General features: G+C 42.0%; 3 protein-coding genes across 7 annotated transcripts in view; 2 read left to right on the top strand and 1 right to left on the bottom strand.

Annotated features, from left to right (window-relative positions):
• The window catches only part of ppfia4 (PTPRF interacting protein alpha 4), a gene marked incomplete at its 5' end in the record, with an annotated part of 57,727 nt that extends 41,413 nt beyond the window's left edge, over positions 1 to 16,314 (bottom strand). Inside the window, one exon of the mRNA XM_080462125.1 lies at positions 16,057 to 16,314. Coding sequence (XP_080318251.1) covers positions 16,057 to 16,314 — 258 coding nt within the window. The remainder of the gene's footprint in view (positions 1 to 16,056) is intronic.
• Positions 16,315 to 20,818: 4,504 nt separating this feature from the next.
• Positions 20,819 to 26,252, top strand: tmem183a (transmembrane protein 183A). 2 transcript variants are annotated; one of them, XM_080461006.1, is made up of 8 exons: positions 20,819 to 21,028; positions 21,306 to 21,395; positions 21,477 to 21,647; positions 21,748 to 21,907; positions 22,233 to 22,413; positions 23,757 to 23,837; positions 23,938 to 24,093; positions 25,105 to 26,252. In XM_080461006.1, exons 1-8 carry the CDS (start codon positions 20,965 to 20,967, stop codon positions 25,288 to 25,290), a joined length of 1,089 nt encoding a protein of 362 aa, XP_080317132.1. In that variant the 5' UTR covers positions 20,819 to 20,964; the 3' UTR covers positions 25,291 to 26,252. The 2 variants fall into 2 exon arrangements, with proteins under 2 accessions (XP_080317132.1, XP_080317133.1); XM_080461007.1 differs by having other exon boundaries at positions 23,757 to 23,850; positions 24,037 to 24,093; positions 25,105 to 26,251.
• Positions 26,253 to 27,269: 1,017 nt separating this feature from the next.
• tfeb (transcription factor EB) lies at positions 27,270 to 52,280 on the top strand. Of its 4 annotated transcripts, none has more exons than XM_080461190.1 (12): positions 27,270 to 27,482; positions 35,907 to 35,978; positions 40,026 to 40,130; positions 40,478 to 40,645; positions 42,217 to 42,315; positions 42,501 to 42,689; positions 43,401 to 43,490; positions 47,758 to 47,875; positions 48,070 to 48,120; positions 48,640 to 48,715; positions 48,828 to 48,975; positions 49,059 to 52,280. In XM_080461190.1, the coding sequence occupies exons 3-12, from the start codon at positions 40,101 to 40,103 to the stop codon at positions 49,626 to 49,628; spliced, it is 1,539 nt and encodes a 512-aa protein (XP_080317316.1). In that variant the 5' UTR covers positions 27,270 to 27,482; positions 35,907 to 35,978; positions 40,026 to 40,100; the 3' UTR covers positions 49,629 to 52,280. The 4 variants fall into 4 exon arrangements, with proteins under 4 accessions (XP_080317316.1, XP_080317317.1, XP_080317318.1 ...); XM_080461189.1 differs by lacking the exon at positions 27,270 to 27,482 and adding an exon at positions 34,061 to 34,183; XM_080461191.1 differs by lacking the exon at positions 35,907 to 35,978.
• Positions 52,281 to 67,500: the final 15,220 nt, after the last annotated feature.

The following is a 67,500-nucleotide window of genomic DNA, read 5'->3' as shown; positions in this document are numbered from 1 at the left end:
GTGAGTGAATAATTTTCTTTGAGGAACCTATTTATTCATTTCAGACGCCACAGTTATAGTGGAACATAGAGGGACCTATAATAAATCTTGTAACAAGGGAAGGAAAATCAAAGCCATGTTAAATAACCTCTTGTAAAACTTTTAAAGTGTATCAGATCATTTGCATGGAACCTGGAGTCATGTCTATATGATGGAACTGTAATATTTCTGACTTGAGTGATTATAAAACACCAGCAACATAAATGCCATCATATCAATAATCACAAAGGGAGTTATTGACAATGTTGTCAATGTACTATTTGATTGCTAAATGATTTTCATCCTGAGTCAATTTTGATTCCCTTTGAAATGATCACACACACTGGATGGAACCATTTGCAACATGATTCGTTGATTCACTTAGGAGCATATCACTTCCATGCTCTGCAAATTACAGCCAGTTAAAGACAATGACTTTATCTGCCACACAGACGTGACTCAAAAATAGGTCGGTGAGGGATTCACTACCTCAATGGAGGTATAAGTGGTGGTAGCCCAGACAGTAGAGAAAATATATGATATGACATGCGATGCACTAGCTACACCAGTGCCTCCAAATCTGAGGTCCCTTGGAGGGGGTATTGGATCAGAAGATTGTCAAAACCAGGACACTTTGGCTGCACAGTGGACGAGAGTCCTTTTCTGGCTATTCACTGCCTTTACTCTCACTTTCTAAAAAAAAAACCCAAAAAACCTGGGGATTCCCCCCGAACCACAATCACACTGAGCAGCTCCAGTTTGGCACTCAGTCATCAATCCCAGTCTAGATTTGTTCTTCACATATTGATTAATATACACTACCATGTATGCATCTATAAGAAAATATACACGATATAGAAGTTCATACATCATACAAGTCGTATGAATAACTATGGGTGCACGCACATGCACACAGATACTTGCGCATATGGAGTCACTGATAGTTGGTGCCCTATGGGACAGAAGGTGTCAGGAAGTGAACATCATCCTTTCCCAAACCCTCCCCCCACTGTTTCCATGGAGACAAATTTGCAGAGCTTGGAGAGGAGAAAATCCTGAGTCTGCATGTGAACACACACACACACACACACACACACACACACACACACACACACACACACACACACACACACACACACACACACAGTGCCAGTGACCTTAAGACCAACAGCCGTATGTGGTTAGTAGGTACAAGGACATAGAGCAGCACTGCAGGAGCTACATTAAGAGTGCCGTATTGTGTGTATAGAAGTACTATGTGTGTGACTGTGGGATTCATTGGCGCTGTGCCGTCAGGGTGAGGGAAACACTGGAGGGACGGACACATATTCCGTTGGGTCAGCATTAAACAAGTGCCAACTAGATCTGTGGTGTATTCCCACTGGGCGGTTGTGAGGGGTCAGTATATGTTTGTAAGTGTGTACATGTTCACATATGTGCAATAACAACAATGTGCCAAGGGGAGTAATTTATGATTAATGACAGGATTTTAAAAAGGAAAAACCTGATAAAGATGACAATGCTGAAATATATGCTGACCTGGCACACACACAGTGACACACAAGTCACATTTAGATGATCCTACAACAATAATAAACATTCATTTGCCACGAGGAACAATTAGATCTTAAAAGCTTTGCATTATTTCAAAATCTCTGGATAACATTCGCATGCTTTTTCTTTTGAGGAGTCTTGATGAATGAAAATATTGAATAAAGCCATGCTTACAGAGTTTCGAAGGAATTCCCCAGGGTGTGCCAGTTCATATGGTCTAAATCAGCCAGACTGGAAGGATTTAAGCAGCTGTTTTATGGAGGTTTGCCAATCAAAAGCAAGTGCATTTATGCTGCATTAACTGTTAATCTGTAACTGCAAAGACGAAGAGCTTGTTATAACAGCAGGAGTAATAAGCCTGAAAAGTACAATGCCTGCGTTAATTAATGTGCATAGTTAATCACATGTTCAGTTCTGAAGGTTTTTTTTAACCAATACTATCTTTAGCTCTATTTAATATTGCCTTTGTTTTCATTTGACAACCTTGTTTGTTTACAAGCAAGAAGGTTTATTAATTCAACAAAAAATTAAAGCGTATAGGTATACTGAACTATATAAGACTAGAGTCTACTTTTTATAAGACATAGAATAGGTTGGAAATACTGAAATCTGAATGTGCTGTCCATGTTATGATGCGCCCACTGCCCTGGCAGAAGGTCCTCAGTCAATCTGGGCCAATTAGAGCACCGATCGTTGGGTGCTAGAGAGCATGTAAATGTATGCACTCCCTCCAGGGTGTCCCCAAACGGAAGAGGAGAGGAGAGGAGAGGAGAGGAGAGGAGAGGAGAGGAGAGGAGAGGAGAGGAGAGGAGGTTTTGCCACTCGGATGCTGACACAAGACGCCGGTTGAGAGAACAGAGCGAGCGATACGTTGAGAGAGGAAACAGGGGATCAGATAGGGGAAGGCAAAAATGAACGGATCACAATGACAAAAGGATGTGCCTGAAACTGGAGAGGCAGAGGTTGGAGAGGAATATCGGAGGATAGCAGCAGAGGTGGGGGGTAACACTGTCTGTTGTAGGCTGCAGGTTTTTTTTTTTTTTTTTTCATGACCTTTATGTAACTCAACTAGAGGCACTTCCTCGCTGTCTCAGTTTCTTGCCCTCTCGTTCACATTTTCCATTGTCGCACTCCCCTTTTATGTGTGGTCTTACAGCATAATGAATGACATTAAAATTAAACTGTTGTTAAATATCATTAAATCTTTTTTTATTTTGCCCTGGTGAGTCATTGACTCACAGCTGTGACATATTTAAAGGGCAAGCTCAGACATTCTATATTTTTCCAAGGTTATGGATTCAGTGCTTCCTGGGATTGTGATACTTCCCCACATTTGTTCAAAAGTGATACATCATATCGGTGTTGGCATGGCAACAATCGGCAGGGCTGATCTACAAACTGAAGGAAATTCTGTGCAGAACGTCAAACCACCGATGGACACCTTAGCAAAGGTTTCTGTCACTAAACACAAGTGTTTTGTTCCACACATTGTACACAGCTCACTAGCACTGTGGTCTCATTGTAAAATGCTAAGTTTAGTCGCATCACTAAAAGCACAGATGTAACAAGATATGTGAAAAGCTTGTGGGAGCCACCTATAGATTTGTGACGTTCAAGGATTTGCTGGCTTTCCGTTGTTCTGAGAGCAAGTGCACTCAGGTTTGACTTTGCACAGATTTGTCAGGTATGGAGGAATTTTTACATTTAAAACTCCCTAAACTAAGGTTTTTGCTATTTGGTGAAGCTCAGACTGATTTCTTATTGTTGAAAAACACAAGCTCAAACTTGGCGATCTGATGCCATTTGAAGCCCTGCAACGAGCTGGCCATAACAACAATGGATAGTAACAAAGTTTAAATAAATGATCACTAATGACTAATTAAACATATAAACTAATAGCCCCTGTTAGAATTGTTGAATTATTCAGGGCCTCCTGTGTGTCTGTGCTGGGGAACATTGTGTAATAACAGTAATACAAGATGATCTTATCCTGTATCCCACATCTATTGGAAATCTACACAACAGGCCAGTGTACAGTTAATACAAACATGATGTTTTTTTACATTTCAACATCTCCTAAGCACCTGGAACCGATTCGGTTACAATACAGTACAGGTGTATGGAAAATATCAATTTCCGCCTCAATTTCTAAACTGATATTTATCTGTGATGAGGTGTTATATAACTAGGAATGCAGATTCTTACTGGGCAGTTACAGTTACTGAATAAAATCTGGTAAAATTACATTTATTCACATATATTGCATAAAATGAGTGTTTTCTTTATATACAAACATTATTTCCCGGAGAAATGCTTCAGTGAGCTGCTTAGCTTTACTTCTGTGAACTTTATCCATCCCCATACACAGTGTTTCTTCTTTGCTCCCATTCTAATAATCACAGCCACTAGAGGTCACGACTTCTAGGCCAGGGGGCGCCTCATGAGTGCTTCTGTGATGCCAGCAGCTTTCACAAAGCATCAGTAATTGACGCCTGGGGAATAGGACTGAGCTGACTGAGACATTTTATTGTTTGCGGACCTCACACCAGATTCATACTTTATGAGGCAACAACAAACATGGTATAATGGGAAACTGTGTGGTATCCAGTACTCATCAGGAAAGTTCACCACACAGAATTACATTCAATGAGTTGCTGCACAAATTTTGTCCATTTTCCCACTTTCCTTAGTGCATTTAGTTTCTTTGCACATTTCACATGTATTTTCAGAGAGAAATTTAAGTGGTGTAAAGACATATGAAAGGCCTATGATGATGCTGTCACTGTGAGTCTCAGTTTGATCAATTCTAAGTCTGATTTGTCTGTAGCGAGTGAGAGCGACAGTGAGTGAGAGTCAGCGTGAATAAATGAAAGGGCCACTGAAGTGTGGAATTGAGGACAAGAAGAGACGTTGCAGGGCATACGGCGGTGGAGAGAGAGGAAGGCAGCTAAGTGTGAATGATGTTCTTCTTGCGCTGGGGCAGACCACGTCACAACCCCCATTATTGTAATGGGGCACCACAATGCTTACTGACCTTCATTATCGACAGACTAAGCAGGCTATGGAGATGATAGCGTTTGTGTATCAGTTATCAGACAATTACAACACGGGAGTAGGGAGCTGCTCAGGTTATTTGCATCCTAACGAAATGTATTACACAGACTTTACCAAACAAATAGCACCATTCACTGCAAACTTGTTACATGTGGTTGTGCATGCGGACGCACACAGACATCTGTATATTCATACACTCTGAAATTCATTATGTTTTCGGGCTAAGATGCAGGGACTCTTTGTTCTTTCTGATCGAATGAGTTGATTTAGGTCAAAAGAAACGTGTACATGTGCAGACACTTACGTTTGATATGGTATAGACATCAACCCTCAATGAAAAAAACAAACGTACGTGAACATTCATCCATCTTTGAATTACCTATAGTAAAAATGAATCACACACTGTGTATGATGAACGTGGAAGTTTAGTGCTACGGCGTAACATGCAATGAGCAGTGTTCATATCTCATGCAGCCAAAGCCAAAGCTGTTTGTACAGTGGGCTCGCCGAAAGATATGAAGCCCCAGCTGACAGAACGGAAGCTAACTAATAGACCTATCAGCACACGTGTTTCAAGCCAACGCCAAGGATAAGACCGACAGTGAGGGAGCATGAGAGGCAGAGCGACAGGGCGGTTGAGAACAAGAAAAAAAAAAAGGGTGAGGGAAATCGTTTGAAGAAAAAAACAAAACAGATCAGCGGTTATATTGATAACATGGATATTGAATCCTCAGCCCAAGTGTGCTCATAGATAGCTGATTTTAGCTGCAAGTTATAGAAAGAATCTACAGAACAACTTCAGTACTAAGCTACAAGGATAGTGTGTGTGTGTGTGTGTGTGTGTGTGTGTGTGTGTGTGTGTGTGTGTGTGTGTGTGTGTGTGTGTGTGTGTGTGTGTGTGTGTGTGTGTGTGTGTGTGAGAGAGAGAGAAGCTGCTGCTGATAACTGAGGCATGTTGTAGGTGGTCCTGAATAAATGGGTTTTGATTTAATCCAGAGAGAAGACAATCTGAGAATTTTCCCTGGCAGTACATGCACCAAAAATATCTTATTAGTTCCTCCAGTACGTGCTGCTCTCTGAATAAGCCTCCAACTGTGTCTTTTCTAAAGTGTGTGTGTGTCGTCATCATGTGTACGATCTTCGGTGTCTGGCCCAAACGTGATTGTGTTCCGGTCTCATTCAAATCAGCACATAGCGTTGACCACACAATGTAACACATCTGTCTGAGTGTACTGTATGTGTTTATGCATTCATGTGTAGTTGTGCATGACTCTGAAGTATCAGCCCAACTGCACAGCTTACACTACAGGGAAGTGCTGACTCTGTGTGGGCAATTCATCACTGGAAACACTTTCTTATATAGATAATTCTGTACCTTTGCTGTATGTTTGCCAACGCTAACAAACTGAGAGTTATATGAAGGTGTGATCACATTCTGTGTTTTACAGTGTTTTTTAAATGAGTGGTCCAGGTTAGTCACCATTTACATAAACAGCTTCTGCAAAAAGACACTTTTTCTTAGGAAAATTAAAGCAAATAAGACATGAGACGATAACCAAATACAAAAAGTTAACAAGCAATCCCCCTACTCATCCAGCCAAATTGGTTTGAATGGGCATGTCCCGCTATTTATGATCGCAGTGCCCTCTTGTTCTGATGGCTACTTCCAGCCGGGTCACACACAATTTCACAAAGCCCTCATAGCCTATAACCCGATTCAACATTCTAGATTTTCAATGTAAATTTGTTCAATTGACTAACCTTGTCACAAAGAGCCTTTAATGCCTCCAGATTTTAATCTGATGAAGCGTTTGGGATGCGGTGAAACAGGATAATCACAGCATGGATGGGATGTTTGCCAACTCACAGCAAATGTATGAAGTTATTCTATCAATATGGATCAAACCCACTGAGGAATGTTACCACTCAACAAAGACAAAGACAGAAAGATGACTATTTTGAGAGCAGAAATCCAATTCACTAACAGCAAGGTATACTTAATGTTGTAGATGATGTGTGCATTTCATTTCTACACAGCAGTTTTAGAAATCTAGAGGGTTATTTTTGGCAGGTTGTTTTGGTATTGTGGTTTGCAACTTTGCTGCTTTAGATGTTAACATTTTCACTTCGGTGGATTATCTATTCAGCTTTGTTGTATTTGGCACGGATTCTGAAGAAAGATCTCAAGGCTTGTGTGTGGAAGCTTCTGTCATCTGAATCCAAACAAACTTTGTCTTTTGTTGCTCTCTATTGTGTCGGTCCCACAATGGTGCCGTAAATGTGGAGAAAACATTTTATTGATGTTTTGTATGCCGTTAGAAGCCTGTCTGCCCTACAGTGCTTTTTTTTAAAAAAAAATTTTGTCATAGACTGGTTTTTTGTCTTTTTACTCGATGTGAATTTTGTTGGAATGTCAAGCTGGATGCAGGAGTGTTGACAACTTCTGACACCAGAAACTGCTTCTGAGTCAGTTCAATTCCAACAAAATCAGAGCTTTAATGTGCAGGATTTCTAATTTTATACTTGAAAACCTGAAAGGCTTCAACCAGAGGTGAATGCATGAATGAATACAAGCATATGGCACGACAAATGTGACAAATCAACCTCCTTCATTAGGCTGACGTGTGCAATCATCACAAACGATGAGTTAGTGATGAGCTTGATAAGGAATGCAGGTGCTGAAATATTTGGCGTGAAAAGTGACTGTTGTGCTGTTAGTTTTCCTGTACTTTAAGAAAAAAATTACATCAAATTAAACTTAATGAAAACTATATTGCCTCAATGTAAATCTTAAATCTCAATAATTGAAATGATGTTTTGTAGTAAAAAAGTATTATTGGCAAAACAAAACCAACCCCACAGTCAATGCAATATTTTTCCTTCCAGCATGTCCCTCTGCAGAAAATCCCAGTGCATTGCTTTGCTATGTGTGTGAGTGTGTGAGTACGTGTGAATGTGTGTGAGTGTGAGAATTATTGACAGTGAGCAGCGGGGTGTGTGCGCTATGTTGTGAGACACTGACAAGCTCTATTTCATGGAGCAGAAGAAGCATTTTGAAGTTCTTTAAATCCCTTTAAGGGTCCAGTCGGGGGCTTAGCTTGTGACGCCGCTGCCTCTGCCGCTCTTTATAAGTCTCTTTCTGAGAAAAAAAAAGGGGGGGGGGGGATCTATAAGAGCCCCCACTGGCCTCACCCAGTGTGTATTTTTATGCATATTTCTGTGGATCTATGAATACGCGCGCGCGTGTGTGTGTGTGTGTGTGTGTGTGTGTGTGTGTGTGTGTGTGTGTGTGTGTGTGTGTGTGTGTGTGTGAGAGCAGAGTTTTAGTGTTTAACCTTGAAATGTATGACCTTGGACGTCTTTAAGACACAGTTACATTTTTAAAAAGGCGGACACGTTCTTCTCCTTCTTCACCCTGACCCCGGTCCAACATTCGCACCCGTCCTCGCCCTTGATTGTCTATTCTGGGAGAGATACAGGAGACAAACTGAACTGACAGAGTTCCAATAGTGTAGTTGTTAGACACGGCAGGGCTGCTGTGGGCTTAACTGCTGGCAGGAAAACTTCATCGCACATCCCCCTGCTCCTCCTCCTCCTCCTCCTCCACTTTCTCATTCTGTCCTTCCTTACCTCCCTCTTTCATTACTCTTGCCTTCCCCTCTGGTGGTCCTGCAACTCCAATCAGTCCACTCTTATTACGAGGAGGAAGGGGCTCACACAGACATACACAGTGACTTTGTATTCTTCTTATTACCAGAGCATGTCCCTCGCTGCTGGGGACCGTCAGGTACGCTCGATTCAGCTTTTTCCTCACTGACTCTCTTTCTGGCTCTCTTTGCAAAACCTTACTGTTGTTTTATCCGCGTCTCTTTTTCTCACCTTTCCTTTTTCTTTCACATTCTTTTCCTTCTCTCTCCCAGGCGGACGGGGTGGACAAATTGGCGCCCGGCTGAGCTAAATGTGCCTGGTGCTGAGAGCCAGATGGTACTGGCAAGAGGGATGGAGGGAGCGAAGGATGGATGCAACTGAGACAGAGAGCATCTACACCGTGGCGTGGCACAGCGGCATAGGGGAGCTAGCTTTGCACACTAATAAACTATTAGTGCTCAGGGGCCTGAAAGCTGTGCAGAGGCCCTTGCCAGGGGCCAGATTGACCTGCTCACAGCCATGATGAAAAGGGGTTCAAGTGAGAAAAAAAAACAGGACAACAGACAGGGAGACAGGATTAAGGAGCAAACTCCTGTGGCGAGGAGGAGAGGAGAGTGACAGGTGATGTCAATATGCAGCAGGAGAGGAAGAGAGGATAAGAAAAGAGGCAGACATAGGGAGGCGTGATGTCAGTCAGCTGCTGAGAGGTTGATATGTTGTTAGACTTACTTAGCACTTCTGATCTGTTCCTTCTCCTCTCCTAAAAGTATGGAGCTGACCACTCATTTCGGCTCTTCTCCGAAATCCACAGGCATTAAAAGCATTTCATTTTCACTTTACTCTCACAACTTGGAGCCCTTTTTTGTACCGCAGCCCATCTTTTGAATCAGTAATAAGATTTCAACCCAGGCCAAGTTAATTACTGAGATCTGGAAACTCCCCCCAAAAAAAGGTTAAAAAGACAAGACACACCAGCAGTCAGACCGCCGTAAAAGTTCTCCGTGCAAAATCCAAGAGTGAAGATATTCCCTAAACTACCTGTTGTAACGAAGCAAAGTCACAACATTATTCAATTCCAGCAATTAACCAAATGATTGAACTTCCAATGTTATGACACAAACATTTCTATTCTTTAAGGCTACACACATTGGTGTAGTGGTTAACACTCTCACTTCACAGTGAGAATATCTGGGATTTGTTTTTGACTCCGGAGCCTTTTAGTAAGGAGTTACATATTCTCCCATGTGATGGTTTTCTCTGGGTACTATGGTTTACGCCCACTGTTGTTTCGTTTGACCATTATCTAGTGTTAAGATTTTAAATATCCAAAAGAAGACTTTAAGAAGGGACTGAGGCTCTTTCTCTGATTCACAGCCTCATTTTTCTGTCTCACTCTCAGGGCTTCTTGGTGACATTCAGCAACAGACTTTGTGCTCCACTTTTCTCCGCATCAACCCAAATTCCAGTATTTGGAGATTACATAACACGAAGGATACGACTGGACTTCAATAGCAGACCAATAACGTTGTGTAATTTCTCATCTGACTTTGCCCAGACTCCTCAATACTCTGCTATTATGGCGAACTAAGCTGCCTTGGCCATCCATGCGTAAGCAAAACTAGCTGTAGGCATACTTGCTCATGCACATACTAACACACAGACCGAGGATGACATGAAGAAAGTGCATGTTGACATTTAAGAAAATACCAGCTGTGTGTGAGTTACTCGATGTTTGTGGGTTGGTGCAGATGTGCAGGGGTGCAAACAATGGGTATACCTATAACTACTAAAAATCAGTATAAAAGATTGGATGGATATATATACCAACCAATACTTTTCTTGAGAATCATGTAATTAATTACAGTATATTAGGAAACAATATTATATGATTGTTTGTTTTTTTGGTATTACAAAATATAAGTTGTCATTTCTCAAACATGACAACAACAAAGAAAAACGTTAAATCTTTTTCTTGAAATGGTACTTTTACTGCAAAGTTGGTGACAAGGTTTGAATCAAGCGTTGACTATCTTGACGAAATAAAGTTTGGGTGATGTTCAGCTGACGCCACCCCAAAAAGAAACAGAAGGACCTTGAGGCCTGATTCTTCCCGCTGCAGTCTATATTGGGTTTGACAGTCACTTTGCCTCACACTGTACCTGTAAGCAAAACACGCCTCAAGTACAGTAGCTCAGATGGCTCAGTACCAAGGCTCACCTCTGCTGGCTTCAGTTCAATTTACATTAAAAAGCTCTATTTTCATTTGTTGACTCAACTTTTGCTGCGGGAATGGCTGAATTAAGGTCGTAAAATTCTCTCTGTTACACAACTGGCAATGATTAATTGATCGAAGTCTACCATCTGATTCTCGCCCTTTTATTTAGTCCACAATGTTGCACTGAAACCTTGGCAACACGCCTGTTCCGACTGATTGAAGTCCTCACCAAGTCAGGAGCTCTAGGAGAACACAATCCTAACAACAGTGTAATGTGGACTGTATTAAAAAACAAAGCCTGGATATGTAATATTTTCACAAGTTTTAAAATGCTCTCACAATATTCTTACCTGTGGATACTAAGCTTGACATGGAGCGACAGTATTTCTGCTTAAACAATCAAACTTTAGATACATCCTTAATCGGATCTGAGACTTCACCAAGTTCACATTACCAGCCTGAGGAGATAAAATAGTATTTGAATAGAATACAGTGCCTGGCTAATTCAGTCATAACAGTGAAACATGATGGTGGCAGCATCATGATTTGAGTATGGTTCTCTACAGCAGAGATGTGAATATTTGTCAGAAGAGAGCGAGAGCTTGCTGTATGTAGTCAAGAGGCCAGAGAAGACCTTCGCTTTCTGAAGCAGAGGAAAATGATTCCACCTTTCAGCAGAACAATATCCAAGTTTACCTTCAGGAACCTGCTGGAGAGGCTTTCAAACAAGTCCTTATGGGGCAACAAAGCCCAGACTTTGCCATCGTATAACATCTTGAGATACGCATGAAGATGGCAGTTTGCAGTCGCTTCCCATCCAATCTGACAGAGCTTGATGATCTGCCCAGAAGATTGGGATAAACTGACCAAATTAAAGTGTGCAAAACAGATTCAAAGTTGTAGCGACTGCCAAACAGACTTCTAGGAAAAAATACTGGCTCTGAATATTTTTTTGTTTTTTTTTACAAATGACAGAGGTCCCTTTTCCAGAGTTGATCAACATTTTCAGACAAAACAATTCAAAAGTGTTTTTTTTGGGGGGGGGGGGGTAATTTGGTTTTCCTACAGCTTGGAAATTATTCTAAACATGGCTGATGTTTATGGCTCATTCACATGTTCTAGTAACCACACTGGTTCCTGAGTCCTGGCAAAAACTAGCTGACAACATAAGTCCAGAAAAGCTAAATGAGTCTTCAAAATTCTCTAAACTCACAAAAAGAAAAGCTAAAACGTGTATTCAGTTTGTAATTATAGTTAGTGGAGGTAGTGCTTGGGCAAGAATATTCTTTATTGAAAATATATCGAACCATCAGCTAAACAAGACCAGCGCCTGGGCAGAAGAGCCCACATTGGCACTTTAACACCCAAAAAGGCAATCAGTGTGTTTACATGCACAGACATTGGATTGGATTATTGTCTTTGTCCCAGTATACATGGACAGGAGTGAAATCAATTTGTTGATGATAGCGGATTGATAGCTGTTCTCGCTGATTTAATTTCTGGTTGACCTGCTACACCACAGACCAAAACCGTCAATAATGAGCCAGCATGAATTATCAATGCAGAGGTGTGACCAAATGGACAATGTTTGCAGTTAGCAGTCTCTGGCTTCTTCTATTTGAGCTCCTGTTTATCTTTTGTAGGTGTCAATGAGTGTCTGGTATGTCATGGGTCACACTAATCAGCACTGTCTCGCACAATGTCCAATCTTGTTCCTAAACACATCTTCATGTCTGCGTGAAACCCACAGCACGGGGCTCATGACGCCCCAGGTTTGAGAAGACCTAACCTCACACTAACCTCCACTGTATCCAACAATACAAGAGCAACACAAAGTGAAGAGGTCCTTGGAAAACTTCCCTCCTGTACTAGACTATGTTGTTCAAAGTTCAGCTACAGCAGTAGGAAAAAAATGGGAATTGTTGGAGGAACTGATAAATGGATCATTGGATTACAAATTAATTACATAAAAAGATGAGTGTGACAAAGAGGGAACACAATAGATGGAGACCATGGGTTTAGAGTTAAGAAATACACGATACAATTCAAAAGAACTTAAAAAGAAAATCCAAAATGGAGAACACAGATTGCAAAACACTTATACATGATGATACAAGCACAGATCCTAAAATATTAACATAGAGGCATGTGCTTTTTGTGTTTACATGCCTGCACAAGCGTAAACAGCAACCACTGCTATGAGAGGTCAAAGGACAGCCCTGTGTTATGTTTCAGGTCAAATGAACAGCACAACAAAGCTTGTGCCCAGTGCATGTGTGGAGGGCCTACGTCAGTGGGCACAGAGAGGAAGGTGGAGTTTTGAAACAGAGACAGTTGTTTTGGAAGGACTGTGTGTGTGTGTGTGTGTGTGTGTGTGTGTGTGTGTGTGTGTGTGTGTTATACGTCTTTGTCGCTGTGTATTTGTAAGCTGGCAAAAATAGCCAGTGTTGTGTCTGACTGGAACAGGTGTCCAAACATCACAACACACACACACACACACACACACACACACACACACACACACACACACACACACACACACACACACACACACACACACACACACACACACACACACACACACACACACACACACACACACACACACACACACACACACACACACATTGCCATATCCCACCAAAAAGACAAATATGTTTTTGTTTTTTTAAATCTAAAGTTCAGGGGTTAATGCAATTAATGTTTTTTTACTGTGTAAACAATTGTAATTATCAACTGTCAGAACCCTTTCCTTTGTACAAACAAAATTGTGCCGACCACACCTTAGTCAAGAAAGATGAAACTGATGAATATGTAATGTTTTTTCCAAAATTCCAAGCTTGTTAATCTTTATAACATTTTTTAAGATCCGCCTATTGTCAAAGGCAGTAACTGAATAAATTGACCTGCAGAACAGTGCACTTAAAGCAAATTATTGTAATAGCATACAATTGTAGACATAAATCAACACATTTTCTTTGGCCGTGAGAACGGTTTCCTTCATACAGAAAAGAAACCGTGTGTGTGTGTGCGTGCGTGTGTGTGTGTGTGTGTGCGTGCGTGCGTGCGTGCGTGCGTGCGTGTGTGTGTGTGTGTGGTCAAAACCTAATTTGTCTATGGGCAAACCCATCTCTGAGGGCTGTATTAGCAGCATTATGCACTGTAATGGGCTGACATATTAATCTACAACTCTATTCTCTGTAGCTAATGAACATATCCATCCCAGTCTGTGTGTGTGTGTGTGTGTGTGTGTGTGTGTGTGTGTGTGTGTGTGTGTGTGTGTGTGTGTGTGTGTTACTGTTTATGATGTGCGATAAAATGGCAAAGCTGTCCCATTTTTAAGAAACCTAAATTCTATAACTGGGCTGAGAGCGCTTAATTTTTTATCGCTCACATTTTGTTTGCACATGTGTGTACGTTAGAGTGTGTTTCTTTGGAGGAGAGACATGGATGTGACAGTTCTGGGTCAGATGAGACCTATGAAGTCAAGCAGCCTACAGAAGACAAAACCAAATATACACACACGTAGTCATGCACATACCTCGTGGGTAAAGACAACAAATGTTTGGGAAACAAAAGAAAAGACAGGATAAGGCTAGATAGGACAAAAAAGAGGCTGCACTGCCATGCCAGTCATCATACATCAGGCTGCAACTTTTAAGCAATGAGTGGTAAAAAGAGAAAAGAAAACCTCAGATGCAAAACACCAATGTAGACAGTCCTGGCTGGAGGGCTGCACAGCAGAGGTGACTAGAGCAAACATAAAACTGTGATATTGCATTGTAGTTGAGGGCATAAACACACCAGCGGTGGCCATGTTGAGCACAGCCACGGATCAGCCTAATTATAGCTGACAAATATAGGATACCGGGGTCAGGAGCTTTCCCAACTGCTACAATATTGCTCTAACATATTCATCACACCCAAACTTGAGACATCAAATACAGTAAGGGATTTTTTCCCCCCACACTTCTCCCTCATCATTACAAAACACTCTCTGCAATTTCCAATAATGCATCAGGGCCAGACAACCCTCATCCCTCAGCTGAGCAGAGCAAAACTGAGTAGAAATCAATCGCAAGTGAGATTTTCTCTCATTTCTCCGTATTGCTTCACCCACTGTCCATTGCATCATCTCTCCACTTTGTGGCTGGTGTGGAAATGACCACTGGTGTGTTTGCCCTGAGTGTGTACACGCTTATGTTTTTGTGGAATGGGAGGCAGCCCGTGCACATGCACGCAAATCATAATGTCTCCAAAATATCCCTGAGGTCTACGACTGTATAACTAATACTTGTATTATTGCTGGAATAAAACATTATGCTGAACCAAGAAGGATTAGAAAACAAGCATGACAGCCTCTACCCACTCCTCTCATCTCTTCTCCGCTCACACACAAACAATCATACACAAACACACACAGACGTGCATGCATGTGTGGAAGCAAGCAGCCCAGGGCCACGAAGCAAGCAGCCATGTTTCTTTCACAGGAGGCTGCAGCGAGCTTGTCATCATCAGCCTGGCTGTCTTCTCTGCACTCGCTCTCTTGCACATGCACACACACCACACTGTGACATCATGCTGCCCACTTAGACCAGGGGGTCAGAGGGTAAAACAGCTTTGTGTGCTGAGGCTTCATTGTCGTCATGCTAGGTGACTGCAATAGACTTTATTCAGCCCTCTTTCACTGAAACGCACAAATAAAGATTTCACTGACAATCAGTTCATTTCACTTCTGCTTCCACTGACAGGCGTGTCACCACATGCAGAGGTGAGGTTGTTTCCACTCAGATAATTACAGGTGGACTCTGCAATGTCTTCTGCTCTCAACATCTGGCTCAGTCCTCTGGCTACAGTCAGCAATCTTTTACCGAGTAAAAAAAGTCTCCATCCTCTCCCCACCGACAATTCACCTCACTACATTACCTTTCTGCCTACTAGATATTTAGATCCTCCTCCTTAGCACACTACCACTTACCAGCTTTTGAAGTGGTATGGCCTGTATATTCCCATCATCTTCACAGTTATTCTAATAGTGGTATCCCCAGACATGAAGGGGTATTATAAGGGGTTCCCCAGCAGAGGTGGTGACAGAGGAATCTTACACTAGTACATTCGAGTATTAAATTACAGACCATTTCAGGATGTGCCTTGAGAATCCGGCACTGGTCGACCTTGCTTCTTAAGACCTTGTGTCATTAATGTGTGCTTTGGTGGTGTATCCTCCAAATTAAATTTCCATTTAATTAACACCACCCACTTGATATATTTAGCAAGCCTGGAGCCAAAGACTTCGAGAAGCCAACTAAGTCCACTTGGTGATCTTAAATCCAAGATTATCATCACTGGCCTTATCTCCTCACATAACCCAGCAGGGAGGGAGAGAGAAAGAGTGAGAGAGGGAGAGAGAGAGAGAGAGAGAGAGAGAGAGAGAGAGAGAGAGAGAGAGAGAGAGAGAGAGAGAGAGACTCCTTTCAGAATCACATCGCATCAAAAAGAAAGGTTGGAAGCTCCTCCATGGCTGTCTCAGCCCTCACCCAGACCCTCCCCCCTTCACTGCTGCTCACCTGAGGCAGCGCAGCGTTGATCTGCCTCTGGAGGACGTCCCTCTCGTGCAGCGCCCCCTGCAGCTTCGTCTGGGACTGAATGAGGGTCTCCTGTGTCTCCCTGAGGGACTCCAGCAGCTTGTCCCTCTCGTCCAGCATGTTGACCATCAGCTGCTCGAAGTTGGCCTCCTGGTCGGAGCCGTTCGGGACGCCGCCGGTGCCTCTCGGAGGACCGGCCGAGTCTCCTTCGTTGATGGTCGGCATCACCTCGCACATCATCTTCCCTGCTCGGTGGTCTGGGCAGCGCTATAGGACCGTGTCGCTGTCGGAATTAGGAGAAGGAGGCGTGTGGGTTACAAGCCCGATAAACAGACTTACATTCACTGATAAGAGGGCCTATTTACGCCCCGCGGCAACGCACCGCCGAATGCGAGCGCAGATGCGCACCTTACTCCCCATTACAAGATGTTTCTCATGCAACAAACGAACACGTTCAAGCTTTATACTGCCGTACCTAATCAGAGTGGCTGAAAAGATGCGATGATGGTTGACCTTTCATCCATATTAACCGGCGTTTTTTCACCCCGTGTGCAGATCCGCCCTGGCCGGCGCGCCATGCACTCACATGTAGAAATCCCGGCGTGATATGATTGACAGTTCGGAGAGAGATGGGTGCGTGTGGAGGGGTGGTGCCCGCGAGCACGACAGGGATCACAGCACATTGGCAGAAAAATAAAAACCATGGGAGAAAAAAAATATATCCAAGAGGAGATCGGCGTCCTTATTCCCGTGGATAGTGCGAGCGAGTCTTATCTGCATCCGCTCTCTCCACTTCCATCTCTCCACTCCTCCTCCCACACACACAGTCCCCCTGTCACACTCACACTCACACGCACACACGCACACGCACGCACACACGAACACACAGCAATCTGCAGTTGTCACTACTCGGCTACAGCTCTGGAAACACGGGACCAGCTCCCCAAGAGCGTGCGCAAAGTGTGTGCGTATACAAAATACAGGAATGGAATTAGCTGGACGGTCATTCATGTCGTTCACAATAAGCGTAATTACACATTTAGGCAGGATCCCGTTACAACAGTGAGCGCAGGCTTAAACTGTAATTGGTGAATTGCAATGAGCTGCTCACATCAGCATCACTGCGCTCGGCCCTGACCCGACGGCTCCTGGGACGAGATGCCCGTTCATGTGGCATCAGCTTGACCAAACCAGAGCGTGATGGTGTTCCTTAGGGAGGGGAGCGCACCCTGCAGGACGTGTCGTGCAGACAGAAATCAGCGACAGAAACTGTTAGATTACACTCTTTTATTTGAGTACTACAATGGATGAGGCCAACATTGTAACGGTGCATTAAGTAATATTTCAGAGTGAGTGTATTTTGATACCTACAAAAAAAAAAAAAAAAAGACACTTGGTCCAACCTCTAGATGCTTAAATTACAATTTATATTTACTCAACGTTGCCTTATTGCCATGTGTTAAAGCTATGTCTCATCTGTTAAGATAGAACCTTTAGGGAACAAATATATAACATAAAAGTATATCTCCATAAAAAAAAAGTATATCTCCATAACCAGAAAAATACAGATTTAGTTTACACCATTTATTGTGTAACTATTGCACCTTCCTGAAAAAAATAACCAATTTGAAATGCAGTGTTTCATATTATGCTTCAAAGCCCCCAAGCCATTTGCCATCTTTTCTGTATCTATGAACGAGTTTCTAAAACTGGCATAAAAGTACAATTTTATTTCACTGTGACACAAAAGTACCAATCACTGCTAAAGAATGAGAGCCACCCCCATTTTATCTTTTTCACAACTCAGAGAAAGATAAAAAAACTTTAAAAGGATGTACGTACAACTTTTGACATCAGAATTGATATATATATATATATATATATATATTTTTTTTTTTCGTTTTTGCCATCAATCTGTGAGAAGCCTTAAGAAACTTCCAACAAGTTTGATTGATGTTATCGTTCTCTGTCAGTGTCAGAAGTCCAGAAGGCCACAGTGAGTTGATTTGTGGTGGTTGTGTGTCGCCATCTCGTGGTAAAGGATATTTTGTGAGTCGCTGCTGCAAATTAAGCTCAATCATTATAACTCTGATCTTAATTTAACGCTAAAGTGGTACCTCAATTTTAGTTGGGAAAATCTGTCTTCTACAGAAATGTTTGGCAAAATTATAATTTTCTGGAATGAAATGCACTCACGACTGATTTCATGTAATAGTAACATCACTTCAGTTTATTTAAAAGATCCTTGTTATTGTATCATGACTACGCTGCCTTATGTCTTGGCATAATCATCAAATAATTTTCCTCAGGACAGAGAAAAATACAAACTGTAACAACAATTGTTATGACAACTGGAGCATAGATATAGAGGACTGTTACAAAAGCGCCTCCCACTTTCACAAATGATGAGAATAACATTGATTTGGAAGAGTGGCTTCTTGTCCCTGCCATTTCTTTAATGTTAGCTGGGATGAGTGCCAGACCTCACAGCCCTAACTTGGTGACGTTTCATAGAAGAAAACTGAATTGAACTGTGCTTTTAAGTTGTAATAATTAATTTTTTGTCAACAACAATAAGTTCATACCCAATTAGTTGAGTTTATATCAAGTGATCTGGAATCAGTGATAAAGTGGGATTTTTCAGAGTCTGCATGTTGAGGATGGTCATGGGCTGGGAATTTGTTGGCAACAATGAGAATTGATCCGATTATTGTAAGAAGAGACAAGCAATCTTGTTATAGAAAAAAAAAAAAAGCAGATTGTTGTCTTCAAAGGTTAATCAATAGAATTTGTTCCAAGAAGAGGATATCAGTGAAAGTAAATAGAGGTAAAAAGATAACAGACAGAATAAGGTCTGTGATCGCAAAAGAGTTGATGGGAGCTCTCATCACAGAACTAACTAACTGGATATTTTGTAACACCTCCTGTCACCCAGCTTCAAAATGTGAGGAGCCACACTGCCGTGTTCTCACTTGTCAGTGTTCAGTTTCTCACACACAGTGATTGGAGCGTCATTGCTTGCTTTAAACAGGACCAGTGATTGGCCCCAAACAACGACTGGCTCTGTTTTGATGCTTTTTGTGCAAGATGTTTCGTAAAATGCATCATGTAGGTAGCTGAAAATATCTAGCCTGAAGCACTTTCATTGTTGTTTTTCCAAAGGTCATTGAACACAGCAATGTTGATCTTTTAGTTGGAGACCCTTAGGGCTGATAACATTGTCACTGTCTTTTGTCTCTTGCTTCTTATGCGAGTCTATCAGGCTTATTGCCTGAGCAGCTTTAATCAGAAGCTTTAATCAGAAGCTTTAGCAACGTTATGAGCGAGACAGTTGTGATACGTCTGCACTTTTCTGGCATATCTGTGAGGAGTGGGTGAGCTGATAAAATAAATGATGAACAAAACAAAATCCAGCAGTGGTGAGGCGGCACCTGCTGCCAAAACCACTGATCTCTGCTGTGAACAGACAAAGATTTCATTTCACTTATTTATCCAACTTATGTTTTCTGATGTTGTTTCCTATTTTGGTTTAATACCATAAATCATGAAAAAAAATCCTTAAACTGTCAAGATAAAGAAGAGACAACCCCACTTGATTGTTGCATGTAAACATTGATATGAAAGCAACTGAGAATGCCCGACTCAATTAAGTAACTTCTTAAAAGTTAAAACAGACGAACAATTTGATTTAATTATGAAGCAGGGCTTTCAAACTCATTTTAAGTGAGACCACAAAAAGCCAATTTTGATCTTCAGTGAATTGGAAATATATGTTGGCTGCAAAATAATCTAGAATTAAAGAGAACTTTGAATATTCACTTTGTTTTAGGGCAGAAAAGTATTATGAAAACATCTACATTTCAACAACTTGAAAGATAATAAATAGAGTTTCATTGTGCTGTTTTGACTGATGCTCCTTGAAAAATACAGTGAAATGTCCAATTGGTTTTTGTTTCAATGCTGTTTTTTTCATTTGTTGCCACCCAAAATACAAAAAATACAAAAGATAAAAATGGGTGCTTCATTGGCAAATGTGATGAAGAACTGATCTTTGATGCTAATGCTGATTCTTTTTCTGTTGCATCACAGATGTCTCACCTTGGCTTGCAGTGTTCTTGTCCCTGCCTTTGGCAAGGCGCAAAGATTACTATTCCCAGGATCCCGTTTATTTATCAATCCTTCTTCTTCTTGCTCTTCTTCTTCCGCCGTTTTTTTGGCGCAGCACGAGTCCAGCACGGTTGAGAGCACGTCCACACAAAGCACATCAAAACGTGCGAAAAATTCGGGAATAATGTGCTATTAATTTTATGAGCGATATGGCTAAACTTTTTGAAAAAATCGTGAAAAACTGTAAATAATTTTCCATTCAAAACGGATAGGAACCGAGTGTAGAACCACAACCCCCCCCCCCCCCCCCAAAAAAAACAACCCAATTAATAAGTTAAATGACTTTGTTATAAGTGTCAGGTGAAGATGAATGGATTATTTCATTGTTATTACCCATGATGATCCCAGTATGCAATAAAGAAAAGTAATACGGTTTGATTTTTCCTGTACATGTATATTTATCTCGTGCATCTGTACTTTTGAAAGTGGAAAGTGACAAGACAAGGGATAAATGTCTCTGCGAACACATGTTGGACAGAGTTCAGGAATCATTCAGAAATCGTTGCAATACCGACCATCACCGACGGCGGCAGTGTCACGCGGGGGCCAAACGTTATCTCGCGTTGTTTGCGTCGTTACGTCATTCCATGATGGCTGAAGACCCTGGCGGAACATTTTTCAATTTCTCTCTTATTTTTCTTTCTTTCTCTTTACGTCAGCTTGCCATAGAGACATGGCAGGACTCGCAGCCTCGTTAAGCGTCCGCAAATCACTGGTGTCGACATGCCCAAGAAAGGGAACCGAAAACGGCTGAAGTTTAAGGCCGGGGACGTTTGTTCGGAATCAGGTAGGATCCGGTTAGCCCGCCCACTGTTAGCATTGCTGTTAGCATCGCTGTTTGCGCTGCAGCCTGCAGCGTTTACAAAGTCACATTTAACTCTGATACTCATAAACAGGGTTGGACATGTTTGCATGCCATTTAAAATACGTGTACTGTAATATTGGTAAGATATAACAGCGAGCTTTATCAGAAATCACGTGATAGGCCTATACTGTGCAGCGATTGGTTGAGGAAATGATGACTCGAAATTTATCACTACTTATCTGCTTTTTTTTCCTCCTAGTCACTGTTGCTGATTATGCAGATGCAGACCCAGCCGTTGTAAAGTCCGGGAGGGTGAAAAAGGCGGTGGCAAATGCGGTAGAAAAAGAAGGTAAGGCATTGATCACAATGCCAGTATCTGCTGAGTGAAAGTTTACTTCCAGGCCCTGACTGTGCACTGCATTTGCTCCAGTTAAATTGCTCTGCGGACTGGAAGCCTCTCAAGGGGCTGTGGAAGAAGTCCTCTCGTCTGCATCAAGTGTCACTTTGGACGCTTTAGCCAGCGGAGATGACGCTGATCCAGAAGAAGATGGAGAAAGTGAAACTAAAGTGGCTCGCAAAAAGAAAAGCAAAAGGCGAAAGGGTATGATTTTATACTATTATTGCTTTGAATAAGATGCAAGTTGATTAAAGCAGATATCCTAAGTTGTAACATCTTTTGTTTTGGCATGTTTGTTCTGCAGAGAACAGCGAGAGCAGTGATGGGGGGGAATATCCCATGGACATTTGGTTAGTGCTTTCCTCCTACATTCGACCAGAGGATGTGTGCAGATTTTCTCTAATATGTCGAAATGCTTGGAACGTCACTTGCACTGCAGCATTTTGGACCAGGCTCTACAGAAGGTGAGACGATTTCAAATTTTAGATCTGGTGTACTGTGAGATTCAATGTGACACAATGTATTGTGAATTGAAAATTTCTAGTTTACTATTAAAACAATGTAATATGTAAGCTATATATGAATGACTTACAGATTGAGTTATAATGCAATAGATAAAGTAAATGGTGACATGAAGATTCTACTCTTTGTCAGCAACATCTGTACTCTCGTTTGTATTGATAATTATGTATTCTGTCTTTTGTCATTATTGTGGCCAAAGATAGTTTGGTGAACCACTAAACTGAACATATTGTGATCCAGGATCTTCTCTGTGTTTCTATTGTAAAGACACTACAGGATGGATGTTGATCTGCCCTTTCGCCTCCAACCTGACTCCATGAGTAGAATGCACTCTCTTCGAGCCTGCGTGATCCGTTCCCTCTTCCATTTGTATGAGCCGTTTAGTTTGCGTCTGTCAAAACTTCCTGCACTGCCAGAATCCACGCCCACTGCCCTTCTCAACTCCAAGGTGAAAAAAAACCCTCGCTACAATGTTTTATAATACAGTTTGGTTTGTGTATGACTGTAATTCCTATGGTGATTATATGTGTGCACAATTTCCACCTACATCATCACAGAAGGATATTGCATCATTCAGGGTTGACTATATTTATAACCAGCTTTGGAGTAATATGCCTCCTACATTGTCTCATTTATACCTCACATTTTCTTAAATCTTCTTCTCCCTTCTCTCTCAGCTGCATCAGTGACTCCCTTCTCTCTCCATTCTCTAGTCGTTCCCTGTCTTCTGTCTCGTCTGCTTCACCTCTTTCCAGCTAAGAACTCTGGGAATAGAGCTACAACGTATTTGTAAGCCTGAAAAGTTTTGAAGATTATGATACTGTTTAATAATAATAACTCATAGCCTGAATATGATCCCATTTTACCTCAAATTTATACAAATTTTTCATCTCTCTTGGGATTCTCTGAACTATATGCATTGCTGTAATTTTATTCTCTTCAACCTTCTCCTCTGTATCCCCCTGATGTAATTTCTCAGCTCCATCTCTTTGGGGAGAAAAAGAAGAAAATCTGACCGCTCACATTTTATTTTCACTTCCGCCTGTACCTGTGCCTCTGCTTCTCCAAAAAGTCAGGTTTCTGTCTTCCTGACCTCAAAGGGACAAAGTATTGTAGTCATCATGTGCTGCTTCATGTGGAATTTTGGTGACATGGATGTTCTTTTTCCTTACACTGCGCTCCGCTATACGGAAACTGAGTTTAAAACTTGTTTTTTCTTTTAAAAAAAAAAAAAGAAAGAAAATATAACATATATGTTGTCAGAACTGAAACCCATCCGCCACTAACTGTGGAGTTATGAACGGTTATGTACGGCGCAACATGGTGAACTCTCGGGAAGACGTTTGTGCAGCAGGTTGACTCCGCCTGTGGTCACGCACACACACATGCGCAGCCCCGTGTGCGGGAGTTTCCTTGCACTAGAAAAGATAGATTAGCAGGAATTCCTGCATATTTCGACGCAGCTTGTGGAAAAACACGTTGTTGCCACGTGACTGAATATTGCCCGCTGATTGGCTTCTGTGGCACCTCATGCACCTCTCCATTGCCATATACGTGACTTTCGTTTTCCTTTTTGAGATTTTGAGTACTCAATGCTGTAAAATTACACATCGTCAAAGTAACATTTTCAATATATATATATATATATATATGTGTGTGTATAAATCTGGAAAACATTCTCTTCCATTCAGTAAATTGTTTTGGGGGGTTTTCTTGTTTAAACTCATCTTCCAGCTCGCCTTTTTACTTCAGAAATAGCTATCGTGAATGCTTGATTCCTTTCTATTGCAGTGTTTACTCTTCTGGGTCAAAAAGGTGTTGGGGACCCGGCCAGAAGCATTGTGGGAGTTCAACTTCAAATTTCTGAAGCCGGTAACGACTCACAGCTAGCACCATACATTATTATTTAGTAGTAGTCTCTCTTTGCCTGTTGTGGTTGTTCATATGACAATTGTTTCTGTTTCCTTCCTAGCATGGACACAGTAAGAATGGCTGTGCCAAGTCCTTGCACATGCCAAAACAGTATGAAGATGTTCACAATAATCCAGACTCTGACTGCTATGTGCTTCAGATCACTACCCTCAACTTCATCTTCACACCTGTTGTAATGGGTATGACACTAACTCTGGCAAGTAACCCTCTCTTTTTCCTCTTTATGGGGTGGATCTGGCGTTTCAACCTTTGGGCAGCAGTGAGGCACAAGTGTTTTAAATTGTATGGGTTAGCGACATGCTTCTTGGTGAACATTTTTCATCGTCTTCCACACTGATTAGTGGTAACATCATGGCGACCTACCTAATATTGTCTCGGGTTCTCCTTTGCTTGTAGAGCAGGCCTGACCCATCGAGCCTGGTGGGGTCTCACTGGAGCCATGTGTGTCGGCCAACCTTGGATTGCCACTTAACCTTCCTTGGACTTAAGATCAATACAGACCCTTTCAGAGCAGAAACAGCCCATAACAGCTGCAGCTCTAGAGATGCTCAGACCCAGTCATGCAACAATCAATATTTGGCCCATGTCGGACTCGTTCAAATCTTTGTGCTTTCCTAACGTCTTTTTTTTGAGTACATAAACATGAAGGACAAGAGGTTATTTTTCTTTCATATATCTTGAAAAAGAGATCAGTATACTTTCATCAGACAATGATTGGGATGTTTGAACAGATTGTTGTTACATAATTGTCCTTTTTTTAATCACTATGTGGTCATTTACGAGCAAATAATTATTTTCCATAAGAGTTCAGAAGTCAGTGGGGATGTTATCAAATGGTGAGGCGTCATATTGATTTTGGAGACGGGGCTTGAAATAAGAACCAGTTAAGGGTATACTGCTCAGAGGTTGGCCTTTTAAAACTGTGAGGGAAGTATTGTGTGGTTTGGTGACATTTAAAAGATAAAAAAATAATATTTTTCTATGTGTTAGTATGGCTGCAATAAATGACCATTTATTGCAGCCACATCATAGCTAAAATAGAAGTACAGCTCTGTGTCCATTTCAGTTCTTAGACCGTCAGATATGTCTCACTGACTTACAGAATGTATATATATTTCTAGTTATCTTGTCTTTTATTTCACTCTGATGAAAAAAAGTGAGAATTATCACATCTCTCCTAATGTGACAAATCTGTTCTTCCTTATAGTTCACAATCAATGTAAGCTCAGACATGCGCCACCACCGCGTCCGTCTGGTATTCCAGGACTCACCACTCCACTGGGGAAAGAAAAAATGGGATCAAGGTGGGATCCAGGTGGTGTTGGATCCCGTACACAGTGTGAGGCTCATGGACTGGTGGCATCCGCAGTACCCCTCCATACCCTACTCATGAGAGCAGCAGCAGAACTTCACGCTGGCGACCCTGCTGTTAACTCGTCACTCACAGAATAATAGAGGAATGTTGGAGGGTCCCGGATTAGGTTTTATTGCTCCAACAGTTTGATTGTTATTGTTAGATGTTTGCATATAGCCACTGCTGATTGGTCTGAAATGAGATTTCCTGTTTTACGTGTAGTCACATACACCAGGGATGAGGAGAAACAGACCAGAAGAGGCTCACAAGTATTCTGCACAGGCAGCATTGTTGCATGGTAAATAAACATGTGTGACAAACTTTCTAAAAGATCTGCACTGACCTTCCTGTGGTTTGTTTTATTCTCACTTGACAATCTAATCTTGAATGTCCTGAATTTTCATTGGTTTGAATTTTGATAATGTTGCATCAACATAGTTGTAATATTTCTGTTTGTGGTTGAAAAAAATTAGTTTTTAAATTTTTAAGGCAGCCTCACCTATTATGTGACATTATTGAGTCCGTTGTGCACTGCAGGGGCCAAAGAGTTGATTTACCTCAATTATCATCTGCAAATCTGGACAGTGTTTCTTCGTATCATACCTATCTTGGCAAAAAAAACCATCTTGACTGTCTTCTTGCTGATTATTTGAGCCACATCACTGCCACTTGCAGGTTTCCTAAGTGTTTTACAGTGGCCTGTCTCTGTATTGAATGTATGTAGAACTTCATTGATCACATGCTGGATGATAGAAAAAGAAAAACCACGGACGTTGATTATTATTATTTTTTCAGTCACTAGAATTAGTAGCAATCATTTAACCTGGACTCTTCACATTTGCATTTAAATATCAAGGACAATGTAATTCAATTAACCACTTATGCTTGTAGTGATAACATTCTAGTGGATGTCATTAGCAGCAGCTGATTGTTTGAGAAAGTTGTTTAGTTTGAGTGATTAAAAGTTCTGATACCGAAATAAAAACAAACTGTTCCTTTGGAATGTCTCGTGTCTTTTCTCTGAAATGTCTACTGTATACCAGAAAATAGATTTATTTTGCTTCCTTGTTATAATATGGCGAGTGTCTAATGAATCCACAGAATACCCACGCTCGACAAACTGTTCTGGATTTTCTGACTTGTGACAAATATTCCTGAGTTTGCTTTCACAACACATGTATGAATGCTTATAATATGCTTTGTTATATGCCACATGTATTTCTGTAGTGAAACCAAAAATGAGTTGTATCTTTGGGTACTTTTAGGAAATTTTGTGTGAAACTTTACTCATGCTTAAGCACATGTTACACCATGCACTTTGCTACTTATTAAGTCACTACTGCTTAGGGGGGGTATGATAGTGGTTTGCACTCTTGCCTCATCAATAAAAAGCCCAAGTTTGATTCAGGGCTTTTCTGTGTGGACTTAACATGTTCTCCCTGTGCAGGCATAGGTTTTCTCTAGGCATTCTGGTTTCCTCCCACAATCCAAAGACATGAGAATAAGTGGAGGGGATTAGGGTTAAAAGATCGATTTTTTTTTCTTCACATCGCCTGTAAATTCAATTGAATACGGTTAAAAAGCAACTATAACTTTTGAGAATAGGACTTAATACCTTTACTTGAGTTTTTAAAGTTCAATTAAACCAATGATGAGCATTTGTGACACAAAATGTGATAAAAAGTCATGAAAAGCTCAGTTGAGGGATCACTAATGTGGAAATACTAGTAAAGAAGGAAAGTAAAATCTTACATGCATGTCATTAAAATGGCAAAACAATCTCAAAAAGATCTTATTGCCTCTCATGCAAGAAGTTAGACGACTAGTTAAAACGTCTTGAAGTCAACAAGCATCACATCATAGCCTTAAAATACCCCCGTGAGTGGAGGACAGGAGAGAACTCCATTTCCCAGAAGCCCCTTCGGGCTCTGCCATTGGCGGTGGCACAGGTGACCGCAGACGCGCTGAGCAGTGACAACATCTCGACCGTCAAAACGAAAACAAATTGGGATCCGAGGTGGAAGCTGCTGCGCACGTTGTGAGAGTGCGCTGGAAAAGATAGGAAAACATTGAAGCTCAAACTGTTTTTTTCTTTTTTTCTTTTTTCCTGTTAAACGCGAGTTTCCCTCTCCTGGTGGTGCCCGTTGGGTCCGGTGTCCGCGCGCGCAGGAGTGGGCACGCACTTTTCCACAGCCCGACTCTTTACTTCGTTCTGTCTGACCTTCAGAGTGGTAAGTGCAGTTTCTCCACCGCCTCTAAAACACAGGTTCATCTCAAACACTGCCACCTCTACAAACCCCACCCAGCACGCGCTTCAAGTGCGCATTTTTTATTCCCAGGCTTTCATTTTTCAAACTTATTTATGTCAAATGAATTCATTACAACGAGCCTGTTTGTTCTTTGGAACTAAAACACACGAAGGCCTTGTATATAGGTTGATCGTTTTAATTCTGAAAGCCATATTTATCAAATGACTTTTCCCCGTTTACTGTCATCTGTTGGGAGCTGGCCCCTCTTGCCATTTATGAGCTGCAGCCAGACCGGTATCAGTAACAACACCTCAGCCCTGGGGTATGCTGCTATGTATAAGCTGTGACTGTAAATTGTACAGGCTGCAATGCACTGCTGCTTATTCAAGTACTTTGCTTGAAAGTCCTTCATGGTGCCAACACAAAAATAATGAGGGCTGACCATTTATGCCCCCTTTGTCCCCCACTTTGCACCGTGGGGTTTCTTGTCCATGCGTTTATTATTAGTCTGTGTGCGCACATTAAGTGGAATGCACAACTTGTCAGGCCTGTTGCCGTAACACTTAACAGAAAGCTATATGATTTCCAGTATGTTGTGAATGTATTTTGCTGAGTAGATTCTGAATTTACAGTCTTGAGCTTTCTGAGAATTGTAAAGTTTGTTTTGGGGGGATGCGGTCTTTTTTAAGTTTTACTGCCGGTCAGAACGTAATGTTTTCCATCCACAGGTGTTCTGTCTGAAGTATGCACACTGACCTGGATGCTTTCTTGGAGCTGGAGTGTCCCTTCCTTTTTACGCCAGAAAGACATTTGACATTTACGTTCTGTCCCCAGACCCCTGACCTCTGTGCACGGCCCCTGTCATCATCCTCACTCTTGGGTTCAATGGTCATGGTAGGCGTTAGCAGGTCTGCATTTCATTGAGTAACAAATCTTTGTCAGAGCTTGTGTTCACACTTATAACTCCAGTTTAGATATTCACTGCCTTTCTGAGAAATTTTAAAGTTAGCGGTTGATCTTTTTTGTGTTCATGTGTTATAGTTATTGATGATGGCTTACAGTTACAGTTAGTGGTTATGGATATTAAGTATGTGGTAATTTGTTATTAAATGGTGGTTATGTTTTATAAGTTAGTGATCATGGATTTAAAGTTAGTTATGGGTTATATGTTTGAGGTAATGGGTTTTAAGTATTTGTGGTGAGTTATAAGTCAGTATTAATGGGTTTTAGGGTTATGGTTACGGGTTATAGTTTTCGACACTGGACTTTTTGTGGTGTGTTACAGGTTAGTAGTGACGGGTATAACATAGTCGTCATACACCATAAGTTAGTGTTGTGGTTATATGTTAGTTATGAGAGGTTATACGTTAGCTGTTATGGGTTATCACTTTCATGCTATATGACACATAGCAGTTTATAAAATATGTTCTCAGAACCAATTTGAAACCGGTTGGTTGAGAGACTTTGAGCCTTTACAAAGCCTTAGATAGCAACACTTCACACATGATATGAGAGGAGATGAATGTGGTCAGTAGTACATTTTTCTTGTAATTATCTGTAGCTTTGTGGGAAACAACATTTATTCAGACCATTTGGTATAGTTTTGAAAATGTACATTCTGTCTACGTTACTCTAACTATCCGTCTTCTGTGAATCTAAAACATTTCTGTTTTGTAACCAGATCAAATAGATCAGCTGTGCAGCAGCGATGGCACACATAGCTACCGTGCTACCATTTGATAATAACCATGTTTAAATGAATCATTGACTTGCCTCTTTTTTTTTTTACTTAATGTCAGTAAGAAATATGTCTTGACATCATTGGCATTAGAGGATTAACGACGTTGTATATGCAGCCAGCCAAGTAACACAGTTTTAAGTAAACCTTGAGTGATACTTTAAAATGACTAATTTGTTGGAACTTTTCTTTATTTAAGTGAGAATATGTACAAGCATATATGTGTAGACCTCTACCTGAAATGGTATTGAAACCAGCAAAGTGCAGTGAAGATGCACAGCTGAGAATGGGACAGATCCAGAAAGGGAAAGCAGTGGGGTTACTGAGTGTGCACAGTACGGAGATGGCAGGGGTCGCCACACACACTGAGCTGTGAGGTCACTGTCAGCAAGGCCAGAGGTCACTGGTCAGTATGTAGAGCAGCGCTGATGGCTGATGGACTGGCTGCAGTCTCTTCCCAACACCACAGCTGAATTTCAACCAGATGACAAAAACACAATGGAGGTGTCCATAATGATTGTTCTCTGATTAGGATAAGCAAAAAACACCAGGCAGAATTCTGGTGTTCTTTTGTTTAGATTGTTTCTAGGATGTGTATTTTAACAACTGACCCAGAATCTAATCACCTAGTGAGGAAAAGTGCACAGATTACGTCATTGCTATCTGGAAAACTGTGTGCGGGGGAGGGGGGGGGTTCAGCCTCATTGGGCTTATGTCCGCTGGAAAGTGGTGATGAGATTAATTTTCTCAAGGTAAACACAAGCAGGCGGCCTTACGCACAAAGATAGATGCGCACACGCACACGCACACGCACAGGCACAGACACATGAGTGCATCGGCCCCGTTCAGTGGATGTACTCCAGTATGAGAGCGCATCAGGTGTGTGTAAATACAGACTCATCTGTTTGGCACATGGAGCGCTCTCCCGTGACCTGGACAGTTTTCTGTGGTTAATCCCCCGATGCACTACCAGCAGTGGCGTGCTGCAGTTCCTGTTAAAAAGGCAAACAAAAGCATCAAACAAACTTCGGGTTATGTTTATCGGGAAATCTTAGACGTCTTCCACAATGCCGCAAGAATGACAGTGCAACATGTGCTGTATGACAACATGACCCATGATCTAACAGAGGTGAGTGTGGGTGGGACATTTTAGGACATGTGCTGAATGTGTGACTCTACTTCCTCTTCTCCTCACCAGTCCCCTGTTTCAGATCCTCTTTTGACTGACAGACAGTAGTGACAGTCTTCCTCAGTCTCTTGTTTCTCTGAAAGAGCAGCGTTTCAGCTGCATTTGTGAAACATACACTGCAGCTGCTCAGTTGTTTATATCTGGACAATTTGCTTGTTAGTGTTAACTGTGGGGATCAGCCGCGGCTTTTAGATGTGGATCTCTGAATTTTTTTTATGGCCCATGACAAATTTCACAATCATCAGAGTCGTTGCTCTTGGTGTTCTTTCAAAAGTTTCGAGGCCTGTTTATATATCTACGTTATGACGATACAAAAAAGAAACATAGAAGACATTACATCTTTGTTAATAATGTTTTTTCCTTGAGTCAATTGCCCTTCAAGTTCCTATAAAATGAAGTTTATATTACTGAAAACATGGAAGATATTTTGTATTCTATTTTTGATATTTCGCATTGGTGTAAATGTCTTTAACAACTAAACTATTTCTTATTAGTTACTTCAAACTTTCACATGCAGCAGACTACTGCATTAATTCTTCACTGTCAATATCTTTGAACAGGTTTTATTTTTCCATCTAATTCCCAGTAGCCTTTCCATTCGTGCTTCTATAAACATGATTCAAAAAGAGAGAAGACATAACCTCTTTAACGTAGTAGTTAGTTAGTCATGTAATGATCCTGCTGATATTTGCAAGCCGTGTTCGGAGCCATGCACACTGACCTGCACAAACTTGGTCTGAACTAGGGATGATGAAGTCCGGCCGACCAGACATAATATACACAAAGCTCCAAGGTGAAGAGAAAAGGGGAATGGTAGGTTAATTTGAGAATGCATTTTATGTCCCCTTGTCGTTTGTCCACGACAGAATCATCTGATATCCTGTGTAAAGACGTCTTTGCAGCCATGTATGGAGACAAAACATTGCTTTGTCTGCACCGTTTAATAAGACGTCGCCCCCTTATTTGGTCAGAGGACAGGAAGTGATTTAACACACACACACACACACACACACACACACACACACACACACACACACACACACACACACACACACACACACACACACACACACACACACACAAAACACACACACACACACACACACACACACACACACACACACACACACACACACACACACACACACACACACACTGGTTTCTATCTTCTTTCATTAGCAATTATTTACCTGCGCCTTCTCTCTTATGCTTCCCCTTCCTCTTTAAAAGTGAAGGGGTCACTGGGTGGTCATGGTAATACTAAGGATGAAAGTAGAAGACAGCGAGAAGGAGAGAGAGAGAGAGAGAGAGAGAGAGAGAGAGAGCGAGAGAGAGAGCGAGAGAAAGAAGGTAGACAGTAAGAATGCAAGTGAGTGGAAGGTTAGTGTGACAGTGACAGTGAAATTAAATGTGTTTGTGTGTACCTTATCCACCAGCTCATCTCCCAAATACCTTCCATTCCTTTTATCCCCTAAATGGTGAGTCTCATCCGAGCAAAAGAAATGCTGTATGTCTGGTTGGCTGGTTACTGCAACAATAGTTCTCTTTGTGATACTTAAGCACAGTCATGGATCCCCAGTTTGTTTACTCTATATTAATTGTAGATGATGTATATAGTCTAAATACAAATGTTGTGCTCTAAAAATAAACAACTAGTAGCTTAATGCAGAGTTATTGGAACATATTGTATGTAAATCCAATTTATTCAAAGTTATTTGTCCGGGAAGAGAATCGTATGCGTGACATTTCATCAGCTTTAAAAGGTCATATCTGTCAAGAAACCATGAAAAAATTGCAAACGTGTGCAGAATCACTGGTGGTTTCTTAAATGCATTATCAACTTTAGTGTTGAAAAAAAAATGCTGGAAGTAGTTTCTTCATTGAAAAATACAAACAAAGTGTGAATATGAAAGAAACATCCATCTCAAGGCTGCTTCATCCAGACAAAAGTTCAAACATGGTCAGGATACAACGGTCAAACTTCAGTTTGAAAACTCTTTGCAGCCGTGGTTATTGTGCTATTAAACAATGGGAAAACTACCTATTCAACGTGTGTGTGTGTGTGTGTGTGTGTGTGTGTGTGTGTGTGTTAGGGTCTCCTTGATATGCCATTGTCAGAGAGTGAAATCCTGACTTGAACAGCAATATTCCCTCCTCCAGATGACTTTGGATTGGCAGGACTTGACAGGAACGTAGCTTCCTCAACCAATAAGCCGAGGGCCTTTGTGGGTTCTGCCCCTGGACCAAAATAGCCCAGTAAATACACTGTGGGCACTATGAGAACTGGAGCTGGCGCACTGGTGAATGCTTTGTATACAAACAAGGGATTCTTGTCAGCTGAGCGCTGCTGAACCACGCTGGCCTGTGTTCTCCTCTGTTGTGATCGAGACAACTGGCTTAGTGGTTACAGTTAGTGTTTTCATTCAGTGATACATGGAGACACACACATTCCTGGGCTCGTTACCGTGATGTAAAGTCAATGTTATTTTTTTTTAATTATTTCTCACAACATATACAAGATATACTGAAAGTGGCTTTGCTCATTTACAATATGTTTATGTTGACAGACTCCCGAGTCAAATAATGGTCGACTTGCTACTTGTTCATTGACTTTACAGCTGAGAAAGTGCAACAATCAACAATCACTTGCACAACATCACAATTATCCCTGCATACACTGGTGTATGATTCTTTATGTTAAAGTTCCTCCATTCATTAAATTATTATTTTATGACTACTCGGTTCTTAAATAATCAATTTATTATTATAATTTCTTTTGAACATTCTTTTTATGAAACATTTTCAAAATTCTAACAGTCCAGCACAGTACAAATATAGATTTCATTAATTATTTTGATGTTCAGAATGTTAGGAATTAGTTCAAATTCTGGCCAGCTTTAAAAAAAAAAAAAATTAAAAAAATTCTTTTTCAGCTATTGTTCTCTACAGGGTCCTTGTAATATCTCAAAGGTCACAGATGATTAAAGAAAACGAAAAATTCACATAATAATAATCTGGGATAATAGAATTTATGGACCACAAAAATGTTGAAACAATCATTTTATCTTTCATTTTTAATCAGTACTGAACTTCAAGAAAAGTTTTTCCATGAAAGGCACCTCTCTTTAACAGTGCTGGTTGTGTTCAGATCTTTAATCATATATAAGCACATTGGCATTTTTCTGTGTGTGTCGGGGTGCACTAAGTAGTTGTACGATTAAAGAAGTGAATATGCTGATTCACTGCCACGAAGCTTTCAGCAACACGACAATGACTGTGAGCAAAATAAGGAATGACTCCCATGCTTGTGGGTTTCTGCATGTACATGTGCACGTTACTGTAAGCGAAGGCTTTGTGTTGCTTTAAGAAGGAGGCTGGACAGAAGGAGGAGTTCTGCAAATGCAAACGAGAGAGTATGGCAACGGAAAGGAGTAGATGGGTCGACTGGACACAGGGCTCTCCTTGTTGCCGCCCCAAGCTACAACATTCAGACTAATTTCGGGGAAGAAGAGGAGGAGGAGGAGGAAGCTGAGCTGGTAGTCAGGGAGAGGAAGGGAGGTGACTAATAGTGACTGTCACATCGCCTTCTGTAAGTCGGCTGTTGGGCGGAGGAGTGGCTTCACGGCCAGTGAACCGGCATATGTATGCAATAGTTGGCCGAGCCAGCATCCAGTTAGTGTGTGTGTACTGACACGTGGAGCAGCAGAGTTCACCTGGATACACTATGTTGTCTCGGGGATAGTTGGAGAGCTTCTGGTAAGAATCTCACCCAACATTCAGACATGCTTTCTTATTAAGTGTAATTCCTCACAGTATTGTGTTATCTTCAAAAGATGAAATAGCAGTGACAGAATAAACTTGATTTTGACAGTAAATTAGGAACATTTCATGTGGTGTTTAATTAAAAAAATGAATTCGATGATTGCGTATGACTGGTGTTTACAACTCATGTTAGCCTGTTTACAGTGAGTGCTTAAGTGTTTACAGTAATTGTGTGGATTGGGAACCTGAAAAAAGACCCGACAAAGTGCGGTTTCGGAGGTTTTTGTTGTTGTTTCTGTTGTGTGCTTATCATATTGAGGAGCTACATACATAGCATTACAAATGTGCCCAGAGGAATGGACTTTAAGCATGCCTCCAGATCAAACTGTGTATGTATGTAGTCATTTTATACTTAGTGCACTTTGCGTGCAGGACTGATGTATTAACCACGTGGTGCTGTGCGTGTCTAACCAGTTTGGTTAGACAGGACATAGTTGTGCTGATTGCGAGATGGAGCAACACAAGTTTTTCTTCTGACGGCTGAAATAATTCATGATAAGTGACTGTCAGTGCCAACAACTCACAGGCAAACGGAAGAGAAGTCCAGAATCTGTGGCATGCCAGACTGGTTTTGTTTTTTCTTTGATGGGGTGCCTGCAGAGGAAGTTGCTTCACTGCTGAAAAAACTTGGGAGTTGTGAAAACTGATGGAAGAAAAGAGGAAGTGATGCATTGTGGTTTATTATCGACAATGCCGGTCAATCGTCTTTCCTGCGTTTCATTGTGTTGTACTGTGATTAGATACTAGTCAAGTTGTGTGTTAATTCCTAACTGGTTTCACATGAGCTCTTTTCTGTGAGACATTTGAACGATGAAGCAGACTGACCCCAGGGCAGATTCACTTAGTGAAGGGTCGGTCCTGACCGACTATAAATAAGGGAGGTGACGAAAGCTGTGATTCAGACGCAGTGTTGATGAGCTGTGGTGATTCATTCACATGACTTTATGAAAGTCGATTACGAAGCAGAAATCAGTGATGATAGTGATTCCTGTCAGTGGACTCACTGCTGCTGAATGTCCACAGGTTTTCTCCACCTCTAGTTAACAATCTGGAGGTCTCTTGATGCAAACTCACTAAAACGGGATCCAGTTTTTTTCAAAGGTTTATTATGTACGACTCTGTGATTAACATGCTCCTCTGGTGGCAACACATCCAGAAATCAGATACAGTTGATGGAGTGGCCAAAGTCGTCAGAACAAAGTTAACACCACCATGGCCAAGAATCAGTCTCAGACGTCCTGCGACAGTTTACAAAATGAAGATACCAGAAAGAAATGCAAAATCAGTTCATAAGAATATCTTCTTTCCACTGATCTTCATGCTAAGGTCCAACCATGGTCTGCTGCTTCCGTTGCTTCCGCTGTGCAGACTCGTCTTTATGAAGTAGTTCAGTGCGTATCAGACACCTGCAGCTTCCTCTCCTTCAACACTTCACTGCCTCCACTTTTTTTTTTTTTTTTGCAGTTGCCAAAATCATAATTTGTATTGTAGCTGTTCATCCCATGTGCTACTTTGTGCAGTTTTGTAAAAATTCAGCTTTTGTTCCTTTTTTTTTATGCCCATCTTTGTTTGTGTGTTTGTTTTTTTTTCCCCGCATCCATCGCCTTCCTTCACCTGTTCTGCCCCCTGACTTGCCCGGGCCATCATCTTACACCAGCATCACGACATGTAGTCACCAGCACAAGCAGAGCGTAGATGCCTTTGTGAACACATTTTTCCTCGAAAACAGGTAATTGCACTTATATTCTCTGCATTTATTTTGTCTGAATTTTTTTCACTGTTTACTGTCTTGGGATCGCTCTCTTATTTATAATAATTAGGAAGTGACTGCTATAGCTAAGATCCTAAAATGACCCCATCTGCTGTTTGCATAGCCAACCGGCTCTGAGCGGTGAGTACAGAGATAGTATCTGGTTTACTTAGTATAGATGTGAGGTGGTAACAGGAAGGTTTCTATATCCAAACAGAATACCAACCGTTAGTGTTTCAAAATGATCCAAGTATCTGTCTGCTTGCCAGTCTGTCTGTCTCTGCTGAGGAGTTTGAGTGTGTGTGTGTGTGTGTGTGTGTGTGTGTGTGTGTGTGTGTGTGTGTGTGTGTGTGTGTGTGTGTGTGTGTGTGTGTGTGTGTGTGAGAGAGAGAGAGAGATCAGTGGATAGGTCATTGAGCCAGTGCCTTTGACATCGAGCTTCATTATGTAATTGAAGATGGAAGCGGGTTTTAATATTGATATAGTAGGTGTGTTGACATATTTTAAGAGAGTCAGTAATCCAACAGTAATACATATGTACACTTGACCTGCATATGTCCTCCACACAGATCCTCCACCCAACTTCACCTTTCCACAAATAAGTACACACATGCACATAAACATAGCAAAACAAAACAACAACAACAACAACACACACACACACACACACACACACACACACACACACACGCACGCACAAAATGCTCAATGCCTCAGGGGAACAGGCTGTTCCTGAAAAGGAGAACAGAGAGCAGGGGGTTATTTTAGTCATTCCAGCAGGCAGACATATATCTTGAAGCAGAAAGGGTGTGTGGTGCCATTTTCTTGAGCAATAATAAAAAGGCCGGTAAGGTTTGTGACTAGACAAGAAGTCCAGTCAAAGTGCCAAATCTTTGAATTATTTCTTAAAGGCAAACTGAAAATGTTCATTGAAAAAGTTTATTTTGGACATGTGGCAACAATTGAAATTATTAGCAACAAAACAAAATAAAAACACAACAAAACAAACAGAGTAAAGCAAAGCAAACAAATAAGCAAATAAATAAATAATGACCCAACTTATCAGAAAAGGAGTAGGGCGAAGCATAAGCTTAATTACTCCTACCCCTTCTCCTTCTCAGCCATCAGTTACTCTCACCCCTGTAGTTACTTTTGTACAAACAAACAAATATATATCCAGATTAACAAGAACAATAGTGAATAAATAATAGAAATAAACAAAAATTAAATTATTCTAGTCTCTGTGTCAAAGTCCGTCCTCCTCCCTGTATTTTGTAAAAAGCCATCTTTCTGTACTGCTTTTTGAACTGGGTTATGCTTTGACGCTGCTTGAGCTCCACCTCCAATCCGCTCCACAGTCTCACTCCACATATTGAAAGGTAAAATGACTTCAAACTAAAATGATTTATTTATTTATTTGTTCTCAAGTGAAGTAACTTACTTCTTTCATTATGAGTCAGGTTCAACCACGGGAGATCCTCATTTCCCATGAGCTTTTCTTCAAAATGTTAATGTTGAAACTCCGCTCTCACTTTATAGTGATGTCGGGGCATTGCTGTGACCTCATGGGATTTCTCTGTAATCACGCCATCCTGAGCAGAAGCAATGTGTTACACAAGACCTACATATGTCAGAAATGTGGACATGTGACTGTAAACCTCCAGTAAGAGTGAATGCACGGGTATTCTTTGTGAGAGGGCACTTTGGCGTGTGTGTGTGTGTGTGTGTGTGTGTGTGTGTGTGTGTGTGTGTGTGTGTGCATGTGCGCGCACCTTTCATATAGCTGCTGGCTGTTGAAAAGCCTTCCTTGGCATTGCACAGTCACTTCTAAAAATACACACTCCACAAATTAACACCATGTCTCTGAGCACAGGTGCTATGGCCCTTCGCTGCCCCCACGTGCGTGCATGTACTTTTGCCTTTGCGTGTGTGTGTGGCTGTGTATGTGCTGCACTCTTCACAGAAAGGAATCTGTCATCGCACAGCATGTTTAACAGATTGCATGTGTCACTTACTGCTGTGCATTGCCGTGTGTGTGTTTGTGATGAGTTAAGCAGCACAGTCCAGAGATGGCCTCTGACCCGGGCTTCCTCCGCTCTGCATCCTCCTACTGACTGACAATGTTTGAAGTGAAGCGGGCTGTGGCATTACGGCGTCAGACACACAATGGTTGCTGTGTGCGCTTACTGCGTCACAAATGTCCCTAGTGGATGTCAGGCAAGGGAATGGCCCGTGTGGGAGATCATGCTGCCTGGTAGCAGTGTGTCACCATGATATCAGGAAGTGATATGTGTGTATGTGGACAAGTGCTAGAGGACATATGTGTTATGTAACGAGGCTTACTCACAGTTGAAAGCTACTGTATATTAAGCATATTCTGCACGTGTTGGTAACTATGATAGTGACATGTAAACACCATGACCTTTAATAACGAAATATGTTACTTTAGTACCTCTTCAATGTTTATATTTCAGTTATTCAAATCAGGGTCCTGTAAGCACAACAGTCACAAATCTCTGTTTACAAAGAGACGGTAATAATATAGTGGTGTTTTATGTGTCTGCCTGTCTTTAAGACAGCACAATCATTAATCTTCAGGTGTGTATTAAGTCAATTCTTTTGTGAACGGACCAGTAATGCCTGCAGAGCCACAGTGTTAGGATATAAAGCAATAGAAAATATTAGCTTGGTTGCTTTTACTTGGTGGAGGTAAAACAATCTTCTGTTTAATTATAATGTGAAATCTGTTTCCTTATAGAAGTTTATTGTCAGGACAGCGTGAGGAGACTCCTAAATGACAGACTGCATGTCCCTCTTTGGCTGGCATTCCTACCTTGTCGATTGAGTTTTGAGATGTAATCGCCCTATTTGTCAGACTCTATAAATACACTGTGCAGCATTCCTCTGCTGCTCAGCACTCTTTTTTGGCTCCTGTATTTCAGCACCCTGAAAGAAAGTTACCACGACCCCGAGAGCAGAGCGCCAGCTGTAAGCAGTTGCTGCAGACGTTGCCCGACCAGCAATGGGGGCTGTGAACATTAAGTTAAAGCCCTTTTATCAGTTTCGATTGTAGTTTTGAGAGGCGGCTGTGGAGCTGGTCTTTCCTCAAATCGCGGTCCAAGTTTGTGTTGGAATGTGTCTGTGCTTCGACGTGTATATCTGCATGGGTGTGTGTTTTTCATGTGGGCAGTCTAATGGGCACAAAGCGGGCAGTGTGTGCCCCCTCGGGTGCTGAAATGTACACTTCGGACAACAGGCGGCTTCAGTCCCTCTCAATAGGAGCTGCCCTTCTTATTGTACCTCATGTACAATGAGCTTTTCTCTCTTTGTCTCTCCCTCTCTGTCTTTCTCTCTTTATGACATAAACTGACAGTGTTTCTGACGCCAGAGTAGACGACTCAGATTCTGACTGATGCCGTGCTGTGTCTCGTTCTACCACTCATCAACATAACAAAGACAATTAAATACTTCAAAAAGTGTTTAATCACACTTTTCTGAAGCAAGACGAGACTCGTCATGCAGCAGTTGAACACAACTCATTGCAGAAGGGGAACTGCCAGTGCAGGGACTCCCCACTGTTGTCAAGAGGTGATGGGTGTTCCCCTCATCTTCTGGCTCACATGATAACCCAGAAACAGAAAAGGCCACATGACTCTCACATGACCTCTTAACCATTGTAGCGGAAGCCGTCTTCAGTTTACCACAAATTGGGGTTGAGATATTTTATTGCCTGGTTTTAACCGTAACAAAATTTATGACACAACAGATGGATGCAGAGTGATACAGGGAGTTTAGAGATTTTTGTTAATGGAAGTTACTTGTGATTTGTTTTATTTTATATATTTTTAAGTGCATCTGATATTTTTGTTCCTCCTTGTTTTCCAATGAAGTCATTCAAAATGTTTCTATTGTTGTGAGACGTTTTCTTTTTTCATTTATCATTACAAAGGTGGATTTCCTTGTTTTGTGATGATGATGCTAATTTAAAATGCGATTCTCTTCATGTTCCCGACTCCTCCTTTACAGCTTCCTCTACCTCTCGGGCTGGACTGTGGTGCATTAACGTCGGCTCGCCCTCCCCTGCCCCCTCGCCCCCCAGCAATGGCCTCACGCATTGGGCTGCGGATGCAGGTTTAACACAGCTCCATGCTACTTTTAATTTCACAGTGCAAAACATCTATTACCAGGGTTTCTTATAATGTTTCTTACATTCTACTGGTCATGATTTGTAGCTGTTATTGCAGTATTTTCCTCAGTAACGTCATGTTTTTAATGTGTCATTTGTTCGAAGGGCATCGTTCATCCACTCGTAATTCCATTGATGAATATCGTAATATTTTGTGGCCCTCACATAGGTTGATATACAGAATGCACATCATGTTTAGAGGTTGATTATATTGAGTCACCTGTTGTTCTCTGATATGACACAGTGTGGCAGAGAAAGTGAATAAACCGTGTGTGTGTGTGTCTGAATCCAGCTGATGCGAGACCAGCTGCAGCAGGAGGAGCAGCGTGAGCGGCAGCAGCAGCACAATGTGGCCCTGCAGTACATGCAGCATCGCATGGCTGGCCCACCTGCGCCCACCCCAGCCATTAGCACCCCACAGCAGTATGAAAGCATGCAGGTCCCCGTGGAGGTTCTTAAGGTCAGTGGGATCTCAACTAACAATGTTTTTGTATTTAAATCAACATTTGGAGTCATTGCGTGAAGGTAAACGTGTGTTTATATCTAGATTATCAAGTAATTAGGTCATACAGAGGGGACAATCTGACTGAACACAGAATTCATAGAAAGCACTCTGTCCTTCTAATTTTGAGGCTTGGTCTGGACCATTGCACATTCTGTGAGTGTACAATGATGCCTCCAAGTCTGGATGCAAATACAGTTGAAGGTCAAAACTGTGACCAGACCTCATGATTAAAAAAGAGAAAATGTACATGTTGCTCAGAAGGAAACAGGACAGGAGGCCGCAGTGGGAGAGGTCCAAACTTCTCCAGCCACTGTAACCTAGCACACAACGGCTCTGAACATTCAATGGCAGGTTTGAAAAAGGCAGAGTAAGAAAAAATGCGGAGGAGCAGCAAGCAGGTAGGGAGACAGCAGAGGGAGATAAGAGAGGTTTGACATGTTTTGCGATAGGACAGACAGGAGCAGCGTAGATAGTCTGAGTGAGACAGGCACCGATAAAGCTGAAGTGACATTTTGCCCGGTTCCAGAGATGCCTCTGTGGGCCCTTATCTTTGATGATGTGTGTTTGTGTGTGCACGGTGTTATGCAACCCTTCCTTGTCTGTGTGAGTGTGTTGCTTTAGGGTATTTTGACCCATAAAGGTGTCCAATGTGCTCGCACTTCTGATTGTTTAAGGCAACATCCTGCATTGACAGCTCAGTCTGGGTGCATGCTTCTGTGTGTGGGTGACTGAGTGGAATGGTGTTTATGAAATCTCAGTGTTTACAGTTGTCAGTGCCTTTCTGTGTAGATAAGGTGGGTCTGTCTGTCAGGTCCATGGAGCCTGTCATCCCTCCTGTAGTGTGTTTCCTAGGACTTCATCTGTGCCGACAGAGCCGGGCCTCATAGGCTTGATTTTTAAGACACAATATCAAGATGAATCTCTAAGTGTGTATCCTCTTGAAAACATCTATTTACTCAAAGGTTTCTACTTCATTTGATATAATCCTGCTGTTGGTTATAAATCAGAGGGGGGTCCGGGGGAGCTAAGGAGTTGAATCCCTCATTGTAGTAATGGGGAGCACGCCTGCTCACACTGAGCTTTAGTCTTTGATGTGAAGGAATGAGGCCAGCCCAATACTCAGTGTAGCCACACCAGAGGATTTATTGAGGCTTTACTCTTGTAAGCAGTACCACTGACTTAATGCTACCATATCCGGGGGGCATCACTAAGATAATGGGGTCTGAAACTACATACTCAATGTGTTGTGTGGTTGCATGTTTGTGGTAAAACCACACTGAGCTTAATAAGCTCTCCAAATACAGCAGCTCTATCTCTAGTCATTAAATTAAACATATTCCAGATAGTAACACATTGTGGTAAGGGGGTGGTAGCTGAAATAAATGGCACTTGTAATAAGATCTTCTCTTTTCATGTAACACTTTTACTATGAAAAAGCAGAAGAAACCCAATTGTTTGTGTGCTGTACATAGGTTTGCAGCTAAATCAGTTCAATGGCTCACTTTTCTTTTCTTTTCTTGATACAGGTACAGACACACCTTGAGAATCCTACAGATTACCACATCCGTCAGTCTCGGAGGCAACAAGTAAAAGAATACCTGTCAACCACCTTTGCCACCAAACAGGTATTTGCCAATATGCCACTGTGCTAAATCCTTTTTTATATGCACCATACAGTTCAGAACTGATTTCACCTGGCTTGTGATCCAAACCCTTATCCTGCACAGTACTAAAACATGCGTGTCTCAGTGTGTCAGCACTTTTTCATTCATTAACATTGTCACCATATTCTCTCCTCATGTGTCCATAGACGGTAAACGCAGTAACAGGACTGATGCCGCCCGCCTCCCCCACGAACATGGGACCCACTCCGAACTCAGCATCCGCACCTCAACCTCTCCACTCCCCACACATGCGCACCGAGCAGCTCATGTCTGGCAACAGTGCCCCCAACAGTCCCATGGCCATGCTCAACATCGGCTCCAGCCACGAGAAGGAGGTACATGACTGCAAGCGTAGACCGATGGTGGCACGCACATAAACCTCTAAACATTAATTTCTGGTCACTTATAAAGTACAATTTGCAAGAACCGTATTGAACAGATATTTCTAAAATACGACTTAATGACACTCATATATAAAATTACGAGGTTTGACTATTACCCCCATGGTGACATTATCTCCACATTTTATAAGAGCATCATAACAGTTTAATTGGTCTGTGGCAGGCAGGATCAGCATTGGTGTCAATGTGTTGCTCACACAGTCAGCGTGTGGATGAATGTGTTGACTAACTAGCCATAACTGAGGCTGGCAATCAGTGGAATTTAAATGCTCCATAATGGCCTTGCACCAGTAATTACCGCTTAACAAGTGACAGAGGCACAGCAGATTGAAAGGACCTTTGAACCCTGAAGACTTTGGCCAGCTCTCTTCCTTCAGCCTCTCTTTCCTTTGTCTGTCTGTCTGAAAACAATCTTGCCGGTTGGCCTCCATGACACAGAAATCTCTTTTGAGTGACACATAGACCTGCAATAGGGTTGATCTGGTTTACAGCTTTTAAATAAGCATCAAATCAGTCAGGCTTTTCAGTCTCTGCTCAAAATTCAAATATGACTTATATGCTGTCCCTGATTGTGAGTTCATGTCTTCACATCTTTATGTCAGTTAACTCACGTCTGCTTCAATACCTTTTTGATTCTGTTTTCAGATGGACGAAGTCATCGACAACATCATGAGCATGCAGTCCAGTTACGATGATGTACAAGCATACATCGACACTATCCAGATGCCAAACACAGTAAGTAAAGCCAACCCACCATTAAACCGTGATGGGAGTCTTTTATATAATGTACGTCATATTCACTTGACCTCCTTTACAGTTGCAGATGTTAGATGAGATTATCAAGAGTCACAAATACACATCAAGTTCTCTAAACGCTGCACTTCACTCTGGATAGTGGGAAGTTTCTGAAACCCTGAGAAACAGATTCGAGGTTACTTGAAACCGCAGCGATTCTGCATCTTCTTAGGAAACAATGCATTTGACTCGGCTTATGGTAGATAGACCTGACTTGTATAATGGTTTTCACTACTTCAGCAGTCTTAAAGTGCTATACACTGTTAGTCACATTAGCCCATTCACACACTCACCGACCAATGGCGACGGCAGCCATGCGAGGTGCTCGACCTCATTTGAGAGCAGGGCGGGGGCTATTGATGTTAAAGTGAAAATGTCTAGAGTTTTATTATTCTAAGCTTTGCAGCAACAGAAAAACAGCAGTATTTCCAAATGTGTGAAAAAGAATTGCATTAATAATATCAGCTTCAGAAGCATCTTTTAATTTATGTATTTATTTATTTAGTGTGTCAATTTATACTTTCGGATGAAAACATGATGTGGATGTTGTTTCTTGCTGTCAATTGTGAGTAACTTTTCAATTTCCGAGCTACAGGAAGGCATAATTGGAATTATTTTTCATGTGATTTGTTGAGGGATTTTCTTTTTTTTTTATTTAATGAAGGAAGGCAAACCAGCATGAGACTATTAAAGTGTGCACAGATGATAAAGCCTTGTTAGATACATTTGTGACTGGTGTAGGAAGACTCTAGTCTCGTTGAAAGCTGAATTTGTTTTACTTGTCTCAGTTATTTTGTAATATATCATTACATTTTTTCTTTTTTGAAAAGAAATTAAGGCTCAATATGAATTGTTATTTATAAATAAATATTTACATTTCCCTAGAATTGAAAAGCAACACGTTATATCATCATACATGGTCATACACTTTGACTGCATCGCCTCTAAAATGCTGAAGCGATCCTCATGTCGCGGACCCACTTTGTTCCAAATGAGCCACAAGACTAGACATGCCAAATCATCTGTATTCAGACTTTGACTTTTCAATTCTTCCTGTAATCATTGTTTCTGTATCTATGTACTCTGTGTGCGCGCATGCTTGTGGAATCCCCTGCAATCCTTTTACTGCTTTTAGATAATGTGATGATGTCCGTGCAGCTATTAGGATTGTTACAGAGAGCCTATGTTAGGTTTAATATGCAACTGGTCCAAAATCAAGCAATAATAACAAAGAATAATATATTTTGTAAATGCAAACACACAACACATACCGTATATAGTTGACCTTCGAGACAGTTCCAAACAACATTGAGCATAAATATAAAGCCAAGAGAAGATGTCTGTGTTGAGGACTGTATAGAGCTTTGTGTCTGAGGGCACAAACTCTGAAAATTAACAATTAAACTGCCAGCAGTTAGTGTTCAACTTGTTTACAAGACGTTTGGAGAGAGGGCGGTGGAGAAGAAGAGGGGGGAGGACAAGAAGGGAGGAGGGAAAGGGGGATGAGGGCAATTTGTGCATTGAGAAAACAGGCTGAAAGTCCAGTTAGGGGAAAGTTCACTCCTGTTTGGTGGAGAGTGGAGGTAGAAGAAAGACAGGAGCAGTACAGCCGAGGTCATTCTCTCAGGACAGGGGCAGCAGTGCTGGAGAGAGCTGCATGTACTGCTCGTGTTGGTGGGAGAAGAAGAAAGGAGTGTCGGTGTAAGTATAGCGCAGTAGAGGATGAAGGAGATGAATAAGACGTATGCCATTGTGGAAGTCATTGAAGGCGAACAGATTCAGCTGGTAAGAAAATTAAACATTCTCATTCATCATTTAGCGTGGCGTGAGCTTTGCTGTACGGGTGTTGGTGGCTTCAAGTTGTTCTCGGCTTTCAAAGAGTGTATTGAGGATTTGAACCGCAGTTTAGACAGATGCAGCTCTAACTCCCAGCCTCGGGTCTCTGATTATCTGAAGACCATAGCAGGGCGTTGGAGTGGGGGAGGCATTTTTATTTTAAGAGCCGTTTTTTTGTCTTAGCATGTGATCTCCTGTTTCTGTCGGAATGCAGTCAAGTTTCCCTCTCATTTTACCATCGTTTTGAGCTTTACCATCCAAAGTCTGCTACTACTGCTGGCTCAGGCACATTTTCTGTATGATTCACTTCTTCCACGGCAGGGTGTGTGTGTTAGCTGATGGACATCACAGAGAGTCTGTTGCTCCATTGCATATCACTCTTTAGGTTGATTGGTTGAATCACACATTCATTCATATGTCACTGAGAGATTAGATTAGGTGACACACACAGATCAATGTCAGGATGATCAGAGTGTGATCTGCTGGTACAATATACTGTATTTGCTCCAAAGAGAAGGTGGAAGTGAGACCCATGTGGTACAAGTGCCCCAAAAATTCCAGTTTTATTCCCAACTGTCAGAACAGTGAGTGAAACTCACCTGCTAATCCTGATGGGGATTAAAGCAGCAAACTCTGTGGAATTTCTGGAATTTCAAAGTTTAGTAAGAGCTGGGAACACCATTGAATACCAGGCACAAGTGAACAAATCAACTCTTTAAGTGTGTGTGTGTGTGTGTGTGTGTGTGTGTGTGTGTGTGTGTGTGTGTGTGTGTGTGTGTGTGGGTGTGTGTTGAGGAAGAGAGCGAGAGACAAACTGTGTGTCCTCGTCACACTTAATTGTTAAATTTAATTAAAAGGGCTGTTCTTGCAGTGAAGCTTCGTTTCCCAATTTGATTGTGATCAGCTCAGATGAATGGAGACAGCTGGGAGTTTGAGATAATATGAAACCAGTGGTAAACATCCAGCTAGCCAGCATTAAATCACATTTTGTGGTTGTATTTTGGCATTTCTAACGATGAGCCACAGACAGACAACAGCAACTGAGCCACTCACCTTGCTATAAGCTCCAGATTGAAATTAGCTGGTGGCTACATTTATTGCAGCACACCTTTTTTTTTTTTTTCATTTGAGATTATTGTTTTCTGTCCACAGCCTCTGGTGTAAATTAGAGGTTGGAAAAAAAAAAATCTTCTCACAAATGACAATTGTAATAGTTGCTAATGTTTTGCTGACAAAGTACCTATTACCGTCAGGTCTAATGTGAACCAACAAGACAATGAAAGGTGCAATTTTACTCCCTTAAACAATTTAATATGTTGCAAATGATCAGCTCCACTCAGCAGAGGTTCTGTACTCGGAGACAAAGACGTTCAGGCTCTGCCCGAAACACTCAAAGCGTTATTTCCTCCTAATTTTTGAAATTGTGTTCCTTTTGCCAAAATGTACCACTTAAATACAGAAGCTGGCCCTGCAGAGGCCCGTGTATACATTTCTCTCCGTGGATGTGTTAGAGCTCGCAGCTCACACAGTAGGCAGCAGATAAAGATATCTTCTCCTTTGAGTTCTTTATCTTTTAGGCCTCATTAGCAGTGGCACATTTGCCCTTGCTTCAGGGAGCATGACACAGTTGCTTATGAGGCATAAAAAGTCTATCACACTCATTAAACTGTCCAATTAAAAGGAAATCACATCTTTTTAGGAGTCTATTTGAAACAAAATTACTGTTGTTATGCAATGTCTAAAGTGCAAGGCTTTGTAGACCGATCTCCAAGTTCAGAAGCTGGAGGACGCTGAGGATGAAATCAGGCAATAAAGACCGATAAGATAAGATAAGATGATAGTCAATCATTGCTGTGTGTTTGGCAGGTAGTTCTCAGGTGTGATATTATTGCATTACCCCCTCCTATCTGCTCTTTACAGCACTCTCGACACGAACACTGGCTTTAGAAAGGTTATGAAAAAGGAGTTTCAAGCAGGGAATGGATCGTGCGGAAAACAGAAAGAATTAGCGCAGTTCTACATCCGAGTTTTTATTTTTTTAACTTGTTTCGATTGTCTTGTCTGAAAAGTTTGAAAGGTTCAGCTGCTGTTCTTCTCTCACCTTGTACGTAAAGGTCATTTTCATTATAATGCAGCATCAGGTCACGTTCAGGACTTTGTAAGGTTGTTTTATTTCTGCTGTTTTGAACGATTTTCCTGGTTAAAGTTTGACTTATTCAACATTTCAAAGATGAAACAACTGTTTCTGTGTACATGCTCAGCAATCTTTTCTTTCCTGCAACACAGAATTCTGTGGTGTGAATGTAAGTACGTATATGCTGAGGGACACGTAAACGTTGGTAATTCCCTTGTCCGTGTGTCTCCTCACCAGCTCCCTCTGTCCAGCAGTCACCTGGATGTGTACACAGGTCCTGGGATGAAGGGGCCAACTGTTGCTATGACCAGTAACTCCTGTCCTGCCAACCTGACCATCAAGCGAGAACTTTCAGGTGCAAACGTTTTTCACATTCTTTGTCTCGTTCTGTCATATGAAGCGATGCAGACCACCTCAGCTCACTCTAACTGCTGCAGGTAGTGTGATACCGAAACATTTACCTCCTTCATACGGAGCAGGTTGCTTCTTCTTGACACTCTCCTGTTCTCAGCCGTTCGTTAATCACTTTTTGTTTTTGGTGAGACACAGAAGCCCGTGCATTGGCCAAAGAGAGGCAGAAGAAAGACAACCACAATCTGAGTAAGTCATTTCAACAAGCGCTTTCCCCAAAAATTTGCGAGCGCTCTCGTTATATATTTACTCCATGAGTGTTCATGCATTCACATACTTTTGCACACACTGCACAGACACGCACACGCACGCGCGTGCACACACATGCACGCAATGATCAAGTGTCTCACAAAAACAGTTTTATATAGTCCTGTGCTGACACCGTGCAACTAGTTGGTGGATGGTTAACTTGGTAATTTCTGCTGTCCTGGCACTTAAGTGTAATTGCCTGTGACAGCACATATATGCGTGTGCGTGTGTGCGCAAGTGTGTGTGTGTGTGCGTGTGTGAGCACTGAAGGGGTTGTCTCTTTTTGCAGTTTATTTATGATTTGCTCTAACCTTCTTCTATAAAGTACAGGCTTGCCAATGCAAAAATTCACTCCTATTAGCGATTACCTCCTGTGTACTATTACCTGCACTGTACATTTGTCTACATCATGTATTTTTTCTCAATGTCATTTTCTCGATCTCTCCTTCCTTGTAATAGTTGAGAGGAGGAGAAGGTTCAACATCAACGATCGTATCAAAGAGCTCGGCACCATGATTCCAAAAACCAATGACCTGTGAGTTGCTTTTCCTAAACAAATTTGTCCATTACAAAATGATCAAATGCTATGGGCTACGCGTTGTTACTTATATGTGGATATTGCTTTGTATACTTTATTGTGTGCTTAGTGATGTGCGCTGGAACAAAGGCACTATATTGCGGGCTTCTGTGGAGTACATCAAACGCATGCAGAAGGACGTCCAGAGGACCAGAGAGGTGGAAAACAACTTCAAACGGATGGAAATGGCCAACAAACAGCTGCTGCTACGCATCCAGGTAACATACTCACACAAACTGTACGCAAGAGTACAGCAAATGAAAATGGTGTTTATAATATTGCTACTTCCCACTGTCTACAGGAGTTGGAAATGCAGGCTCATATACATGGCCTTCCCAACAACTCTCCCTCCGGCCTGAACATGACTGACATGATGGGATCTTATGTAAAACAAGAGACCAGCCCAGACGAGAACCTTTCTCACCCCCAGGCACAAGCCCACCATCACCAGCCGCAGCACCTTCCCCATAACCAGGTTCAGGCCCAGCAGCACCACTTCCTCCCCCAGACCCATGTCCAGCCTCAGGGGCAGGCCCAGCCTCCACCCCGGCAGCTGCCTCCACTCCCCCAACACCTCCAGCCCCAGCCTCCCATCCAGTTCCCAGCTGTGGGCAGCTCCCAGCCCTTTGACTTATGCCAGTCGCTGGACTTGTGCGATGGGTTAAGCGGATTCTCAGACGGCATGTCGGGGCTGGGTGACCTGGGTGGGCTAGATGTCCATGGGAGGAGGGGTGAACTGGGGTTCCTGATGATGGACGAGACTTTGTCCCCTATGGGTGGAGATCCGCTGCTCTCTGCCATGTCCCCTGAAGCCTCTGTGGATTCCAGCCGCAGATCCAGCTTCAGCATAGAGGATGGAGACATAATGTAGATATATACATGTGTACTTGCATACACACGAACACACACACACATACAGTGCCGGAGGGTTCAAAAAGAAGCCTCGGAAAAAAGTAAACAGCATAGAAAGTGACGCTACAGTGGACGAACGCACACAGTATATGCATCACACACATTTAGCAGACACCAGCGACACTCAATTGTGGTACAATTATTTCTGTGAAGTAGCACAAAAGGTTGGAAGGTACACAACCCTCATTCACCGAAAAGCCATGCTGTAAAGTACACACACACACACACACACACACACACACACTCACACACACACACTGGATGTGAGTTCCTCAGAGCAGCTTGAAACTTTGCCCACCAGACTGAGCATTGACAAGACGTGAACCGTCCCCGCCAGATCAGAGCTCCTCACCACACGCGGCCTTGTTTCCAGAAAGGTGGCGCTGAATCATAATTGAACGAGGGACAGAAACAGCAGTTAATTAGATTGACGTTATCAGATGCAAGGACAAACCGGGTGCATTGTCGCATCCGATAGAGGACAAGTTATTTGCCCGTTACATCAACCTCTTTTAGTATCCATAAATGATTGAATGAATGATAGCGAATAAAATGGAAATAGCTTTATGGTCTCTGCATGCATAATTTATCTTGAGGGAATGCAGTCCAGTCACATTGGTCCGTTGATCAGTGTGTTATTCCACAGTTTGCTTTAGCCTCAAGCAGTAGCTGTGTGCCAGAATTTTTGTTGGCCTACAAAATTAAAGTGTATTGTTTAATCGTCCACTTCGCAGTGGCAGATTATTCAGCCTTCAGCGGGGCCTTGTACATTTGCAATGTTACATTGATCCCTCCTCTATTTAAAGTTGGTGTCTTTTCACAAACACACACAGCCGTCCCTCATATATATTTTTTTTTTTTACATTTCCAAACTTGACACTGGTGATCTTCACACGGTAAAATCTGTTGATACTTTATACGCCGGAGGGGGGGTAAAAGAAAAAAAACATCAGGTGGTTTTCAAAAATCAGCATGTCGTCTATTTCTATGAGGTGTTAAACTACTCAGGTACCACAACAGAATACACAAGCAGGATCGTTTTTAAATAGGAGCAGATGTTAACCCGACCTGTGTCACGGCCATAACCCCTATCTGTGTGTGCCTTTTGATTTCTGCAGCTGCTGCTCTTCAAAGGCGTGTTTTTATAGGTTGGAGGTCATGGGCTCAGACTTAATATCACATTCAGTGAGGTCTGTAAATGCTTTAGAGTTTGCTTCTGTATCAGCGGTTCCTCTGTTCGTCTGAAGCCCAGGTGGAGGAGAGAGAAAAGCAACAGGGAGAGAGAAAGAGCTGCGGTAGCGTCGTCTTTTACTGTAAAAACACAGCGTAGGGACAAGCATTCATTCACACTCACTCCCGGTTTTCACAAAGACACACACACACACACACACACACACACACACACACACACACACACACACACACACACACACACACACACACACACACACACACACACACACACACACACACACACACGTACATGTCTGAATTATAGTGCTCACATGTACATAAAGTGCAGTGTGCCTTGAGGCTGTTCTCAGATCAGCATGTTAACAGCTCCGGCCTCTTCTCTCCTGAGCGGAGTAAAGCTGCCAGCTGCAGAGGTAAAGCTCAGGCCCGCTGTTCAGGCTGTCACCTCGAGGAAATTCAATACTCCACTTGTCACCGTGATGGCGGCGGCAGGTTGTGGTGGGCCTGCGTTGTACCTCTGCTGTGGGAGACCCGGGGCATGGCTTTCATTTGTTATAGCTTATGATCAGAACCGATAAATGTAGAAAGAAAACATTTGATATAGTGATCTTTTGTTTTGATTCAAAGAAAGTGTTTGTTTTCTTTATTGTAGTGTTTGTTGTTTATTTTGTCTCCCAAAGCACTGGAAACTATATTATTGTTTTGACTTTGTATGTGGAAGAATTATGAAATGAGATTTATTTCAGATGTTTTATGCCACTAAGCCACTTAAGTGTATTTTATTTGTATTTGTTGTAGTTTTATTTCAATTGTTTTATTTTTCCAAAACTGCCCTTTTTTTCCCCCTTTTGATACATTTTCAGAAAGTGCACTGTTAATGTATTTATGCCACTGAAGTGGCCTTCCAGTTGCACTAGTAAATATTTTTACTTTTTTTTTTTATAAATTTGTAGATTTTTTTTTTTTCTAGAGATGAAAAGATAATTAAGTACATTTAAAATGGCATTTTTACGATTGGGAATTATTTTGTTTGGTGTGTTTGCGCCTTTAAAGTTCTGACAAAGACTGAAGGCGATTCTTTGAGGTGACTGAAATAAAATTGCCCGTTTGAGGAATGTAAGGTTTACCAGTGGTTGTGGTCACACTATCGTGTCTCAGACCGATGGACTCTGAGCCACAACGTGGATTGTGACTCTCCTGGTGTCCTACCATTGACTCTGTGTCTGTCCTTGTCCAGAACTATGCCTTTTCCCCCCCATCAGCCCCTTTTGTACTGTCACCCAGCCAACACTCCAAAGAGTTTCTCAGGCCTCCTCTATTCTTCCGCTAGAGGGCGCTCAACAGAGCAAACCACAGAGGGAAATGTGGTTCTGTCTTTTTTTTTTTTTTCTGAAGATATAAAATCTTTTTACCTGATTTTGGCCACTGACTTTTTGTGTTTTTATTTCAAACTGATTTGACTGTGTGTGTGTGTGTGTGTGTGTGTGTGCGTGCGTGCGTGCGTGCGTGCGTGCGTGCGTGTGTGAGACGTGCTTCTGGCTTAATTATAAAGGCATTTTTTATATTCCACTCAGCTCGGTTATAGTGCCAGGTTTTCTATTTAGGGGATGGAAACTTGATCCCCTGCAGGGTTGGAGTACCCATCCAATCTGAAATCTATTTTCTCTCCAGTAAACTTTACCTTGACGTGTACCTTCTCTGTATAGAGCAATACATAATATGAACAACAGATTCATTTAATGGTGTACATTTCTGTCGGTAAGATATGCTCACGTACAGATTTTCTAAATTCACAATTGTTTTTCCTTTCATTCAATCGTGCTTCAATGCACAGTTTTTGTGGGTGGTCGAAGCCTCCAAGTCGTGTTTAAAATACATTTTCTACTGGGATGTAAAATAAATAAATAAATAAATAAATTATTGATAATGCACAGCTATTATCAAGGCACTTAAAGGCAAAATTAAAATTGGTGACTTTTGGAATTAAGTTGATTAATTTTAAAACAAGATTCACAGATTGTAACTTGTAATTTATTGTTTATGATTATTTGTATTTAAATTTCGTATATTAAAAAAAAGACATTCCAAGCAATACTTTTCTGTTAAATATAAATTTTGTCCATAAAAATCCCTTTGGTTTCAAATGTGTATTTGAAATTTTGTCCCAAAAATCTCCTGTGATGAATTGCTGATTTATTCAATTGCCCCCTGCATCAAACAAAGATGAACAGGGGAAAAAAACAACAACCGCAAATTGGATTGAAATGAATGAATGAATTGATTAATTAATTGATTTAATAAGTGACATGGGGGGGGGGTCACTTTGACAGTATTTGTGGTCTCGTAACTTAAAATCGAAGGCGATGGAAACAATACTAATACTTTTACACATTTATCGTCAAAGCCTTGGAGCTCAAGCCACACTAGGGTGTATTGATTAGAACGCTCAACTCAAAGTGAGATGTCAGTGGTTCGAGTCTGACCTCAGGGTTCTGTGAGGAGTTTGCATGTTCTCACTGTGCGTGTGGTGTTCTTCTGCGTGTATTCCGGTGTCCTCCTGAAATCCATCAACATGAGGTTTAGTGGTTATAGCAGATTTTCTGTTTTGAACTTGTGTGTGGCTGCTGTCTCTCTGTGATGGAATGGCCATGATTTACTGACGTACCTTGCCTTCACCTTCAGTCACCTTGGATCCAAACTGCAACCCTACCAGTTTGACAAAGCTGAAGATCAGAGAATCTCAGCAAATATTATTGCATCGAATGTCCACCAGGGGGCATCAGAGGTCTTTGTTACAGAAAGTTGAAGTCACTGTTTAATTGCCACAGACAGGTTTGACTATGCTTGCTCACAAATTACAACCAGAGTTGACTGTTGCAGCCCTTTTCTTCTTCTTCTTCTTTCAACTGCAGCAACTATTGTAGATCTTGCTCGGAGTGTTTTTATTCTCTAATTGAGTAAATCTTAACACGTTCATACCTGCTCCTCAAATATCTTATTGCTTAAACATATAGCACAAGGTTAGGACAATAGTCTTTTTTTCTTTTTTTTTTTTTTTTTGCAACTCTTTGGCGTTCTCACTAGCTTCCATCTTTTTGTTTGACTTTCTTCCTCCTCTTTAGCAGCTCCTGCCATCATCTCCTGATGTATTAGTCCTGCTCTGCTTCAGGATGATCCATAAACCGTTTAACAGCCTTTCTTAAGTTAAATCGGAGTAATCTTATTCCTCACACACACACACACACACACACACACACACACACACACACACACACACACACACACACACACACACACACACACACACACACACACACACACACACACACACACACACACACACACACACACACACACACACCGATGCTGCAGAGCATGTTAAAGTGTGGTGATGGTGTCTGCAGCCCATCCACAGGCCCATTCTCCTGGGTCTTTATGATGCTAATGTACTTCCCGGTCTAATAAATCCCTGTAGAGCTGCAAAGAGTAGATCTTATGGCTCACTCCGATCACCACCTTTTCGCCCATCTCCCCCCGAGCTTGTGCGCGCACGCGCGCACACACACACACACACACATACACACACACTGGACTTGGACTGGGCTGTTAATGCTGCAGAAATGCCTGCCTTGCACTTCCACTGATACTTGGGTGGCTGTTTAGTAAGAGGGAGAGAGGCGAAGGGTCGAGACAAATCAAACATGAAGGTGCAATTTAAGAGATGTTGGCATGTGGATATAGGGTTTGGCCCTGGCATAGTGAGGGAGGAGAGACACACTGAGAAATACTCCTCGCCTCTTTTTTTTCGGTGCACAGGCGTTTTTGAAGTGGGATTGGCAGAGTACCCTTCGCACCGCCTGGCCCCACAGAGGGATGAGGATAAGGGAAAAGTAAAATAATCACCGAGGTTTTATTTTACACCTTCAACAAGCAGCGAACAAGGCTCTCCATTTAGCTGAGTCTGAGTTCTCTCCTGGATGGGGGCAAAATTAAGTTTTATTCTGACCTCCAACCAATCTTCCTCCTTCCCAACTTCTCTCTCGCCACCAGCAGCCCCCCTCCCATCAGAATCTTCTTCTGGATGCAATCTGTGGCGTGTGTGTGTGTGTGTGTGTGTGTGTGTGTGTGTGTGTGTGTGTGTGTGTGTGTGTGTGTGTGTGTGTGTGTGTGTGTGTGTGTGTGTGTGTGTGTGTGAGAGAGAGAGAGAGAGAGAGAGAGAGAGAGAGAGAGAGCGTTCTCCTCACATCCCAGGGGAGCAGTGTGTCACTCAGCTTGAAGCCCGCGGAAGAGAGGTGAAAGGGGGCTGATTGAGCTAATTTAGCCCCTGGATGGGAGAGCAGGAAAGGCCTCACCCTCTGCTAATAGACAGACATCAAAATGGAGATGAGGGGGCAGGGGGGAGTGAGAAGGAGGGACAGAAAGAGAGGAGGGAGGTAGGGCCATAAAACTGAGACGACTTTTTGATGGATTTATCTCTTTTTGTCCAAGGCGATGTGGAGAAAACTTTTATGAACACTGAGTGACATTGTGAAGTTGGTAAAGGTTTATGTGTGTTGCCTGGAATTAAAACCTGCTGATATTGCTTATTGATCCATCCTCCTCCATTAAGATCCCCTCAATCACAGTCATCTTTATGATCTCTTCTGCCCGGGCCACTCACCGTACATCCTCCTCCTGACAGGCAGACTGCAACTCACACAAAAAACCCCCTCCCTTTTACCACATGGATGGAGATTGGAGACTCTTTATAGCTTTTGCAGGCTCAGATACTCCTGTAGGACCGGATGGCCCACTATCAGAAAGCCTCTAATGATGATGGCACGATGACACAGCATTGATTCTCCATCCATAATTCAACGACACAGCAGTTTGTTCTGAAATTTTTAGAGACCTTTCCAAAAGACTGATGTGTAGTTTGTATTTTTTTAACTTTCACTCCACGGCACCATTTCACTCTTCACAAGGTTTGGAATAGTTACAGGGGACATTTCCTCTGGGAGCTGGCAGGACAAACACAATGGCTCCGCTCTGTCCTCTCTTCTCTCGCCACACTACCTCACTAACTAACTTGGTCTTGATGCTGTCGCCACACATCTCCTGTCCTTATTCATTCCCACTTCTCCTGCCCCTCTTTATTCCACCGCGCCTTTGTCCATCTTCCTCTACATATTTAATACTCTTCGCTGACTCCTCTCAACCCCTCGTGCCTCTATTCCTGAAAGAAAAGGAGCTCAAATTGGCTGGAGAGATGAATAATGTCCCCGCTATTAACAGTGGCATGGACAGATCAGTCTTTTCATGTGTGTGGAGGTGAGGAGATGAGCTGCAGGAGAGGTGAAAACTATGTGTGGGGGTGGTGGTGCGGAGAAGCTCTGGTCTTGGTCTTTGTCATTCTTTTCTAACTTTTGCTAAGACTGCAGCGGAGGACGTGGTGCAAAACGAGAGGAGGAGTAACTTAGAGATTTACTGTATGTACCCATCTTAGAGAAAGATAGTTGTGTGGATGAAAGTTTGCCCCCTTGAATATGAATCGACTCCAGCAATATTAGTTTAAAATATAAGAACACGTCTGCCATGAAACAATTGTGTCTTTGACTTTTAGTCCTCTTCAAACAGGTTCATAAAAAAGAACATTTTGTGAAAGCTTTAATTAAGTTTTTTTTTTCTCTCCTAACATCATAAAAAAATAGATTAGAATTCATCGCAGCATTGCTTCTTTACTGATGAAATTCGATTTTGCACCAAAATGAAGACCATGTATGGCTCTTTAAGTAATTCCTCCCCAGATGCTACCAAAGGGCGTGCGTTCCTCCGAGCTGCCAGTAGGGGGAGTTAGTGGTCCGCAGCACTGTTGAGTGTAGTTAAAGCGGAGGACAAACAAGGCCTGACTGACACTTCACAGCACTTAAAATGAATGTGTTGTTTGGACTCGCAGTGAATGTCATCCGCCGACAGAAAGAACATCTGGTTCAACCTTTGTGAAATTAAGATATGGTGTCATCTGTAAATTCCACCAGAAGGCCGTCCGCCAACATAATGGGCAAACTGTTGATTGGTCGTGTGAATGATCAAAGATGGAACACAAATATTTTAACATCTTTCGGTGTGGTTGGTTGATTGAAGACGTGCTAAATTGAGCTTATCATTGTTCGGATAAATAATGTGTCTGACACAAAATTTGACACATTCTGAAGGTTAACCACTTCATCCTCTCCTCCTGCGGTTGATGGCGCAACCATGCAAGTGATGAATCCGGTATCATATCTTTATTTCGTTTCTTTTCAAACAGAAATGATCTTGATGTAGAATGATGGACGACATGTTGTCATTCAGATCTTGTCGTCCTTGAGGACCAAAAAGCCATGAAGATGACAAACAAGCTAATAATGTAGTGCACATGATCCGTCCCCACCTAAGCTGCCCGAGGTCTATTTGTTCTCTCGCCGTGTTTGTTTCTCTATCTGCAAACGCATTCATCCGGCCATCCACTCATCCATTCATCCATCCATCTTGCAAATCCTCTCCCATTCCATTTGGTGTTGTTGTGCGTGAGAGACTGTTTGCCTGAACTTACGATCTGAAGGTTGCAAAGGTTTGACTTTTCTTCCTCCCCTCTCTCCATACCTCCCTGAAAAGCAGCATAGATTATACAGCCTACAGCTTTTATCACATGTATGCCCTTCTTCAAGCTTCTTTTTATTCTCATCCTCTCGTCTCCCGTTTTTCAGAGACCTGAAGATAACGGCACACCACATGACGCCATTGTCCTCCCTCTCTCTCTTTCGTAGGTGGAGATTTAAAGTTCTGTTTTAAAACTGCCACTGTTCCAATCCTACTTAACCCCCCCTTCCTCTTCCTCGTCTTGTCTCCCCCCTTCCTCCTGAGTATACTACCTAACCCTTCTGAACTTCAGTCAGAGTTACTGAAGACCCGGAGTACACTGGGGAGTCAGCTACACCTCTGAGAGAGAGGCAGAGATAGACAGAGACTTAGCTGCCTGCTATTCTACCGCTCTCTCCGGTAATAAGAAAAGTTTCTGTTCTTTTCTGTCTTACAGCAGGGAGATAAAACTAGGGATCACTCACACTCACGTGCACTTTTGCGCGCGCACACACACACACACACACACACACACACACACACACACACACACACACACACACACACACACACACACACACACACACACACACACACACGCACACGCACACGCACACGCACACGCACACGAATCTAAGAAGACACAAAATGGTGGCACCACATGGACAAAGTTGCACTCACACACAAGCCTCACCTGATGCTTTATGTCCTGCAAGACAAAGAGAAATGGAAAGACAGACGAAGAGGAAAAGAAACAAGTTTAGTCTGTAAATGGCTCCAAAACCTGATTCGAATTAGAGGGCGATTTCCACAAAGGTCAATGTATTCAGCTGATATCCTGAGAGGGAGGAAATTTAATACCCCCTTTTTGGTTGAATTAATTAATTATAATATTAGGCTAGCACTAGGGGCCCTTTTCTTCAGTGATTAAGTGAGCACATATCTTTAAAAGACTGTGTTGGTCTCTGGGGCCCTGGGCTTCTGAACCTTGGGGTGAAACAGAGATGTATTATACATGAGAGGACGGAGAAACACAGGCCAGTCTGCTCACCTCCACCGCAACACACGGCATACTCCCTATTTAGACCTTCGGTTACACTTGTCGTTTCTTACAGAGACGCTTTTTGATGCCCCCTGTTCTGCCCTCCTCTGGTCGCCTCAGTGTTGAACTAAGCGAGATAAGTGTCTCTGAAACCAGGCTGATAGGTCTGTACCCGCTGTGTGTCTCTGCTTTTATGGCGATTGACTGTGTTTTTCTCTCTTTCAGCGTGAAAAAAGACAAAAGACAAAATGTTGAAATAAAAAAGAAACAAAAACAGAATGACTTGGAAATTCTTAACAGCAACATTTTTTTTTTTAACAAAATATATTCAACCGCCTGAAGGACTCATTATGTTCAGAGAGTTAAATCACTGACGCATCAAGCTGTAAGCAGCTCTCAGCACTGCAGGTCACCAATGTGCATCTCAGACCAGATACTTGACAAGATCTAGAAATATATTATACCTTTGCTTTTTTGTTCTTTGCTTGTTGTCAGTGCAATAATTTTTCCTTTCATTTCCCTGATTAATTAGTAGGACCGGAAAAAGCACTTTAAAATTATTAAAATCGTATGAGAATGGCAGAACAGATTTGGCTGGACTGATTTACTGTGATTCAGGTATGACTATATTTTTTACAGAGTATTATTAATCCTTAAAATGAACGCAGAGGTGACAAGGACAGTAAAATTTGCTTGTAACGAAAAGACTTGCGGGGTTCTCAGGATTTTGCTGCGTAAGATTCTATGCTTCACTCAAATAAATGTAATGAGTTTCTGACAGAGGTGAAAGTAACTTAATATAAAATACTCACACTGTGTGTGGTTTCATGAGTATTTTCTCAAGTGAAAAATTGTGTTCACAATTATATATGTCTGCCATGTAATTTACTTTTGAAATATTAAAACAGACTTTTAAACTCGTGAGTTAGTATACCCAAGTAAATTTGATTAAAATCATCTCATCTGCATTTCTGGAGCAAATAAGTGTAGGAAAGTGCCTACTTTATAAATACATTTATTTACAAACCAAAAGTGTTTTTTTCATATATCTTGAACGTGGATTTATTATTTATATTTTATAAGAAATACTTATAAGAGCAGTGCTTTTTTTTTTTTTTTAAACCCTGTTCACTTGCAATTGTGAAGCTTTTAAAGCAGGGCAGCAGTTGCTGTATGTGATTACAAATTTTCGGTAATCTTTCCACCTCTGGTTACTCAATGGATCTGCAATGTGCGCACTCAACAGCTGGTACAATAGGACGTGTGTTTCTCTGTGCTCGTGCGAACCTCTTGAGCTGCCCCGACGAAGAGTCCTCAAGCTGTTCATTATGTCAAGTGTGTATGTGTGTGTCAGTGTGAGTGACAGGGTTTAAATCACAGTTACTTATTAGTTGTTCTCCTTTTTAACCGGGGTTGATGATGGAGACAAAATGCCCAGTGACGACATGAAGGTCGTGTGTGTGTGTGTGTATGTGTGTGTGCGTGTGTGTGTGTGTGTGTAGTGTAGTACAGACAGAGCAAACACAGGTGGAACAAAGTGACTCTTTAGCGGTCCAAAGCCAAGGACTAACAATTGTAACTATGACTCCCCATCTCATTCACACACACACACACACACACACACACTCACATGCGACCATAGGCATTTTGCCCCCACTGCCTGACCCCGCTAAACATTCAGGTACAATTAATTATTCCCTTCCTGATCTAACGAAGGCGCCGCACTGATTGGACACCCTGAGGGTACTAAGGGGCACTATTTTAAAAACACTTTCTGGTCATGAATTTTAATCACTTCAAATGTATTGATAAATTATTAATTGAGCGACTTTAAGTGATGCCAGGTGGGCATAATTTTAGAAGAAGTGATAAAATGCTTTTGGGGGTGAAGTGCTGTGATGTGAAAGCAGAGCAAAGGAGCTTGTTATTTTTCTCTTAAAGAAGCTGTTTTATTTAAAAGGGATTTCTCTCAAAGTATTCAACAGTCTACAGGGCTTATTTGGCCAGGAAGAAAAGAGCCGCCATTTTGCGAAAATTAAGGCCATTTTTCATTCTTTGTTTTTTCTCCAGCTGTAGGGCTCCAGAAACGGCAGTGCTTATCCTCACTGAGTATTTTTTATTTTTTTTTTAAGCACATTTAAAGTCTTCTGTTTGGTTAGTGTGGCTTGATTCATAATACATCGTGGGCAACGTTCATTTTTTTTGGGGGGGGTGGTCAGATCCACATTTTTAGGTCATATATGTGAAGTTTTTTAATGACAAAATATGACTATGGTTTAAAGCTGCAAGAACCACACACTTCTAATCGCGTTTTTCTTTAAGAGTGTCATCGAATATAAATTCCTTCAGCCTTTGCTACTCTGAGGCAAGAGTTTAAAAACTGGGACTGAGTGTGTTCAGGACTCTTTTTGGCAGGTCCGGAGTGAAAATACAGCATGTCTAAGTGTGGGTTCTGGTGTGTGGCTGCTGTTGCTGTCTGTTCTGCGTGTTCTATAGGTTAACCTGCCGAACAAGACCCGAGTGGGAACAGCGCAAATTACAAATTACCTCCCTTATTAGTCCTGACCCCAAATTTCCTTTCATGAATATTCATTATAGTGGCCGCTTGGTACGCCAAGAAATGAATTTGCCCTCTTCTCAGAGTGGACTGTGAATAAGGAATGATTAATGGAATTCTGCGTGGTATGAATCCATCATTCCTGGGATGGAGGCTGGCCTGGTAATAAGGATCCAATTAGAGCCACAGTAGGTGGGACACAGCAGGAACCAGGGCAAGACAGACGTGGTAACACCCTGTAAGACTCTCACACACACTTGCAGACCCACTAACACACTCACTTCTTGCTTTTTTTTTTTTAATCTCCAAAATTCATTACAAGCAATATAAATGTATAAATTTACTGCAGGCAGAGCTAACTTTTGTAGCACTGCTTCCCTTGCTCTCTCTTGGCATGCAGCCGACCTCTGGATGGCACCGAGCAGCGATGCCCCTCCACCTCTTTCTCCCAGTGCGGTTCTCCTCTCAGCAGGGTGGTTTCGGCTCCGCCGGCACCTCCACCTCTTCCTGGTTAATTTCATGTTCCGGTGCGTCCTGAGACAGCTCATCCTGCTGCCAAATATTTGTGTTGGGAGCCCAGCTAATCTGGAGCAGCGTCCATGTTCACCCACACGCACAGGCACCGTCCCAGGTGTTATCAGGGCAGGAGTAGGTGCCTGTGCACACAAGTGTGTATTTGTGCATGTGAATGAATGTGGAGCTTCTGATACCGGTGTGTGTCTTCTCCCCTCTTGACCAGTGTATTGACCACTTGGCTGCGTTACAGAAGATTAACATGGCATTTGTGTTTACTGCTGGAGTGTAGCTGCTGTGTTTACAAGTGAATGCATGAGTGCAGAGATGGAGGTTTGAACTTTCTAAAAGTGCGAGATTTTTTTTTGTGCAAATTTGGTTCCTGCCACCTTCAAAAATGGCCGAGATAGTCCTCGCTCACTTCACGTTTGTGCAAGGGTGGCACGCGAGTGAAATATATTGGTCTGCTAAGCCCATGTTAATTGAAAATAACCCATGTTTCACCTGTGACCAACGTAAATTCCACTTCTTGGAACATCTTTATTGTCCATTCATCTCTTTTCTTGTGTCCTCTCTCCTCTGCCGAGCTTTAATGAGCTGTTCTTTTCCTCTGCCCCATAAACTAAAACCTTTTAGATGAATTACATCTCCTTAAGATTCATCTCCAGCACCGTGTCTTCTCCCCCCCCCCCCTTTTATGATTGTATTTAATCCACATCACATCTTCACTGAGAACAAATACCCCGGTGTGACACTTTGCGGCGTGAAAGGCAGAGAAGAGGAATGTTTCGGAGAAGGTGGAGAGACGTGGAGATGTGCCAGCACAGCCGGCTCAGCCCGCTCTCTGATGATATCCCCGATAAGACTTTTAGCTAATTACTGACTGCTGCCTCTGAATGCAGCTTCAGTGAAGAGAAAGGCAATGAACCTGCCTGCTAGCTCAATAAAGAGGCAGCAAGAAAAAAGAAGGGGGACGCGGCTGTTGAAAGAGAGACAGATTAACATTTGTTCTTTTACATGCCTCCCTCTGCCACACACACAATAACTTTGCTTATACTAATTAACAATTAGCAAAGACTGGTTGGCTAATTGTGTTATTGCTCCTAATCAAGAGGCTAATTACCAGAATGTCAATTTAGATTTAATTACTAAGTGCTTTGTTAATTCCCACTGAGCATAAGTTAGCCCCCCCCTCCCCTCCCACTCTCTCTCTCTTTTTTCTCCTCCTCCCCATTTCTCTTTCTGTTTCTCCGTTCCGTCCCTCCTTGTTCGAAGTTGAACCTTGGGTGTGTTCTCAGGTCCTGTGTTGGGATTCAGGGTTGGTGTAGGGGGGGGGGGGTGGGGTGGGGGGAGTGGGTAAATACAGAGATAAATGAGGCAAGGTGTTTGAGCAGGGGGACCGGGAGACAAAGGCATTAATGAACAGCTTTTACCGCCGGGCCTCCAATTAGCCAACTCTTTCCCGCCAACATCACAGAGAGGAGAGATTCACTAAGATCCACTCAGCCAGACTCCCCTCTTCCCCTCACCGCCCCACCGCCAGCCCCTCACATCTGTCCCCTGACATGCCACAGACACCCGCCGCACTGAGCTCTCAACTACAACCGGGAGTGACTGTGAATCAGCAGGTGCAGCCGAGCAACTTTTCACATCGTTCTCTCACAGGGAGACTTGCAAGCGACTGCTTGGGGAATTGTCCATTGCTGCCTGCAGCTGTTCTCCTCTGTTTATGTCACAAAGCTGTAAAATGAAGGTACACTTTACCACGTTACTAGTTTATTTCATTCATCAATTAATTATTTTGTGAAAAGTCGCACTATTTCTAATCGCTTTGGTACACTTTCTCCGGAAATGTCCATTCTCACCATTGGCCTCACATTTCCCTTCTTGCCTAAATCCCTCCTCTGATCTATGAGGCTCTTCCTCACAGCTTGGGGCCTCCAACATGCATTTAATGGTCATGACTTGTCTTGCTGGCAGAGACAAGGCAAGCAAACCACAATATATCACACATAGGTGCAAACCGAATCACGTTGCCAATGCGCACTACATTCATTCTGTCGACGGAAGCTATTCATCTCTCCGTTTCCTCCATTCACTCCATTCACACAGCGCTCGCAGACCATGAACGTTGCAATGTTGCCTGAAACGAAACATTTCGACACAAAGGCTTGTTGTGAATGTTGTCTGATGTCTACCTCTTTATGCAGGCTTCTTGTTCAACCACTGTTTGGTGCTGTTGTCTTACTAGTATTCATCCCCTGGACCAATGCTGAAGATGGGGGCGAACACATACATGCGTGTGCACACACAAACACACACGTGCACATCTCTGTCTCAAAAAGAGCAAACGCTTTCACTCTCCTCTCTAACTGCCTGGCTCCTCATACTCCTGCCAAAATACCATAAGACAGGGTATAATATATATAATTATCCCCACTTACATTAGCCATTATGCCAGTGGAGCATTGCCTGCAGAATGACACACGACCTGTCAAGACTTCATTCACGCCATTAATAAGCGTCATTAGTGTCTGCTTTGAATACCCCTCTTGCACACTGCAGTCATTTCAACATGTCATAGATTTTAATTTGAGGGTAAAAATAGCTGTGAGGATATTATGCACTCTCCCAGCCAGTCTTTGTGGTCTTCTGATGGGGAGGAAGTTCACAGTGTGACCTTGGATTTTCTCTTTATTGGAATTAGAACCATTACTGTTCTTTAGTGCTGTGGGCCAGCTACTGGCACCAAGGCTGCTATGCTTAGTGTGCCGCGTCTTTTGTGATGTCCATCAACAGCATTCGAAATCTGAATTTTAAGCCATTAGTTTGTCACAAAAGACGTGGAAGCAATTGACCAACATCTTATGCAGGCTTACCCAAAGTGGGTTAACTGCCCTAAATTATTTCAAAAACAGAATGCACTTAAGGAGCTAATGTCATGGCAGCCTGCTGTGAAATGTTAGAAGCTTATCAACTTTCCCACTAGCCATATAATGAGCACCTTGTAAAAGAAGGGTTTGTGATCTAATAGTTTGCTCACAGGCAGCTGTAAACATAAGAGAAAGTGAAATCAAAAATATCTGTTAAACATATTCTTAATTATATAATCATATACCTTTAGTAGAGAAGTCCCACATTTCTCAATTATGATATCAATGAAATCTACGAAGCAGATTTAGATTCAGTTGGCCACTCAGCGGAGAGCACCTGGGTCGGTAGGAGGCTCATGATGCAGGTGTGTAAGCTTCACACGTTTCTGAGATCCCTCTTGTTCTTTTTATCCTTTCCTGGTAAAGCAAGCAAACACTTGTTTGTTTAAGGTTGCAAATACTCCCTGAGGTATTTGATTGTTTTTGAAGGTAACATGTGGGGTGCAAATGTTACCCTGAGGTCATTTTGTAAAGGGTACTAATAGTCCAGGACTAGTGGCAGTGGTATGAGGAAGCCTCTCTGCTTTCAAGCATTGTTTGTGTGTAGAATTACACAGAATGTGTTCTGTTGCTACAACATAATGAATTTGTTAAAGGGATTGTAATAATTTAAATGGGGGGGGGGGGGGGGGGGGGTGGTTGTTGACCGTCATATTAAAAATAACAAGCCTACTGTTGTGTTTCTGTGTGTAAAACCTCCATCCATCCATCCATCCATCCATCCATCCATCCATCCATCCATCCATCCATCCATCCATCCATCCATCCATCCATCCATCTTCTACACTGCACTATCTTGTTCAGGGTCACGGCTGATCCCAGCGAGGGCAGGACACACCTGGACAGGTCACATCACATTCCATCACAGGGCAAACAGAGAGACACAACCACACACACCTAGAGGCAATTGAGTGTCACCAGTGAACCTCGCATGCATGCTTTAGGACTGTGAGAGGACACCAAAGGAGTGGAGGAAACCCATGCACACACAGGAAGAACATTCAAACTCCACACAGAAAGGCCTGGCAGGTATTTGAACCCTTGACCCTCTTGCTTTAAGGCACCACTGCTCCACTGTTTGGCCTACACTTATGAATTTTCACTAAAAAGTGTCTGACTTACTTTACTTGGAATTTGGCCAGTTTCAGTCAGTCTGCTTTGATCAAGTGTTTGATCAAATTGATATTAGTTTTATTCTCCACTTATTCCTTTATCTTGATTCCTCAGCAAAAATGAAAATCACAATGAGAAAGGTGGTAAGCAAGTTCGGTTCCAATAACCTTTCAAAGCACCTCAGTCACATTTTTGCAGACAGTAATACTGTGCATCTTGTTTTAATTTCAGGATGTCAGAGAGTTTATTATTTTTCTAAAGCAATATGTTGACATTTTCTGCCCCCTAAAGTCTGCAGTGTGCAGTGGTGTTCAACTGGGCATCATATCAAGAGGTGTTTCTAATATCTGGTTCTCTTACATGTTAATGCAGTGGAGCTTAGCTATTGAACATTTTCATCCTGGGATGAAAAATAAGACTATATAAGTCTAAAAATATTTTGGAGGCATTATCTTTTAATGCTTGTTAAAAGTCTTACATTCTGTGCTTGCCTGTTTCCAGATGTAAATCTCAGGGTCAGAGGGAGAGACCAAACCAGGCACATGAAGCAACCACCCATTGCTGCTCTCCAACAACTCATGCCATTCACATTATAAGTTGTTACACTTTGTTATGTATAGCTTGCTATATTTGAGCTTTTTATCATATATATTAGATGATGGAGATGATGGAGTTTCAGAGTTTCTTCCTAACCGTACATTTCAGTCTGAAAACAATGAACCACCATACAAACCATTTGTTAAACTACTATTTATTTCTTGTGAGTTGTCCATCTATCATGAATGTTTGTTGTGAAATGAGAACGGTGCTTTCTTTCTTGTGACTCGCTGCAAGTCAACGACTGTGAATTTGTGTGAAGATTTATTGTAAATGAATAGCCAAGTCAGATGCAGAATTTCTGCAGACACATGAGCAGTATCTTCGCTGGCTCAGAGGAAAGATGTTTTCCTCCTCTTTTTTTTTTTGTTGTGGCATATTTCCTGTTTAAGTTTGAATCCCTTCTCTTGTTTTCAAGGGGGTAAAAACATTGTGAAAATAATAAAATCAGCTTTCTTTTTAATGCCACACCAACAAACTGTCAGTAAAATCTCCTTTCAGTCTCTTAACATCTCTATAAAAAACATTTTATCACGTTGATTGTTGCTCACACTTCTGATTTTGGCGTTAGCTGGGAGCCCATTTAATCATAGTTTCTGAAGAGCTCTTGCAAGGTGAACATTTTAGTCTCAATCATCATCCAAGAAAAATTTGATTTGCAGTTTCTACAGGATACCCCAGTCGACAGAGACATCGCAGCCTTTTCTTGGATCAGGTTGTAAATGTGCCTTTATAATCCAAATTGAGATAAATCACCCACAACAATGTCACATATCTTTAAAAAACAATCTATATTCTCTTGGTGACGAGACACTGTGTGATAACAAAATGCTTATTTTGTTCCTTCTGTCCTCTTTTCAGTGCTGATTAAGTGTGTGTGTGTGTTGGTGTGTGAGTGTGAGCGTACGCACTCAAACATGCTGGTGCTTAGGAGTGTGTGTTCTTTTAAAATGAGTCCCTGTGTGCAGTGTGCATGTGCAACACTTCAACTCAGCATTGTGAGACACTGGGGAATCTCCCACAGGTATGAGTGTGTGTGTGTGTCTCTGTGTGCTTTTGTGTGTATGTGAGACAGAGAGAAAGTGACTGTCCCACAGGTACGGCTGTGTGTGTGTGTGTGTGTGTGTGTGTGTGTGTGTGTGAGACTGTCCCACAGGTACATGGAGTGTTTGAGCCTCCTGACAGGCTGCGTCTTTGATCGTTTGGTGAGTCAGTCCCTGTTTGCCTCTTCTGCGTGTGACTGCTGTAGGGGCTAATTAACCAATGAAAAGACTTAATCACT

The sequence above is a fragment of the Lipophrys pholis genome (assembly GCF_963383615.2).
Source record: "Lipophrys pholis genome assembly, chromosome: 4".
NCBI lineage: Eukaryota > Metazoa > Chordata > Actinopteri > Blenniiformes > Blenniidae > Lipophrys > Lipophrys pholis.
The sequence above is the reverse complement of the archived record's forward strand: the minus strand, read 5'-3'. Positions and strand labels throughout refer to the sequence as shown.

Bases quoted from the DNA above. Each gene is read 5' to 3' on its own strand.
- tmem183a (XM_080461006.1), top strand. From the start codon at position 20,965: ATGCCCAAGAAAGGGAACCGAAAACGGCTGAAGTTTAAGGCCGGGGAC. The intron at 21,029-21,305 runs GTAGGATCCGGT...TTTTCCTCCTAG, and splicing joins GGACGTTTGTTCGGAATCAG to TCACTGTTGCTGATTATGCA. The intron at 21,648-21,747 runs GTATGATTTTAT...TTTGTTCTGCAG, and splicing joins GAAAAGCAAAAGGCGAAAGG to AGAACAGCGAGAGCAGTGAT.
- tfeb (XM_080461191.1), top strand. From the start codon at position 40,101: ATGGCCTCACGCATTGGGCTGCGGATGCAG. The intron at 43,491-47,757 runs GTAAGTAAAGCC...TCTCCTCACCAG, and splicing joins CTATCCAGATGCCAAACACA to CTCCCTCTGTCCAGCAGTCA. The intron at 48,716-48,827 runs GTGAGTTGCTTT...TTGTGTGCTTAG, and splicing joins ATTCCAAAAACCAATGACCT to TGATGTGCGCTGGAACAAAG.